The sequence below is a fragment of the Nicotiana tomentosiformis genome, chromosome 4, assembly GCF_000390325.3.
Source record: "Nicotiana tomentosiformis chromosome 4, ASM39032v3, whole genome shotgun sequence".
Classification (NCBI taxonomy): domain Eukaryota; kingdom Viridiplantae; phylum Streptophyta; class Magnoliopsida; order Solanales; family Solanaceae; genus Nicotiana; species Nicotiana tomentosiformis.
Window position 1 is genome coordinate 7683898 of NC_090815.1, and position 72089 is coordinate 7755986.

General features: G+C 40.2%; 4 protein-coding genes across 12 annotated transcripts; 1 reads left to right on the forward strand and 3 right to left on the reverse strand.

Moving 5' to 3' along the window:
• Positions 1-3285: 3285 nt before the first annotated feature.
• On the reverse strand, positions 3286-3978 carry LOC138909216 (uncharacterized). Its single transcript, XM_070200404.1, has one exon. The coding sequence runs from the start codon at positions 3976-3978 to the stop codon at positions 3286-3288; it is 693 nt and encodes a 230-aa protein (XP_070056505.1).
• Positions 3979-35594: 31616 nt separating this feature from the next.
• On the reverse strand, positions 35595-36522 carry LOC138909217 (F-box protein SKIP23-like). The gene is made up of 2 exons (XM_070200405.1): positions 36121-36522; positions 35595-35978 (listed from the first exon to the last, which is right to left on the reverse strand). The coding sequence occupies exons 1-2, from the start codon at positions 36520-36522 to the stop codon at positions 35595-35597; spliced, it is 786 nt and encodes a 261-aa protein (XP_070056506.1).
• Positions 36523-45325: 8803 nt separating this feature from the next.
• On the forward strand, positions 45326-50192 carry LOC104097216 (transmembrane 9 superfamily member 3). The gene is made up of 7 exons (XM_009603759.3): positions 45326-45637; positions 46728-46768; positions 46851-47436; positions 47546-47683; positions 47883-48039; positions 48955-49439; positions 49645-50192. Exons 1-7 carry the CDS (start codon positions 45480-45482, stop codon positions 49862-49864), a joined length of 1785 nt encoding a protein of 594 aa, XP_009602054.1. The 5' UTR covers positions 45326-45479; the 3' UTR covers positions 49865-50192.
• A 2172-nt stretch (positions 50193-52364) lies between these two features.
• On the reverse strand, positions 52365-59296 carry LOC104097217 (pre-mRNA splicing factor SR-like 1). 9 transcript variants are annotated; one of them, XR_011415250.1, is made up of 6 exons: positions 59168-59296; positions 56377-56769; positions 55250-55330; positions 54615-54667; positions 54291-54362; positions 53468-53547 (listed from the first exon to the last, which is right to left on the reverse strand). XR_011415250.1 is itself a non-coding variant. In XM_070199528.1 (5 exons), exons 2-5 carry the CDS (start codon positions 56665-56667, stop codon positions 52684-52686), a joined length of 1308 nt encoding a protein of 435 aa, XP_070055629.1. In that variant the 5' UTR covers positions 56668-56769; positions 59168-59296; the 3' UTR covers positions 52365-52683. The 9 variants fall into 9 exon arrangements, 6 of the variants coding, with proteins under 6 accessions (XP_070055629.1, XP_018626702.1, XP_018626701.1 ...); XR_011415249.1 differs by having other exon boundaries at positions 53468-53886; XR_011415251.1 differs by having other exon boundaries at positions 54286-54362.
• Between the last annotated feature and the right edge of the window lie 12793 nt (positions 59297-72089).

The following is a 72089-nucleotide window of genomic DNA, read 5'->3' on the forward strand; positions in this document are numbered from 1 at the left end:
CAATTAAATGATAAAAACAACCATGAATTCGGGTAATTTAACCAATATTGAGTTAAGAACACTTACCCGTTGTTTCCTCTGAAAATATCCCAAAAATCGCCTCAATCCGAGCTCCAAATCGTTAAAAATTCCCATTTTCTAAACTTAAACTTTCTGTCCAGACCTCTCTTCTTCGCGAACGCGACAGGTCCCTCGCGTTCGCGAAGCACAACTCGATTGCCCACAAATTTAACCCTTCGCGAATGCGACCGTGGCTTCGCGAATGCGACCACGGCTTCGCGAACATGACCATGGCTTCGCGAACGCGAAGCTTTACCAGCTCAGACCTTCGCGAACGCGACCACCACCTCGCAAACGCGTAGAACAAGGACCTGGGGTCCCCAATAGCCCCACTCCTCTTCGTGAACGCGACACCGTTCATACATTCGCGATGCACACACAAACCATACCTTCGCATGCTCCCCTTCACGAAAGCGAAGAACAAAACCTCACACTCAGAAAACACTCTTCGTGAATGCGAGGGCCCACTCGCGAACGCGAAAGAGAAAATCAGAAAAAATGCAGCAGCAGATATCAGCAATCTCACCAAGGCCAAAAATGATCTGTTAACCCCCCGGAACACACCCGAGCCCCCCGGGACCTCAACCAAACATACCATCAAGTCCTAAAATATCATACGAACTTAGTTGAACCCTCAAATCACCTTAAACAATGCTAAAACCACGAATCATACCCTAATTCAAGCTTAATGAACTTTGAAATTTTCAGTTTCTACAAATGACTCCGGAACCTATCAAATTACGTCCGATTGACCTCAAATTTTGCACACAAGTCATAAATGACATAACAGAGGTATTCAAATTTTTAGAATTGGATTCCGACCCCGATATCAAAAAGTCAACCCACGGTCAAACTTCCCAAAATTTCAACTTTAGGCATTCCAAGCCTAATTCCACCTCGGACCTCCAAATAATTTTCTGGACATGCTCCTAAGTACAAAATCACCAAACAGAGCTATTGAAATCATCAAAATTCAAATCCGAGGTAGTTTACACATAAGTCCACATCCGGTCACTTTTCTAACTTAAAATTTTCAATTATGAGACTAAGTGTCTCATTTCACTCCGAATTCCTTCTGGACCCGAACCAACTACCCCGACAAGTCATAAAACAACTGTAAAGAATAAATTGAGCAGTAAATGGGGGAACGGGGTTGTAATACTCAAAATGACTGGCCGGGTCATTACATTCTCCCCCACTTAAATATATGTTCGTCCTCGAACATGCCAGGAGTTGTTTCCAAGGCACCATATCACTATTCTATCTTACCACGCATGTACCCGAGGTTAATATCACGTCACCCTATTCTATATAGGCCTGACCACACAACCTAACTGAAAATCATTAATTTAACCCTAGCCCAAAAACCTTGGAGCCAAATTTCTAACATCCAGAATTCTTTTCAAGATTTAAATCTCACACATTGTAGAAGTCTGAACAATCTGTATCAAGCCATAGCCATAACCCTAGATATACTCACATTACATACTACACCAATACAACTTAATCCACAACTATGCAACCTTGTACCCAAAACTGAAGATGTCTCAAAGTAGAGAGTTGTATTGCAAGTTCAACAAGCACCACTACAACTGTAATGCTATAAACTCATTTTATATAGTAGAACCAAGACACACAAATTTAATAACAGTAACCAACTCTTCTAGAGCTCACATTAACATCACTTGCACGGATAACTCACATGCTATAGTATCAATATATGGACCCGCACGGACAACTCACGTGCCAATAACATAATCTGCATGACATGGTCACATGCCTTTAATTCAAGCATAGCATACAAGAGTAATCAAATAAGTACACATGAACCATCGTAACTGATCATAACTCCAGTACTCGCATGTCTATCACATTCTTCATGCACGATCATCCCACTAGGAATATTCCCTTAATTCCTCCGTGCCGCATATCAATAACTCGTATATCAGTAGTTTATTAACTAGGTGAGTATCGCAATACCGCTGGCATCCGAAAGTCAGAACACAATGCGCCCTTCGAAATGCGTACCCTTCTCAGGGATTACCGAGCAGTTATAACAGCCATCAAAATATCTGAAACTGACCATGCTGTCCCACATTCGTTACCTTCTCTTCAAGACCGAACTGTCACCTTGTACATGTAAATCCTAATCCCGCACAATACACCACACCTATTATGCCATCATGTGACAAGCACAAGAATCCCATTATCAACTCTGAGTCACCAGCAAATTACATACCTTATTTGAGTCTAAGGCCGTTTCATTCACCTTCCTGATACCGAAATAAAAATCCATACTGATATGCAAAATGCCACAAGTCTCGACACCATCCGACTTAAATCTCAGATTTTATCCATAAATAACTTCACCAAAAAAATAATTCTCAATTATTACATATTAATCTTGAATCTATTAGAACTTTCTCGAGAGTCACCCTCTTTGTTCAAATCCACATTACACCGCCCAAATGGGCCAAAAGACACGTGCCCCATTAGCACATCAACACTCAAAGAAATAACTCTACTTTAATACCACCTATCAAATTTATACTCCGTGTGACTACATCATTCATAATTAACAACTCACTCATCCCACAATTTCATATACTCATAAAGAGAAATCAAATCGTAGATAGCGGACTCCCCCACTTAGCCCAAGGCCATATAACAAAACATATGATATCTCACCATACCCAGATAATATCTAAATTGACCAAACTAAGCAATAAAAGACCAACTCTGGTCTCGTCCCCCAATAATTCCCACACACGACCGAAACACCTGGTACACAATTATAGTATCTCCCATCGGTGTAGATACATGAACAGGTGAAACTAAGGACTCACAGGGCATATCCAGATAATCAGCAAAATACGATGATACATATGAATAAGTGAAACTAGGGTCAAGTAATATAGAAGTTTCCCCGTGGCACACTAAAACAATACCTGTGATTACTGCATCTGAGGCAATAACATCTGACCTGTCAGGAAAAGCATAGAATCGGGCATGACCGCCACCGGATTGACCTCTCCCTCTTGGGCAACCCCTAGCTGACTGAGCTCCACCCTGAGCTGGCTAAGCGGGTGGTGGAGCAACTGGTGCAGAAATGGTAGCCTGACTCCTCTACTGAACTGTACCTCGCGTACAGAGGGGACCATATTTCCTCACATGGACCAGCTCTCCATACTCATAGCACTCCATCTCGAAGAATGGTGGCGAGTTCTAAGGCAGACCTCGGGAACTAGAATAACTACCAGAAGGACCTGGTACATATGATCCTAGAACTGGTGGTGCACAGAGCGTACTCGGGGTTGGAAGTGTACTGAGAGATGACTGACTCTGATGAGAACTGTATGAACCATGGCTAGATGATGCACCATAGTGAACTGGACGACCCTTGTTGTGGTAGAACTGCCCTCCAGAAGGTACCCCACCAACACTGCCCGAACCTCGGGGCCTCTTAGCCTCCCTGTCACTACGCTCATGGCTACGGACCACCTCTATCTGTCGAGCAATGTCAACTACCTCGTTAAAAGTGGCACCATATACCCTCTCCCTAGTCATAAGCAACCGCAACTGATATGTGAGGCCATCAATGAACCTCTTAATCCTCTCCCTATCAGTGGGAACCAACCAAATTGCATGATGAGCCAACTCAGAAAATATCAACTCGTACTGCGTTGTGGACATGCCATCCTGACGTAACTGCTGAAACTGTCTGCGCAGCTCCTCTCTGCGAGCCTGTGGCATAAACTTCTCAGAAAAGAGAACGGAGAACTCCTTCCATGTAAGTGGTACTGCACCAACCGGCCTGCGCCTCTCATAGGCTTCCCACCGTTTGAAGGCAGCCCCAAAAAATTGAAAAATAGTGAACGAGACTCCACTAGTCTCCAGAATACCCGTTGTCTGAAGCATCCGTTGACACCTCTCCAGAAAACCATGAGCATCCTCTGACTCAGTACCGCCAAATGGTGGAGGTCGAAGCCTCTCAAATCTCTCAAGTCTCCTTTTCTCATCATCTACTATGACAGGAGCTACCAGGGCTTGAGCAACTGCAACCGGCTGGGTTGGTAGTGCTCTGGTATATGAAGTCCTTGTACTACCTGGTCTGAAGTACGGACAACAGAGGAATGAGTACCTCCCCCAGCATGAGAAGTGGCAGGTGCGGCCTGAGCCGAAACCACCTAAGCAATACTAGTGCAAATTGTCAATAGGGCCAAAGTCTCCTGCAGGCATGGAATCTCAATAGGCACAGCTGGTGCTTGTGCTGGTTCTGTCGGCTCAGCTATATCTGGAATCTGCTCCTGAGCTGTAGCAACTGGTGGTATTACAGGTGCTGGTCCAACTGTGGTACGAGCTACACCTCGACCTCTACCTCAGCCCCGGCCTCTGCCACAATCTCTACCACGGCTCTGGCATCTCGTGGCCCTACCTGGTGGCACTGGTGGCTGACCGTCCGATCCGGTAGTACGTTTCCTTACCATCTGTGAGAGAATAGAATAACAGAATCTTAGTTTTTCGTAATCAACAAGTTCGCATGATAGGATACAAGAAAGTGAAATTTCTTCTAAGGGTCCGGCAGCCTCTCGAAGATAAGTATAGACGTCTCCATACCGATCCATAAGACTATACTAAACCTGCTCATGACTCATGAGACCTATGTAACCTGGCTCTGATACTAACTTGTCACGACCCAAAATATCACATGTCGTGATGGCGCCTATCTCAATACTAGCCAAGCCAAAAATCCCAATAAACCACCATTTCTTTTAAATTTGAAAACAAAATAATTAAATTCAGCGGAAGAAATATCACAATTTCAAATATAACACTCCTAAAATCCGGTGTCACTGAGTACATGAGCATCTAATGTGAATACGGTATTCGACTAATAAAAACCACTGCCTGAAAGTATAGAGCATTACAATAACTGAAGGAAAGAGAGACAAGGTCAGCGGACGCCAAGCAGCTACCTTGATAGTCTCCGACTAATAGTACTCTAAAATCTAACAATCTCCGTATCCGAAAGCACCTGGATCTACACACGAGGTGCAGAGTGTAGTATGAGTACAACTAACTCAATAAGTAACAAGACTAACCTCTAGGCTGAGAGAAATGATGAGCTCCGCAGGTACAGTCCAGTAAAAATAATGGTACAGAAATGTAGGCATGACAGTTAAACTCAGTACAAGTGAAATAGATCAATACTGCATATGAGGAATATGACATCTCAGTAGCAAGACCTCCTGTAGATACTGGTCATCAATTATTCAGTCACTCGGTACAGTTTATGGCTAGTCCAGCCCCGGGATGTTCCAACACGTATATATATACACATCGACTGACAATCAGTCATTCAGTACCGTATAAGGCCAATCCATCCCTGGGGTAATTTATCCCCAAATACAAATAATACGGACAAGATCCATGTCCAGGTAAATTCATTACAATATAAATAAGTAAGGCAAGTCCATGCCTTGGGAAATCCATCCCGAATATATATATAATCATCGTAAGTAAGGCAAGTCCAAGCCCTGGGAAGTCCATCCCGAATATATATAATCATCTACGCTCACTGGGGGTGTACAGACTCCGGAGGGGCTCCTTCAGCCCAAACGCTATTAGTCGACTACGCTCACTGGGGTTTGTGCAGACTCTCGGAGGGGCTCCTTCAGCCCAAGCGTGATATAAAGCCTTTATGGCCTACTACAGGCGGGCAATCCCGATCCGTATAATAATAAAGCCAATATGGATTGCTACAGGCGAGCAACCCCGATCCATTATATAATAAAGCCAATAAGGCATGCTGCAGGCGGGCAACCCCGATCCACAAAATAGTAAAGCCTATAAGGCATGCTGCAGGCAGGCAACCTCGATCCATATAATAATAATGTATAAAGCCATTATGGCCTATTGTGTCGCGCAGCTCAATCCCATAAATATCCTCACAATGGACAAATATTACAAAGTGTGAAATGTATATTTTTGAAAAATTAATTCAACAGCAACACGACCCCAGCGGTCCCATAATATTGGCACGTAGCCTTTACATGATCTTTAATAGGAGCCTCAACTCAATTTCTCTAACACGTGGAGAATATTCAGATAATAACATGATTCATTAATCTTACAACTGCACAGGATTTATTCAAGACGCAATTTATATGGTGCACGTCCACATGCTCGTCACCTATCATGAGTGTCACCTCCAAACAATTTTTATCATACCAAAATTCGGGGATTCATACCCTCAGAACCAAGTTTAGAAGTGTTACTTACCTCAAGCTATGTAATTCTTTATTCTGAAATGTCTTTTCCACGTGAATTGGCCTCCAAACGCCTCGAATCTAACCATAAATAATTTGATTCAGTCAATAAAATTTATTGGAATTAACTCCATAAGAAAATGCTAATTTTCCATAAAAATCTGAATTTTAGCTCAAAAATCGCTCGTGGGGCCCACGTCTCGGAACTCGACAAACAATACAAAATATGAACCCCCATTCCACCACAAGTCTAACCACACCAAAATTTCTAAATTCCGATAACAATTCGGCCCTCAAATCCTCAAATTTATCCAAGAGGGTTTTCAAACTTTTCCAAATTAATTCACCAATTAAATGATAAAAATAACCATGGATTCGGGTAATTTAACCAATATTGAGTTAAAAACACTTACCCCGTTATTTTCTCTGAAACGTTTCCAAATATCACCTCAATCCGTGCTCCAAATCGTTAAAATGGAAATTCGTCCCATTTTCTGAACTTAAACTTTCTGTACAGACCTCTCTTCTTCGCGAACGCGACAGGTCCCTCGCGTTCGCGAAGCACAACTCGATTGCCCACAGATTTAACCCTTCGCGAATGCGACCGTGGCTTCGTGAACGCGAAGCTTTACAAATCTTACCCTTTGTGAATGCGACCACTGCTTCGCGAACGCGAAGCTTTACCAGCTCAGACCTTCGCGAACGCGACCACCACCTCGCAAACGCGTAGAACAAGGACATGGGGTCCCCAATAGCCTCACTCCTCTTCGCGAACGCGACACCACTCACGCGTCCGCGATGCACACACAGACCATACCTTCGTGTTCGCGTCCTCCCTTTCACGAACACGAAGAACAAAACCTCACACTCAGAAAACACTCTTCGCGAACGCAAGGGCCCACTCGCGAACACGAAAGAGAAAATAAAAAAAATTGCAACAGTAGATATCAGCAATCTCACCAAGGCAAAAAATGATCCGTTAACCCCCCGGAACTCACCCGAGCTCCCCCGGGACCTCAACCAAACATACCATCAAGTCCTAAAATATTATACGAACTTAGTCGACCCCTCAAATCACCTCAAACAACGCGAAAGCCACGAATCATAACCCAATTCAAGCCTAATGAACTTTAAAATTTCCAGTTTCTACAAACGACTCAGGAACCTATCAAATCACATCCGATTGACCTCAAATTGTGCACAAAAATCATAAATGCCATAACTAAGGTATTCAAATTTTCAGAATCAGATTCCGACCCCGATATCAAAAATTCAACCCCCCGATCAAACTTCCTAAAATTTCAACTTTCGGCATTTCAAGCCTAATTCCACCACGGATCTCCAAATTAATTTTCCAAACATGCTCCTAAGTCCAAAATTACCATACAGAGCTATTGGAATTATCAAAATTCAAATTCGAGGTCGTTTACACATAAGTCCATATCCGTTCACTTTTCTAACGTAAAATTTTTAATTATGACACCAAGTGTCTTATTTCACTCTGAATTCCTTCCGGACCCGAACCCACTATCCCGGTAAGTCATTAAACAATTATAAAGCATAAATTGATCAATAAATAGGGGAACGTGGCTGTAATACTCAAAACGACCGGCCGGGTCATTACACTAAGTTAGGGCTTTTGCCTGACATAACATTACCTAAGGAAACTTATTATTTAAAATAATTGTGAAACTTAATGATTAAATTCTAAAATAATTCTCACTTATAAATATTATATTGTATAACAGAAATCACAATTCACAATTAATAAAATTCTATCTAACAAATTACCATGAATCAATATCAAACTTATAATTATTTAGAATCTAACACGTAATTATATAAACCAAAATTAATGACCCATACCTTAATGTCAATATATAAGCTAATTACAACTAATACACTTACTAATTACAAATAATACACTTCTACTTAGTGTATTTTCAATATATAGGCTAATCAATTGTTAACATCAGTTAAGCATACCACCACTACACTTCTATTTAATGTAATTAACAACTTATAAGATAAAAAATCACTAATATTTCTTGTCGATAGTATTAATACACTTATATTAGAGTGTAATTATTAATGAATAGGCTAATCTGTCACGCCCCAAAATCAAGGAGCGCGACCGACGCTCAACCGAGTGAACCCGACTGAGCAAGCTTGTCAGATATTCCTTCTACCCAAACTCATTCATGAAATAAGAGGAGATGTACTCCATTAATCAAACACTGAAAAATATTTCATTAACAACTTCCATTTTATTCCCATTAGCAGCTCCATTCATAATTTTCAAAATATTATAAATTTATATGTAACGACCCGGCAGGTCGTTTCAGGAGTTATAGGTCCGTTTTCCCCATTTCTATTTCCTATATTCTCTTAAGCTATATTATGATATACCGGGTTAGTTGGTTTGGGTACGAAGTGGTTTCAGAGTGGAATGAGACACTTAGTCTCTTATTTAGAACCTTAAGTTAGAAATGTCAATCAGATGTTGACCTATGTGTAAACAATCTTGGATTTGAATTCGGATGGTTCCATTAGCTCCGTTAGGTGATTTTGGACTTAGGAGTGCGTCCGAAATGTGATTTGGAGGTCCGTGGTAGAATTAGGCTTGAGTTGGCGAAATTGGAAATTTGGCGATTTCGTTGGTAGTGGAAAATTTGATATCGAGGTCGGAATAAAATTTTGGAAGTTGGAGTAGGTCCGTAGTGTCATTTGTGACGTGTGTGCAGAATTTGATGTCATTCGAACGTGGTTTGGTTGGTTTCAACATCGGTTGCCGAATTTGAAAATTTAGAAGTTCTTAGGCTTGAATCCGAGGATAATTTGGTGTTTGAATGTTGTTTTGAGTGATTCGAAGATTCGACTAAGTTTGTATGTTGATATATAACTTGTTGGTAATTTTGGTTGAGGTCCCGAGGGCCTCGGGGTGATTCCGGGTGGTTAACGGATTTGTCGAAGCTGGAAAATGCAGCTGAAGCTGCTGCTTCTGCTATTTCCGCACCTGTGGAAGGAAGAATAGTAGGTGCGGGGCCGCTGGTGCGCATGGGGATTCACCGGTGCGGGCAATTCTGGGCTAAGCAGGATGCACAGGTGCGAGACCTGGGGCGCAGATGCGGAAGGAAGGAAGAAGGTTGGTTTCACAGATGCGGCGCGCCACGCGCAGGTGCGACAGGTTGGCCGCAGATGCAGAACCTTTGCATTTAAGTGACTTGCGTAGGTGCGGTTGATGGGACTGCATGTACGGTCGCGCGGGTGCGAATAAAAGGCTGCATGTGCGAGAAGCCTGGGCAGAAGGTACATATTGCACACTTCGCGAATTTTGGCGCATTCTTCACCATTTCTATTCGGTTTTGGAGCTTTTTGGAGAGATTTGAAGAGAGAATCAAAGGGGTTTTCATTGAGGTAAGTTATTTGAGCCCTAATACTCGTATTTATGGTGATTTCCCATTGTTTAATCATGTAATTAGTGAAAATGAGGGGTTAGGGCTTGGGATTTGTGGAGAAGTAATTTAAGGATTTGAAGGACCAAACGATGTCGGATTTTGATGAATTTGGTATGCTTAGACTCGTGAGTGAATGGGATTTCTAGTTTTGTATATTTTGTCGGATTTTGAGATGTGGGTTCGGGGGGCGGGTTTGAGCTAATTTCGGGTTTTGCTCTAATTTGTAGTTTTTCTTGTGGAATTCATTCCATTGGCGCGTATTGATGGTATTGTACTGATACTGAATAGATTCAGAGCATTTGGAGGCCGAGTCCAGAGTCAAGAGCATTGCGGGGTAGAGATTTGACCGATTTGAGGTAAGTAACGATTGTAAATCTAGTTCTGAGGGTATGAAACCCCGAATTTTTGTATCATTCTAATATTTTGAGGTGACGCACATACTAGGTGACGGGCGTGTGGCATACACTATTGGGGATTGTGACTTGGTTCGTCCCGTAGCAACTGTAAAGTTGCATATTTTGTGGAAATTATATGATACTTATATGTTTTAGAAAGAGTTTTTGTAAATTGGGCTGGATGCCATGTTTGGGCCTTGTGCCACTGTTGTTTGGACCCTTAGGGGCCTTTTCTTATTATCCTCTCACTATTTTCGATTGAAAAATCTATACTCAGTCATGGTTATACTTGTTTACTGCATAACGCAATTTTATGACTCTATTTTGATGCATATAAATGTTGTTTTGGGCTGAATGCCTTATTTTTTATTTTTACTGAAATGCCCGAGTGGCTTGAGAGGTTTATGACTGAGTGAGGCCGAGGGCCTGATTTGTGAGGATATTTATGGGATCGGACTGTACGCCGCAGCATGTTTGATATAGGTCGAGGGCCTGAGTGATTTATGCCATGATTTGGCTTGATATAGCGCTTGGGCTAAAGGAGCCCCTCCGGAGTCTGTACACACCCCCAGTGAGCGCAGGTACCTACTGAGTGTAAATGCTGAGTGATGAGTGACTGTGAGGCAAGAGTGATTGTGAGGTATGCCCGAGTGGCACGAGTGACTATGAGGTTTGCCCGAGGGGCTGTTTATGATTTCATCATTTTTTGCTCACCTTTTGTTTGAAAAACTGTTGAAAAATATCTTTAAATGATTTTTACTGGAACTGGGTTTAAACGAGATGTTTTGATTCAAATCCTGATTTTAAAAGCATGTGGTATTTTATTGAGATTTCCTGATATGAACGTTATATAATTTATTGTTTGTCACTACTGCTCAGTCTTTATTTATTGTTGTTACTTACTGAGTTGGCGTACTCACGTTACTCCCTGCACCTTGTGTGCAGATCCAGGTGTAGCTAGACACGGTAGCAGTTGTTGATTATTTTGGTTGCAAATTTTCTCGGGGATAGCAAAGTAGTTGTCTGGCGATCGCAACCCTGCTCTTCTCCCTCTTATCTTCCTTTAGTTGTATTTAGCTACTTTCCAGGCTGAGTGAGCCTTGCTATTGTTAGACATATTGTAGCTGCTGTTTCATTCTCTCACAGATGGTGAGGACTCGTACTATCGGTCAGGATGGCCAGCCACCTGTACTACCAGGCAGGGCCGCGAGAGGCCGAGGCCGCGGTAGAGGCCGTAGTAGAGGTAGAGGTGCAGCCCGTACAACAGTCGGGGTAGTACCTGCAGATCCACCAGTTGTCCCAGGTCAGGACCAGGTTCCAGTTGTTGATGCACCAGCTCAGGCACAACCTATGCCTATTGTGATTCCAGGCCTTCAGGAGGCCCTAGATCAAATTCTGACAGCGTGTACTGGCCTTTCTCTGGCGGTCTCTATCTCGACCGCTATAGCCACTTATCAGGCTAGGGGAGGCACTCAGACTCCCGTCGCTCGCACACCCGAGCAGGTTGTTCAGGGACTTCAGACACCGGAGGCACCACCAACCCAGTCAGTTGCAGTTGCACAGGATTATGTGGTTCCTACTATGCTTGGGGATGATCAGCGTAGGTTGGAGAGGTTTGGGAGATTCTAGCCGCCACCTTTCAGTGGCAAAGAGAGAGAGGATGCTCAGGACATTTTTGAAATTTGTCAGAGGATACTCCGTATTGCTGGTATTCTGGTGACTTGCGGGGTCTCATTCACAAATTTTCAGTTTTCTAGTGCTGCACTCAGATGGTGGGAGGCCTACGAGAGGCGTAGGTTTGTTATCGCAGCACCCCTTACTTGGCAGTAGTTCTCCGTGGTCTTTTTGGAGAAGTTCGTGCCTAGATCCCGCAGAGAGGAGTTACGCAGACAGTTTGAGCAACTTCGATAGGGTGATATGTCTGTGACACAGTATGAGATGCGATTCTCGGAGTTAGCCCGTCATGCTATCTGGTTGGTTCCCACAGACAGGGATAGGATCATGAGGTTTATTGATGGTCTCAATTATTAGCTAGAGTTGCTCATGACCAGAGAGAGGGTTTTGGGTGCTACTTTTGATGAGGTTGTCGACATTGCTCGGAAGATTGAGATGGTTCTCAGTCAGGAGAGGGTTGAGAGGGAGGCCAAGAGGCCTCGTGGTCAGGGTGGATTCAGCGGTGCTCCTTTTGGGGGTCAGTTCCAGCACGGTAGAGGTCATCATTTCAGACAGACCCAGTCAGCTCGGCCATTTCACCGTGGTGCATCATCTGGCCATGGTTCTTACAGTTCTCATCAGGGCCACTCGTCACTTAGTTCCCTTCCAGCTCAGATTTTGTCCCGTGCTCCACCTGTTCAGGGCTCTTCCATGCCAGGTTCTTCTACCAGTTATCCCGGTGCTAGGTGTTCCCTTTAGTTCCCGCCACCAGCACCAGGGAGTTGTTTTGAGTGTGAGGGAGTTTGGGCATATGTGGAGGCATTATCCTCGTCGTCATGGAGGTCTATCTCAGCAGAGGAGTCAGCCTCCAACTTCACCACCAGTTATTTCTATTCCACCGTATCATATGGCACCGGCGTAGTTAAAGGAATTTGAGGATTGTATTACAGAGATTAAGGGAGGAGAAGCTTTATGTAAAGTTCTCCAAGTGTGAGTTTTGGCTTAGTTCAGTAGCATTCTTGGGACACGTGGTGTCCAGTGAGGGTATTCAGGTGGATCCGAAGAAGGTAGAGGCGGTGCAGAGTTATGGAGACATTTTCATCTATTGCATCGCCTTTGACCAAATTGACCCACAAGGGTGCTCCATTCAGGTGGTCGGATGAATGTGAGGAGAGCTTTCAGAAGCTCAAGACTGCTTTGACCACAACTCCAGTGTTTGTTCTACCATCAGCTTCAGGTTCGTACACCGTGTATTGTGATGTCTCGAAGATAGGCATTGGTTGTGTTTTGATGCAGGAGGGTAGGGTGATTGTCTACGCCTCGCACCAGTTGAAGACCCATGAGAAGAACTATCATGTCCATGACTTTGAGTTGGCAGCCATTGTTCATGCCTTAAATATTTGGAGTCATTATTTGTATGGGATTCATTGTGAGATCTATACTGATCACCGGAGTCTGCAACATCTGTTCAAGCAGAAGGATATTAATTTGCGTCAGCGGAGATGGTTGGAGATTCTTAAGGACTATGATATCACTATTTTGTACCACCCGGGGAAGGCCAATGTGGTGGCAGATGCTTTGAGTCGTCGGGCAGAGAGTTTGGGGAGCTTAGCATACCTTCCAGTAGCAGAGAGACCTTTGGCATTGGATGTTCAGGCCTTAGCGGGCCAGCTTATGAGAATGGATATTTCGGAGCCTAGTAGGGTATTGGCTTGTGTGGTCTTCAGGTCTTCTCTTTATGACCGTATCAGGGAGCATTAGTATGATGACCCCCACTTGATCGTTCTTCAGGACAGGGTTCAGAGAGGTGATGCTAGGGCTGTGACTATTGGTGATGACGACGTGTTGAGGATGCAGGGCCGGATATGTGTGCCTAATGTAGATGGGCTTCGAAAGTTGATTCTTGAGGAGGCCCATGCTCGTGGTATTCCATCCATCCGGGTGCCGCGAAGATGTACCAGGATTTGAGACAGCACTATTGGTGGAGGTAGATAAAGAAGGATAAAGTTGGGTTTGTAGCTCGGTGTCTCAACTGTCAGTAGGTTAAGTATGAATATCAGAGACCGGGTGGTTTGCTTCAGAGATTAGACATTCTGTAGTGGAAGTGGGAGCGGATCACCATGGACTTTGTAGTAGGCTCCCACGGACTTCAAGGAAGTACAAGCATGCTATTTAGGTTATTGTGGATTGACTGACCAAGTCTGCGCACTTCATTCCAGTTGGTACTACTTACTCTTTAGAGCGGTTGAATGAGATTTACATCTGAGAGATTGTTCGCCTGCATAGTGTCCCAGTTTCCATCATTTCGGCTAGGGGCACTCAGTTTACATCGCAGTTTTGGAGGGCAGTGCAACGAGAGTTGGGTACTCAGGTTGAGTTGAGCATAACTTTTCACCCTCAGACAGACAGGTAGTCTGAGCGCACTATTCAGATATTGGAAAAAATGTTGCGCACTAGTGTTATTGACTTTGGGGGTTCATGGGACCATTTTCTGCCACTCGCAGAGTTTTCATATAACAACAATTATCAGTCAAGTATTCAGATGGCTCCGTACGAGGCATTATATGGGAGGAGGTATAGATCTCTGGCTGGATGGTTTGAGCCGGGTGAGTCTAGGCTCTTGGGTACATACCTGGTCCAGGATGCATTAGATATGGTGAAATTGATTCAGGAGCGGCTTCACATGGCGCAGTATAGGCAGTAGAGCTATGCGGACAAGAAGGTTCGTGACGTATCTTTCATGGTTGGGGAGAAGGTTTTGCTGAAGGTATCACCCATGAAGGGTGTTATGAGGTTTGGGAAGAGGGGCAAGTTGAGCCCCCGGTTCATTAGGCCTTTTGAGGTGCTTCACAGGATTGGGGAGGTGGCTTATAAGCTTGTCTTGCCACCCAGCTTGTCGAGTGTGCACCCAGTGTTTCATGTTTCCATGCTTCAAAAGTATATTGGAGATTCGTCCCATGTTTTGGACTTCAGCTCGGTTCAATTGGAGGGTGATATGACTTACGATATGGAGCCAGTGGCTATTTTGGATCGACAGGTTCGAAGGTTGAGGTCAAAGGATATAGCTTCAGTGAAGGTGAAGTGGAGAGGTCAGCCTATAGAGGAAGCCACCTGGGAGACCGAGCGGTAGATGTGGAGCAGATATCCACGCCTATTAGAGACTACAGGTATGTTTCTAGACCCGTTCGAGGATGAACAGTTGTTTAAGAGGGGGAGAATGTAACGACCCGACCGGTCATTTCTGGAGTTATTACCCCGTTTTCCCCATTTTTATTTCTTTATGCTCTTAAGCTATATTATGATATACCGGGTTAGTTGGTTTGGGTCCGGAGTGGTTTCAGAGTGGAATGAGATACTTAGTCTCTTGTTTAGAACCTTAAGTTGGAAAAGTCAACCGGATATTGACCTATGTGTAAACGATCTCGGATTTGAATTCTGATGGTTCTGTTAGCTCCGTTAGGTGATTTTGGACTTAGGATTGCGTCCGGAATGTGATTTGGAGGTCCTTGGTAGAATTAGGCTTGAATTGGCGAAATTGAAAATTTGGCAATTTCGGTCGGCAGTGAAAAATTTGATATATGGGTCGGAATGGAATTTCGGAAGTTGGAGTAGGTTCGTAGTGTCATTTTTGAAGTGTGTGCAAATTTTGAGGTCATTCGGACGTGGTTTGGTTAGTTTTGGCATCAGTTGTCGAATTTGGAAATTTAGAAGTTCTTTGGCTTGAATCCGAGGGTAACTTGGTGTTTGGATGTTGTTTTGAGTGATTCAAAGGTTCGACTAAGTTTGTATGTTGATATATAACTTGGTATTTTTTGTTGAGGTCCCGAGGGCCTCGGAGTGATTCTGGATGATTAACGGATTTGTCGAAGTAGGAAGATGCAAGTGAAGCTGCTGCTTCTGTTATTTCCACACATGCGGAAGGAAGAATCGTAGGTGCGGGGCCGCTGGTGCGCATGGGGGTTCGCAGGTGCAGGAAATGCTGGGCTAGGCAAGATGCGCAGGTGCGAGAAGGCTATCGCATCTGCGAGCCCGCATGTGCGAGACCTGAGGCTCAGATGCGGAAGGAAGGAAAAAGGCTGGCTTCGCAGATGGGACGCGTCATGCGCAGGTGCGACAGGTTGGCCGCAGATGCGGAACCTGGACGTTTAAGTGACTTGTGCAGGTGTGGTTGATGGGACCGCAGGTACAGTCGCGCGGGTGCGAAAAGCCTAGGCAAAAGGTACATATTGCACACTTCACGAATTTTGGTGCACTCTTCACCATTTCTATTCAGTTTTGGAGCTTTTGGGAGAGATTTGAAGAGGGAATCAAGAGGGTTTTCATTGAGGTAAGTTACTTGAGCCCTAATACTCGTATATATGGTGATTTTCCGTTGTTTAATCATGTAATTATCGAAAATGAGGGGCTAGGGCTTGGGATTTTTGGAGAAGTAATTTAAGGATTTGAAGGACCAAACGATGTCGGATTTTGATGAATTTGGTATGGTTAAACTCGTGAGTGAATGAGCTTTCTAGTTTTGTAAATTTTGTTGAATTTTGCGACGTGGGATCGGGGGGCGGGTTTGAGCCAATTTCAGGTTTTGCTCTAATTTTGCAGCTTTTCTTGTGGAATTCAATCCATTAGCGCGTATGGATTGTATTGTACTGATTGTGAATAGATTCAGAGCATTTGGAGGCCGAGTCCAGAGGCAAGAGCATTGCGAGGTAGAGATTTGACCAGTTTGAGGTAAGTAACGATTGTAAATCTAGTCCTGAGTGAATGAAACTCTAAATTTTTGTATCATTCTACTATTTTGAGGTGACGCACATGATATGTGACAGGCGTGTGGGCGTGCACGATTGGGGATTGTGAGTTGGTCCGTACCGTTGAAATTGTAAAGTTGCATTTTTTGTGGAAATTATATGATACTTATATGTTTTAGAAAGAGTTTTTGTAAATTGGGTTGGATGCCATGTTTGGGCCTTATGCCAGTGTTGTTTGGACCCTTAGGGGCCTTTTCTTACTATCTTCTCATTGTTTTCGATTGAAAAATCTATACTCAGTCGTGGTTATACTTGTTTACTGCATAACTCAGTTTTATGACTCTATTTTGATACATATAAATGTTGTTTTGGGCTGAATGCCCTGTTTTATTTTTTACTGAAATGCCCGAGTGGCTTGAGAGGTTTATGATTGAGTGAGGCCGAGGGCCTGATTTATGAGGATATTTATGGGATCGGGCTGCACGCCGCAGCATCTTTGATATAGGCCGAGGGCCTGAGTGATTTATGCCATGATTTGGCTTGATATAGCGCTTGGGCTGAAAGAGCCCCTCCGGAGTCTGTACACACCCCCAGTGAGCGCAGGTACCTACTGAGTGCGAGTGTCGAGTGGTGAGTGACTATGGGGCATGAGTGGTTGTGAGGTATACCCGAGTGGCAAGAGTGATGGTGAGGTATGCCCGAGTGGCAATAGTGATTGTGAGGTATGCTCGAGTGGCATGAGTGACTGTGAGATTTTCCCGAGGGGCTATTTATGATTTCATCATTTTTGCTCACCTTTGCATTGAGCCTTTGTTTGAAAAATTATTGAAAAATATATTTAAATTATTTTTACTGGAACTGGGTTTAGACGAGATGTTTTGATTCAAATCCTGATTTTAAAAGCATGTGGTATTTTACTGAGATTTCCTGATATAAACGTTATATGATTTATTGCTCGTCACTACTACTCAGCCTTTATTTACTGTTGTTACTTACTGAGTTGGCGTACTCGCGCTACTCCCTGCACCTTGTGTGCAGATCCAGGTGTAGCTGGACACGGTAGTGGTTGTTGATTATTCTGGTTGCAGATTTTCCCTGGGATAGCAAGGTAGCTGGCTGGCGATCGCCGCCCTGCACTTCTCCCTCTTATCTTCCTTTAGTTGTATTTAGCTACTTTTCAGGCTGAGTTAGCCTTGATATTGTTAGACAGATTGTAGTAGATGATCATGACTAGTGACACCCTAATGCCGGGCTTTTCTTTTCCGCACTTTTGTTTTGATTTGAACTCCCGGTTTGTTTTGGAATGAGTCGGCTTGCCTAGTACCACGATAGGCGTCATCACGACAGGTTAGGTTTTTGGGTCGTGACATTATATATATAATGAAAAACATGTTTGCTAAATACCAACATTTCTAGTTCAATTACCCACATCAAATACCACCCACAACCTGTCTACGGAGCCTCTAAGTACAACAAAAGAGTAATATGGAGATGCCGGCAATAAGGCCCCGGCTATACCTCAAAACACAGTATATGAGAAACGAAAGATACATGACCCCGAAATGAAGTGGGGCCCACCAAGTCAACTGAAGAGAGTGTACTGTTATCACTGCTCAATGTCGCTTGCTGTAGAACTACTTGCATCCATTAAAGATGCAGCGCCTCCCACAAAAGGGATGTTAGTACCGTCGAATAGCACTAGTATGGATAGCTAAAAGTCCTCTTTCAAAATAGAATGCCCATATAAGAAAAGGTAACATATAGAAACAACAAGTCACAATCAACAATATCCAAATGTCCAGTTAAAACATAATAATTTTCAAAATACGAACTTCATATATAAAATTTGGTTGGGAGATCATTAGCACCGATATACCACCATCTTTGTTAGCACGGAGTCTGATCACGCCCGATCAGCTAGGCCATCTCCCCACGAACAATGTGGTTTGACATGTGATGCGCAAGAAAGTTGTTACCAAGAGTAGTAACACTATGTGCGCAACATGGCGTCCGATCTCCACCTCATCAGCTAGGCCGCGTTCCCACATATGCCGCGTGGGTTGACTTTTCCAATCCACAATTTTTACCAGTTTCATCCCAATTAAGGGGAATAATATCACAATTTCACATATATTTCAATTTCATCCCAAATAAGGGGAATAATCACAATCCACCCCTACACTGGCACGTGTAGTTTCAGGTGTGGGCTTTATGACCCACCCTTCCTCGTTTTTGCTAATGATGGCTCCCAAAAATATTTTTTTGAACAATAGCTGCTAACTCAAGGTCATGGAAAGGATAGTTCTTTACATGCACCTTCAACTGTCTGGACGCATAGGCAATCACCCTACCGTCCTGCACCAAGACCAATTCGCGATGCATCACAATATAGAGTATAAAACCCCAAACCTGTAGGCAATACCAATACTGGGGCTGTAGTCAAAGTTGTCTTGAGCTTCTGAAAGCTCTCCTCACACTCCTCTGTCCACCTGAACGGAGCACCCTTTTGGAGCCTGGTCATAAGTGTTGCAATAGACGAGAAACCCTCTACAAATCGACGGTAATACCCTGCCAAACCAAGAAAACTTTAGATCTCCATAGCTGAGGACGGTCTAGGCCAACTCTACACTGCTTCAACCTTCCTTTAGATCCACTTGGACCCCATCACTCGATATTACATGGCCTAAGAATTCCACCGAGTCTAGCCAAAACTCTCACTTTGAAAATTTTGCATATAACTTCTTTTCTCTTAGGGGCTGAAGCATAGTCATCAAGTGTTGCTCATGATCCTCCCGGGTCCGGGAGTACACCAGAATGTCGTCATTAAACACAACGAAGAATGAATCAAGATAGGGCCGGAACACACTGTGCATCAAGTGCATAAATGTTGTTGGGGCATTGGTCAGCTCAAATGACATCACAAGGAACTTGTAGTGACCATACCGAGTCCTGAAAGCAGTTTTTGAGATATCTGGCTCCCAAATCTTCAACTGATGATAGCTTGAACGTAAGTCAATCTTAGAAAATACTATGGCACCCTGTAACTGATCAAATAAGTCATCAATACGTGGAAATGGATACATGTTCTTCATTGTAACTTTGTTCAACTGGCGATAATGAATGCACATATGCATAGAACCATTCTTTTTCTTCACAAACAAAACAGGAGCACCCCAAGGTGACATACTGGGCCGAATGAAGCCCTTATCAAGCAACTCTTGTAACTTCTCCTTCAACTCTTTCAATTCAAGATGAGCCATATGATATGGAGAAATAGAGATGGGTTGAGTGCCCGACAATAAATGCCAAAATCAATATCTCTGTCAGGCGGCATGCCCGGAAGATCAGCTGGAAACACATCTGGAAAATCCCTCACTACTAGGACTGATTCAACTGTAGGGGTATCAATACTGACATCTCTCACATAATCTAGATACGCGTCACACCCCTTCTCAACCATTAGTTGAGCTTTAAGAAATGAAATAACTCTGCTGGAAGTATACTCTAAGGTACCTCGCCACTCTAATCGTGGTAATCCTGGCATAGCCAGCGTCACGGTCTTAGCGTGACAATCAAGAATAGTATAATGGGGCTACAACCAGTCTATGCCCAAGATAACATCAACCTCTATCATACTGAGCAATAATAAATCGGCTCTGTCTCAAAACCACTAAGAGCAATCAAACATGACTGGTACACGCGGTCCACAATAAGAGAATCTCCCACATAAGTAGACACATAAATAGGGAAACTCAAGGAATCCCGAGATACGCCCAAATACGGGGAAAAATAAGAGGACACATAGGAATAAGTGGAGCTTAGATCAAATAAAATCGACGCATCTCTATGACATACCAGAACAATACCTGTAATGATAGAGTCGGAAGCAACTGCCTCTCTACGAGCAGGAATGGCATAATATATGGCCTGGCCTACCCCTCTAGGGTGACCTCGACCCCTTCAACCTCCACCTCAAGCTGGTTGAGCAGGTGGACAGTAGCTGGTGCTGGAATCATAACCTGAGGACCCGCTGGAGCACGCGGTGATTGTGAAGTCTGTGGAGGTGGACCCCTCCTAAGTCTAGGTCAATCCCTCACCATATGGAGAGTGTCTCCACACTCAAAACAAGCTCTCGGAGAGCGTGGATGATATGCCTGGCTCGGGCCAGGTCTGCTGGACTGACCGCTAAAAGCACCTCGTGCAGGAGGTGCACTAGATACTAGTGGTGCATAATAAGGCTCCTCGGGTCAAGAAGGGACCGGAATACCACTGACAACTGGAAGAGCTGAATGAACGGGACGACTCCCATAGCCCCTACCATGAGGAACTGCAGCTGGGGAACGAGTACCACTATAAGTTCCAGACTCTCGAGACCTCTTGGCCTCCCTCTCCTCTCTCTCCCGAGCAAGCATACCCTCTAATCTCCTAGTAATACTCACAACCTACTGGTAATAATTATCCATCTCCAACTCCCGGGCCATGCTAAGCCTTATACTGGGGTGAAGTCCCTCAATAAACCGACGAACCCTCTCTCGAACTGTGGCAACCAAGGCTAGTGCAGGTCGGTCCAAATCACTGAAACGAACTGCATACTCTAGCACAGTCATAGCACCCTGGCACAACTGGACAAACTTCACGCGCCATGCGTCTCTGAGACTCTAGGGAACATACTCCCTTAAGAACATGTCCGAGAACTAAGTCCATGTAAGTGAAGTTGCCTCAGCTAGACTACTCAACTCATAAGCTCGCCACCACTGATAGGTTGCTCCTCTAAGCTGGAATGTAGTAAAAGAAACCCCAATCGACTCCGCTACACCCATAGTACGGAGAATGTAGTAACACTCCTCCAGAAAACTCTAGGCATCCTCTTACGCCAATTTGCTGAAGGTAGGAGGGTGGTACTTCTTATACCTCTCAAGTCTGAGCTGCTCTGCCGAAGAAACTGCTGCCCTAACCTCGGGCTGAACGGGAGCTACCGGCTGCACTGGTATGATCTCTGGATCCTGGTCTACCTGAACTCGCTGCTCTGGAGTACCGGCGGCGGGAGTCTGTGCTCCTCCCCCGTCCCGAGATATGACAGGAGCAAGTGGAATCAATCCAGCCTAAGCTAAGATGCAGGGGGCACGGGTGCCTGGTCATCAGATCCGCTTGTACGTGCCCTCACCATATGTGAGAATAAAATACATAAGTTTAGAATTCTGAAGTCAACAATTTCGCATAACAAAGGAATCAAAGAAGTGAAATTTTTCCTAACAGTTCCATAGCCTCTCGAAGATAAATACATACGTCTCTGTACCAATCCTCGAGACTCTACTAAACTTGCTTATGACTCACGGCACTTATGAACCTAGAGCTATGATACCAACTTGTCACAACCCGCTACTCCCTCCGTAAAACGTCGTGACCAACAAGTTCTAATCACATCATTCCGGAATTTGATACTTTTTATATGGTTGGACTCGTATCGGAATGAGTGTTCGAATTTCGTAAGTTTTTTCAAGATTCAAAACATGGGCCCCTCTATCGATTTTTTAGATGAATTTAGGATTTTAATCCGGAAAATTAGTAAAATCATATGGAATTAATTCCTACGATTTGTATTGAGTATATTGAATTATTTATGACTAGATTTGAGGATTTCGGACACAAATTCGCGATGCAAAGGTTTATTGGATTCTTTAACTAGGTTTCAAAGCGAGGTAAGTGCTGTGGTTAACCTTGACTTGAGGGAATAGAACCCTTGAATTATTTTCTATGTGAATTTCATGTGTAACAATATATAGGAAAGGTGATGAGTGCCTATACTTTGTCAAATTAATTGTTTGCTTAATTATTTAAACATCTTGAATTGTTTTAAGAAACAAATTAATTATTATAATAATTGTTTCTCTCCTATTCCTTGTCAAATATTAATTCTTGAATTCCTGCAATAATTGTCACATGCTTATTTGATTTATGTGTCTTAATTTCTACTTGACATTTAGTATATTAAATATTAGACTACCTATTTTCACCTTGATTTCCACAATTAATTGCTACTTGTCATTGTTTGTTTCATAAATAAATTATAATTAGTGTATGCCTTGATGCTTAATAGTTTCTCATTGAACGTGGTATTTATTGGAGTATTTTTATTACATTTAAGAGTTGTTAAAATATATGGGGGGATCAGGTTGCACGCCGCAACGGAATTAAAAATAAATATATTGGGGGATCGAGTTACACGCCGCAACAGATTTATTTAAAGTTTATATTGGAGGATTAGGTTGCACGCCGCAACAGAATTGATTGAAATGAATATATTGGAGGAGCAGGTTGCACGCCGCAACAGATTTATTTAAAGTTTATATTGTTGGAACGGGTTGCACGCCGTAATGGAAATAAGTTGAGGGATTGTGACTGCTGAATTGACTTCCATTATTGAGATTATTTACTGGTTTTACTATTATTCTTGTTATTATTATTATTATTATTATTATTGTGTACAGGTTAATGTAAGCGAACTGTCTTAGCCTCGTCACTACTTTGTCGAGGTTAGGTTTGGCACTTACCAGTACATGAGGTTTGTTGTACTGATACTACACTCTGCACTTCTTGTGCAGATTTCAGAGTTGGTCCCAGCGGCGTACTGTAGATTTTCCCGGATACAGCTACCAGTGGCGACTTGAGGTATAAATGCACAGCATTCGCAGTTCTGAAGTCCCCTTCTATCTTGTCTCAATTGTGTATTATATTTCAAAAGGATTGAGTTTTATTCAGACCTTTATTTGTATTATTCTAGAAGCTCGTGCACTTGTGACTCCAGTTCTGGGATGGTATTTAGATATCGCGATTATTATGGAATATTCACTTTATTTCATACTTTATTGCCGCATTTATTTTCTTGTTATTAATTAATTTAAAATTTTGTTTAAAATGGCTAATTATATTCTAATATTGGCTTGCCTAGTAAGTGAAATGTTAGGCGTCATCACAGTCCCGAAGGTTGGAATTTCGGGTCGTGACAGTTGGTATCAGAGCACTAGGTTACATAGGTCTCACGAGTCATGATCAAGCTTAGTAGAGTGTGAAGGATCGGTATGGAGACGTTTGTACTTATCTTCTAGAGGCTACAGAGTTAAGGAATAATTCCACTTCTTTCATTCCTTATCGTGCGACATTGATTTATCTTGAAACATATATCTCATATTCCTTTGTATCCATTCGTGTATGATATTGTGCACTCGATATCAGTTGTGCGTCGATGGTTCGTGATGCCGCAGATGGACTACGAGAGAGCCAGAGATGCTAAAACACAACCTCAACGTGTGGTTCCGACTGAAGATGTAGACGTATTGAGAGATCACCCCGTGAATCATGTGGGGGTGCAATGGACTTTGGCATCTGGTTGATTTATACGAGCTGTGAAGGTTAATATTGTGGATCATCAGACGTGGTGAACTATGACTTCGCACCGAGTGGGGGAGTCCACTAACAATGGATGGATTGCGGGGTCATGTGTTATATCAGTTTTGGCCTGAAATGTATATTTGTGGTACTAAAAGGTTCCTTAAAAATTTACACATGTTTAAGACCTGAGATTTTGTAGAGGATAGGGTTGGGACTTGCGGTATGTCCGCCTACTTAATAATCCTATACTTCGGTACCAAAGGAGTTAGAGAAACAACTTTAAATTTATAGAAGGTCTACTAAGTGTGGACGTCATGGTTGCGGATTTTGGGGTGCTTCGGAGGAAGTACAGTGGTTGACGAAATTCTGGACTATGTGGTTCGTTCCAAGATTTGTCTGTATAGAGATCTACTTTTGTGATCGTTGTGTATAAATAGGGGTAAGGGCTACCCCAAGGAAGAATCGAAGAGTATGTTAAGAAATGGGTTAGCTCAACAGTGTTGAATCAGCATAAAAAATAAGAAATTGGCCTTGGGAGAGATAATTCTCCACAGGTGTTTGTGACAAGCCTATGAAGAGGGCAGACCAGCCAATGCAACATCGCCCACTTGGCTCAGTTCTCAGAAACGCTTTTGAAAGAGTTTGTTTCCCGGACTCTCCATAATGCGTGGCGCATAGAGTTTGAACGGTTGCGTCAGGTCACTATGACAGTATCATAATATGCCATCAGGTTCAATAGGTTAGCCCATTATATTTCTACTTTGCTTCCTACAGACAGAGAGTGAGTCCACAGACTCTTTAAAGGACTCAATTATGATCGTAAAATTTTGTACGACTCGGGAACTACAGACTGATACTTCATTTCCGCTAGTGGTAGAAATTGCCAAGATATTAGAACATGTTCGGGGTGAGGAAAAAGGAAACTAAGGAGACCAAGACATCTCAAGGTTATGGGGGATTCAGTGGGTTCTACTCTGCGAGTATAAATCACTATGGCGGGGCTCGGGCAGTCGGGCAGCCTAGTTCGCACATCGGATTACTCAGGGTGCTCCAGTAAATCCTTTTAATGCACCACTGACATGAGTTTCCTACAATGGTTATTCCAGTTATCTGGCACAGACTCAGTATGAGCAGCCAAACCCTCAAACGGGTTGTTATGAATGTGGTGATACTAGGCACATCATGAGAAAATTGTCCCATACTTGGGAGAGACATATTTCATCAAAGCACTCAGGTTACATGCCCCATTGCAGTTACTACACCACTCACACGACCAGTTAGGGGTGGAGGACGGGCGGGTAGAAGGCGTCCTAGAGATGGAGGCCCAGCCGTTGATATATTTATTTTATGGTATGGCAGAGGTCGCTATATCAAATGGTGTCATTAAAGGTACGACCTCGATTTAATATAAAGGAATAATTTCCTTAACTTGATTCAGTTCTGAGTATCGAGACGAGTCCTCCTATTGTGCTCCACTTATGAGTGAATTTCGTAATTCTATAAGCTACTTATGTCTTTACTCTTGTTGGGAGATTCTATAGAGATAACTACGCTTATCATTCCATGTTGGTCACTAATAAGAGCTGCGAGGCTAAAGGTGGCTTTTTGTTACTCATTTCGGTACGTTTTGATGTAATTTACGGATAATTAATTACAAATTATGAATTATATGCCCTACCAGTGTGGGGTTCATTATGTGTTGTGATTTTGTTTAACCGAAATCATTTAAAAGGAGAAAATGGAAATTTTTGATTGGCACGATGTGCATATTACTTGTGATTCAGAACTAAGGACGAGATCCTCGCATTTTAATATAAATTGATATGTTTAAACCGGGCTACGAGCTGTAGTGGAAGTTATATAAGAACGAGATCCTTGTGAGAAAAAGTTTTGTATTTAAGTTCTCCCTTGTGAAATTAAATTTGTACTATAGCAATAATAAGGAGTCATGCCTGTTATGCTTATTTGAAAATTCTTATATGAAATTCTCTATGCATACTTGCCAAATTTGCATTGTAATTATTGAGTTTTAACCTACGAGGTAGGTGCCCGCCCACATGGCGTTAAATGTGACTCATTAATTTGGGTAAATAATTATGAGGTCTTCATGCCACGCATCTCGTTATCAGTATTGTGAAGGTTTGAAATGAGATTTTTGTTAACATGAAATTAATTGACGATTCTGTAATTGATTATAAACAACTATTAAAACCAGATTGATCCAGAAGGGTGCTCCATTCAGGAAGACCGAATAGTGTGAGGAGAGCTTTCAAAAGCTCAAGACAGCTTTGACTACAACCCTAGTATTGGTATTACTTAAAGGTTCGGGGTCTTACACGGTGTATTGTAATGCATCTCGAATTGGACTTAGAGAAGTATTAATACAAAATGGCAGAGTGATTGCTTATGCGTCACGGCAGTTGAAAGTCAATGAGAAGAATTATCATATTCATGACTTAGAATTGGCAGCCATTGTTCATGCGCTGAAGATTTGGAGACACTACCTCTACGGCGTATCATGTGAAGTATTCACAGATCATCGTAGTGTACGGTATCTATTCAGATAAAAATATCTTAATTTGAGGCAGAGAACATGGTTGGAGTTGTTGAAAGACTATGATATAACCATTTTGTATCACCCTGGAAAGGTCAATGTGGCGACCGATGCTTTTAGTAGAAAGGTTGTGAGTATGGGCAGCCTAGCTTATATTCCGATTGGTGAGAGACCATTAGATGCGGATGTCCAGACTTTGGATAATCAGTCTGTGAGGTTAGATATTTCAGAACCCAGTCGGGTTCTAACTTGCACAGTTGCTCGGTCTTCTTTATATGAGCGTATTCGAGAGCGACAGTATGATGATCCTCATTTACTTATCCTAAAGGACACGGTGCGGCACGGTGATGCCAAACAGGTTGTTGTAGGGGGAGATGGAGTTCTGCGAATACAGGGTCATATTTGTGTGCCTAATGTTGACGGGCTTCGTGAAGTAATTATTGAAGAGGCACACAGTTCCAGGTATTCTATTCATCCAGGTACCGCCAAAATATATCAAGATTTACGACAACATTATTGGTGGAGAAAAATGAAGAAGTATATAGTTGCACATGTAGCTCGGTGTCTAAATTGTCAACAAGTCAAGTACAAGCATCAGAGACCTGGTGGTTTGCTTCAGAAGTTAAAAATTCCTGAGTGGAAGTGGGAGCGTATCACTATGGATTTTGTTGTTCACTCCCACTGACTCAGAGGAAGTTTGACGTAGTATGGGTTATTGTGGACATGTTGACCAAGTCAATACATTTCATTCCAGTGGCAGTTATCTATTCTTCAAAGCGGTTAGCTGAAATTTACATTCGTGAGATTGCCCGCCTTCACGGTGTGCCCGTGTCTATTATTTCATATCGAGGTACGCAATTTACCTCGCACTTCTGGAGGGTTGTACAACATGAGTTAGGCATGCAGGTTGAGTTGAGTACAACATTTCATCCACAGAGAGATGGGCAGTCAGAGCGCACTATTCAAATATTGGAAGATATGCTTTGCGCTTGTGTTACAGACTTTGGAGGTTCTTGGGATCAGTTCTTGCCACTTACGGAGTTTGCTTATAATAATAGCTACCAGTCGAGCATTGAGATGGCTCCATATGAGGCATTATACGGAAGGCGATGTCGTTCGCCAGTTGGATGGTTTGAACCGGGAGAGGCTCGGTTGTTGGGTACCGATGTGGTACATGATACCTTGGATAAGGTCAGGTTATTCAGGATCCACTTTGCACAGCTCCGTCTAGGCAAACGAGTTATGTCGACCGTAAAGTTCGTGATACTATATTCATGGTTGGAGAAAGAGTATTGCTCCGGGTTTCACCTATGAAAGGTGTAATGAGGTTTGGAAAGAAGGGCAAGTTGAACCCTAGGTATGTAGGACCCTTCGAAATTCTTTAAAGAGTGGGCGAAGTAGCCTACATTCTTGTATTACCACCTAGTTTATCAACGGTTTATCTGGTGTTCCATGTGTCTATGCTCCGAAAATATCATGGTGATCCGTTACCATGTGTTAGATTTCAGCTCAGTCTAATTGGACAAATATTTGACTTCTGAAGAGGACCCGGTAGCTATTCTAGCTCGGCATATCCGAAAGTTAAGGTCTAAGAGTTATCCTTCAGTTCGGGTACAATTGAGGGGTCAACCGATAGAATTAGCTACCAGGGAGTCCGCGTCGGACATGTGGAATAAATATCCACACCTTTTACCAGCTCAGGTACTTTTCTAATTCCTTTCGAGGACGAATATTTGTTTTAGAGGTGGAGAATGTGATGACCCAAAATGTCATCTTTAAATTTAATAATAATTTTGTGTTCTAAGACCTTGAAAAGCACTATTTATCATTCCTCGACTTGCATGCGCAGCCCGTATAAATTTTGAGAATGTGATGACCCAAAAGGTCATCTTTAAATTTAATAATTAATTATGTATCTCGAAAAGTACTATTTATCATTCCTTGACTTGCGTGCGCAGTCCGTATAATTTTCCGGAAAATATTTATGTGAACAATTGATTAAAATGTGAAATATAGCCTTAAAACTCAATTAAGTTGACTTTGGTCAACATTTTTAGTAAACGGACCCGAATCAATGTTTTGACAATTCTGGTAGGTTCGTCTCGTTATTTGGGACTTGGGCGTATGCCCGAAATTTAATTTGGAGGTCCCTAGCTCAAGTTCTGGCAATTTAACGGAAACTAGAAATTTAAAGGCTAAAGATTTCCAAAGTATGACCACATATTTGACTTTTTGATAACGTGGCCAAAATCCGATTCTGGAAATTGGAATAGCTCTATTATGTCATTTATGACTTGTGTGCCAAATTTGAAGTTATTCCGGATTCATTTAACATGTTTCGGCACAAGATTTGTAAATTGAAAAGTTTGAAACTCAAAAGTTCGAATCGAGGTGTGAATTGTAATTTTAGCATTGTTTGATGTGATTTGATGTCTCGAATACGTTCGTGTCACGACCCAAACTAACCCCTGTCGCGATGGCGCCTATCGTAGAATTAAGAAAGCCGACTCATTTCCAAAACAAACCGATATTTTCATTTTAAAGATAATTCCAATGTTATTTAACATAAAAACCTTTGTAAAGGAGTTCCAATCAAAATAAAAGTGTGGAAGGAAAAGCCCGACATCGGGGTGTCACTAGTCATGAGCATCTACTACAATCCGTCTAACAATATCAAGGCTAACTCAGCCTGGAAAATAGCCAAATACAACTAGAGGAAGATAAGAGGGAGAAGAGCAGGGGTTGCGATCGCCAAACAGCTACCTTGTTATCTCCAAGAAAATCTGCAACCAGAACAATCAATAACCGCTACCGTGTCCAGCTACACCTGAATCTGCACACAAGGTGCATGGAGTAACGTGAGTACGCCAACTCAGTAAGTAACAATAATAAATAAAGACAGAGCAGTAGTGACGAGCAATAAAGCATATAACATTCATATCGGGAGATATCAGTAAAATACCACATGCTTTTAAAATCAGGGTTTGAATCAAAACATCTCGTCTAACCCAGTTCCAGTAAAAATCATTTAAAGATATTTTTCAACAGTTTTCAGACAGAAAAAATGTAAAGGTGAGCAAAAATGATAAAATCATAAATAGCCCCTCGGGCAAACCTCACAGTCACTCGTGCCACTCGGGCATACCTCACAATCACTCATGCCTCCCAATCACTCAGCCTCGGCACTCGCACTCAGTAGGTACCTGCGCTTACTGGGGGTGTGTACAGACTTTGGAGGGGCTCCTTCAGCCCAAGCGCTATAATCTGCACGAACAACTCACGTGCTATAATAATAAAGTATGCTACAGGCGGGCAGCCCCGATCCACACTCATCCTTACAATTAGGCCCTCGACCGATATCAACATGTTGCGGCGTGCAGCCCGATCCCATAAATATCCTCACAAATCAGGCCCTCGGTCTCACTCAGTCACAAACCTCTCAAGCCACTCGGGCATTTCAGTAAAACAGGGCATTCGGCCCAAAACATTTATATACATCAAAATAGAGTCATAAAACTGAGTTATGCGGTAAACAAGTATAAACATGACTGAGCATAGATTTTCAATCGAAAACAATGAGAGGATAGTAAGAAAAAGCCTATAAGGGTCCAAACAGCACTGGTGCAAGGCCCAAACATGGCATTCAGCCCAATTTACAGAAACTCTTTCTAAAACATATAAGTATTATATAGTTTCAACAAAGTATGCAACTTTACAGTTTCTACGGGACGTACCAAGTCACAATCCCCAACAGTTCACGCCCACACGCCCGTCACCTAGCATGTGCGTCACTTAAAATAGTAGGAATGATACAAAATTCGGGGTTTCGTACCCTCAGGACTAGATTTACAATCGTTACTTACCTCAAACAAGTCAAATCTCTACCCCGCAATGCTCTTGCCTCTCGACTCGGCCTCCAAATGCTCCGAATCTATTCACAATCAGTACAATACCATCAATACGCGCTAATGGAATGAATTCCACAAGAAAAACTACAAAATTAGACCAAAACCTAAAATTGGCTCAAACCCGGCCCCCGGGCCCACGTCTCGAAATCAGACAAAATTCACAAAAATATAAAGCTCATTCACTCACGAACCTAACCATACCAAATTCATCAAAATCCGATATCGTTTGGTCCTTCAAATTCTTAAATTACTATCCGAAAATTCCAAGCCCTAACCCCTCATTTTTACTAATTACAATGCTTAAACAACGGAAAATCACCATATATACAAGTATTAGGCTCAAGCAACTTACCTCACTGATATCCCTTGAATCACCCTTCAACAATCCCTCCAAAAGCTCCAAAACCCGACATGAAAATGGTGGAAATTAACCAAATTCGCGAAGGGTTCTATTTATGGTTTCTGCCTAAGTTTTTCGCACCTGCGGAAACTTTCACGCTTCTGCACCACCGCACCTGCGGAAAAATCCATCGCAGGTGCAGAACTCACTTAGGATCCCATCTTCCTCATCTGCGGCCCAAAACCCCGCGCCTACGAAGGCGCACCTGCGCATTTCCTCTGCTTTTGCGAAGCCTGCCCAGCATCCCCCTTTCCGCATCTGCGCCCAATGTTTCGCACATGCGGGCTCGCAGATGCGACCTCCAACTCGCACCTGCACAACCTGCCTAGCCCAGCATTGCCCGCACCTGTTCACTCCCCATGTGCACCAGCGGCCTTGCACCTGCGACTCTTTCTTCCGCAGATGCGAAAATAGCAGTAGCAGCAGCTTCAGCTGCATTTTCCAACTTCGACAAATCCGTTAACCACCCGGAATCACCCCGAGGCCCTCGGGACCTCAACCAAAATTACCAACAAATCATATATCAACATACCAACTTAGTCGAACCTTCGATTCACTCAAAACAACATCAAATCATCAAATTACCCTCGGATTCAAGCCTAAAAACTTCTAAATTTCCAAATTCGGCAACCGATGCCGATACCAACCAAACCACGTGAATGACCTCAAATTTTGCACACACATCACAAATGACACTACGAACCTACTCCAACTTCCGGAATTCCATTCCGACCCCGATATCAAATTTTTCACTGCCGACCGAAATCGCCAAATTTTCAATTTCGCCAATTCAAGCTTAATTCTACCACGGACCAACAAATCACATTCTGGATGCACTCCTAAGTCCAAAATCACCTAACAGAGCTAACAGAACCATCAGAATTCAAATCCGAGATCATTTACACATAGGTCAATGTCCGGTTGACTTTTCCAACTTAAGTTTCTACTTAAGAGACTAAGTGTCTCAATTCACTCTGAAACCACTTCGGTCCCGAACCAACTAACCTGATATAACATAATATAGCTGAATAACACACAAAAAAAAGTAGAAATGGGGAAAACGGGGCTATAACTCTCGAAATGACCGGTCGGGTCGTTATATCCTCCCCCTCTTAAACATATATTCGTCCTCGAACGGGTCTAGAAACATACCTGGAGTCTCGAATAGGCATGGATATCTGCTCTGCTCTCCTGCTCAGTCTCCCAAGTGGCCTCCTCCACAGGCTGACCTCTCTATTGCACCTTCACTGAAGCTATATCCTTTAACCTCAACCTTTGAACCTGCCGATCTAAAATAGTCACCGGCTCCACATCATAAGTCATATCACCCTCCACCTGAACCGTGCTGAAATCCAAAATATGGAACGGATCTCCAATATACTTCCGGAGCATGGAAACATGAAACACTGGATGCACACTCGACAAGGTGGGTGGCAAGGCAAACTTATAAGCCACCTCTCCTATCCTCTGAAGCACCTCAAAAGACCCAATAAACCGGGGGCTCAACTTGCCCCTCTTCCCAAACCTCATAACACCCTTCATGGGTGATACCCTCACCAAAACCTTCTCCCCAACCATAAAAGACACATCACGGACCTTCCTATCCGCGTAGCTCTTCTACCTAGATTGCGCCGTGCGAAGCCGCTCCTGAATCAATTTCACCTTATCTAATGCGTCCTGGACCAAGTCTGTACCTAAGATCCTAGCCTCACCCGGCTCAAACCATCAAACCGGAGATCTACACCTCCTCCCATATAAATCCTCGTACGGAGCCATCTGAATACTCGACTGATAACTGTTGTTATATGCAAACTCCGCGAGTGGCAGGAACTGGACCCATGAACCTCCAAAGTCAATGACACAAGCACGCAACATGTCCTCCACTATCTGAATAGTGCGATCGGACTGCCCTTCCGTTTGAGGGTGAAAAGTTGTGCTCAACTCAACCTGAGTGCCCAACTCTCGCTGCACGACCCTCCAAAACTGCGATGTGAACTGAGTACCCCTATCTGAAATTATGGAAACTGGGACACCATGCAGGCGAACGATCTCTCGGATGTAAATCTCAGCCAACCGCTCTGAGGAGTAAGTAGTACCAACTGGAATGAAGTGCGCGAACTTGGTCAGCCGATCCACAATAACCCAAATAGCTTCGAACTTCCTCGAAGTCTGTGGGAGCCCAACTACAAAGTCCATAGTGATCTGCTCCCACTTCCACTCTGGGATCTCTAATCTCTGAAGCAAGTCACTCGGTCTCTGATGCTCATACTTAACTTGCTGACAGTTGAGACACCGAGCCACAAACCCAACTATATCCTTCTTCATCTGCCTCCACCAATAGTGCTGTCTCAAATCGTGGTACATCTTCGCGATACCCGGATGGATGGAATATCGCGAGTTGTGGGCCTCCTCAAGAATCAACTCTCGAAGCCCATCTACATTAGGCACACATATCTGGCCCTGCATTCTCAGCACGCCGTCATCACCAATAGTCACATCCCTAGCATCACCTCTCCGAACCCTATCCTGAAGAATGGGCAAGTGGGGGTCATCATACTGATGCTCCCTGATACGGTCATAAAGAGAAGATCTGGAGACCACACAAGCCAATACCCGACTAGGCTCCGAAATATCAAATCTGACAAGCTGGCCCGCTAAGGCCTGAACATCTAATGCCAAAGGTCTCTCTGTTGCCCGAACCAACTAACACGATATAACATAATATAGCTGAATAACACAAAAAGAAGTAGAAATGGGGAAAACGGAGCTATAACTCTCGAAATGACCGATCGAGTCGTTACAGTTCGTATGATATTTTAGAACTTGTTGGTATATTTGGTTGAGGTCCTGGGGGTCTCGGGTGGATTCCGGATGGTTAACAGATCAAAATTTGGATTTAAGAAAAAATCTAAAATTTTGGCCTTCTAGGGTAATCGCACCTGTGGATTTTAGACCGCAGATGCGGTCAAGTTTCTGCAGAAGTGGAAATGCTGGACAGAACACATAAAAATCGGGAGTTAGCCATTTTTACTCATTTTTTAGTTTTGAGTCTCGGATTTAGGTGATTCCAAAGCGATTTTCAGGAGTTTAAATTGGGTAAGTATTCTATAATCAAAATTGATTATATTTCATAAATTCAGGTCTATATTCATCATTTATTTTGGATTTAGATGGATGAAATTGAAATTTTTGTAAATCTTTCCAAAAAAATGAAAATTTAAGATTTGAAGGTCCATTTGACATCGGAATTTGATAATTTTTGTATGGTTGGACTCGTATCGGAATGGGTGTACAGATTTCGTAAGTTTTTTCGAGATTCGAAACGTGGGCCCCACTATCAAATTTTGAGATGAAATTCGGATTTTAATCTGGAAAATTAGTAAATTCATATGGAATTAATTCCTACGATTTGTATTGAGTATATTGAATTATTTATGACTAGATTTGAGGATTTCGGACACGAATTCGCGAGGCAAAGGTTTATTGGATTCTTGAACTTGGTTGCAAAGCGAGGTAAGTGTCGTGGTTAATCTTGACTTGAGGGAATAGAACCCTTGAATTATTTGCTATCTGAATTTCATGTGTAACGATGTATAGGCAAGGTGACCAGTGCCTATACTTTGTCAAATTAATTGTTTGCTTAATTATTTAAACATCTTAAATTATTTTAAGACACGAATTAATTGTTATAATAATTGTTTCTCTCATATTCCTTGTCAAATATTAATTCTTGAATTCCTGCTATAATTGTCACATGCTTATTTGATTTATGTGTCTTAATTGCTACTTAATATTTAGCATATTAAATATTAGACTGCCTATTTTCTCCCTGATTTTCACAATTAATTGTTACTTGTCATTGTTTGTGTCATAAATAAATTATAATTATTGTATACCTTGATACTTAATAGTTTCTTATTGAACGTGGTATTTATTAGAGTATTTTTAATACATTTAAAAGCTGTTAAAATATATGGGGGGGATCGGGTTGCATGCCGCAACGGAATTGAAAATAAATATATTGGGGGATCGGGTTGCATACCGCAACAGATTTATTTAAAGTTTATATTGGGGGATCGGGTTGCACGCTGCAACAGAATTGATTGAAATGAATATATTGGAGGAGCGGGTTGCACGCCGCAACAGATTTATTTAAAGTTTATATTGTTGGAACGGGTTGCACGCCCCAATGGAAACAAGTTAAGGGATTGTGACTGCTGAATTGATTTCAATTATTGAGATTATTTACCGGCTTTACTACTATTCCCGTTATTATTATTATTATTGTGTATAGGTTAATGTAAACGAATTGCCTTAGCCTCGCCACTACTTCGTCGAGGTTAGGCTCGGCACTTACCAGTACATGGGGTCGGTTGTACTGATACTACACTCTGCACTTCTTGTGCAGATTTCGGAGTTGGTCCCAGCGGCATACTATAGATTTTCCCGGATACAACTACTAATGGAGACTTGAGGTATAATTGCACAGCGTTCGCAGTTCTGAAGTCCTCTTCTATCTTATCTCAGCTGTGTATTATATTTCAAACAGCTTGAATTTTATTCAGACCTTTATTTGTATTATTCTAGAAGCTCGTGCACTTGTGACTCTAGTTCTGGGATGGTATTTAGATATCGCGATTATTATGGAATATTCACTTTATTTCAGACTTTATTTTCGCATTTGTTTTCTTGTTATTAATTAATTTAAAATTTTGTTAAAAATGGCTAATTATATTCTAACGTTGGTTTGCCTAACAAGTGAAATGTTAGGCGTCATCATGGTCCCGAAGGTGGGAAACTGAGAAGCAATAGTCATAACTAATAAAGAAAATTCCATCACCCAACGAATGCACTGCAATCCACTTATGTAGTTCTTGATCCAGCTGGTATATTCTAAATTCAACATTCTCCGTCTTATTATAATCTAAAACCATATCAACCAAAAATAACTGCCCGTTTGATTCCACGGGCTGTATGCCTGTATCCCTGTCGTGTAATATGGGAGATACTATGGTCTCATTGAATGAGGAAGAATCAAACTCTCTAGTCTTGCCACATCGATCAACAGCAACAAAATTCCTCTTATACACAATGATATCGACTATTCTGAAACTTCCATCTTTTAATATAGTCCAATTCCCATCCCACGACTTCGAATAAAGTAACACAGTAGGATCATATTTAAAAGCTTCAACAAACGCCAGTAGAGAAATATTACTGGTCTAGTTTTTCGTGCTGCACACGATAAGATTTACAAACTTGAGAAACGCGCAAGTCTAGTAAATTCAATACCTTAGGCATATTATTATTATTATTATTATTATCTGGTGAAACGTTGAGTGGATTAAAAACCTGCAATTTTCCATCAGCAGTTTTTGTCACCTTGACCAACCAGCAGCCTCTACAATCAAGCGAAGTATCACGATCAGGAGGTAATTGGAAAAGATAAACGGTGTTTTCGATAAGATAAAATCCAGGGAACGTATTCGGGTGATAATCGAGTGGAAAGGGTAATTGAAGAGATAAATCAGGAGAGTTGCTTTTGAAAGGAGGAATTGAGGAACGCCATGTTTTGCAGACTGCACGAAAGTGAAGGACGTCGAAAGGGTTGTCGACGAGACATTTTCCGATCCTCTCCACAAGTTCTTCCGGTAGATCGGACCAAGAGATCACACTTCCTCTGCGCAATCCCATACTCTGTTGCTACACCCTCTGTTTCAATTTAAATGAATTTATTTCTTTTTTGGCACAACTTTTTAGTCTGTGCCAAAAAGAATTATCCCTTTCTTTATTTGAAAACAACTTATCTTTATTCAATGATTTATAGTCATACAAAATATATATACCTTATTTTACACCACAAGTTTAAAAGTCTTCTCTCTTTTCTTGAATTTCGTGTCCAGTCAAATGAGTTCACATAAATTGAAACGGATGGACTATAATTTTTCCGAAGAATGCGTTAGTAACGTTTAATATTACCTTTTTCCTTTTTTTTATTAAAAAGGAAATTTATATAGATTTAGTGTGGAGCATAAATTTATGTAAAAATATAATAAAATTATAATAAATAGTAGATATGAATCGTTAATTTTGAAAAATACAATGATTCAAATGTAAAAAAAATTAAAATTGAACATTAAGGTTTAAATCTTGAATTTTTCTGTGCGACATATTGTGCGGAAGACTCTCATTCGGGTCACTATACTTTAAACTTTAGCGGTAAGATCTTTGACATTATTTTGGTATGCAATTGCACACAATTGTTCACTATTGAACTTGATTTATTAGACTTCTCCTAAACATGGTGAATATAATTAATATTTCATTAGTCACTACACAGAAGAAAAAAGAAAAAAGAACAAAAGTACACAATATTGATCGAGTATGAGTGTCTCATGGCTCACTGTTGAATCTTTGGATAGCCCAGTGCATAAAGTATTTGTATTCGCGCAAAGTTCGAGGAAGGGACGTACTCCAAGCGATATGATAATATAGACAATCTAACCTAATGCAAGCATTAGTGATTGTTTCCACGACTCGAACCCATAACCTGTAGGTCATCATTGTTGAATCACCTAGCTTTAACAACTTAGATGTATTGATTCCAACATGGATTCTTTTATTAGTAATCCTTCTTCCTCCTTAATTTATTCTTGTCTTTAATTTACGCCAAGCGGACGAGATATAATTACTCAAAAAGGTTGTCCCATTTCAGAACTATCTATACTAACTCTAATTCATTGAAACTTACACTTTCATTTTTTAGTCAATCAAGAATGACATGATCATTGTTAGACCGATTTAACCCCCTTAATATATAAAGAGGTTCAATATACCAGTATTTCAACTTCTAATGATTATTTCAACTACTCAAATGGCTAAGAGGCTTGTTAATTCACGTAAAACCCATATTTGGGCCTTGCTCAATTTTCACTAAACCATCAGTAGGTTAGCTAGGACATTATGCATGTGCCACAAAAGTAACTTAGAAGTAATGTGGAACATCATATTCTTTGACTTATCTGGTTTATTTTGAAACAACTAATTAACTGTATCCATATGCCAACCAACACCCTGCCACTAATTAATTACTCCCTTTGTTTTAATTTTTTTCTTAGTTTGACTCAGCATGAAATTTAAAAAAAAAAATAAACTTTTACAATTGTAACTTTCAGCATGTTATAATGTTTGTATAGCTACACAAACATTAAAATATGCCGTACGTAATAAATAATGCAAAAACTATAGCTATAAAAGCTTCTCATTAAGAATAGAGAAAAGGATCAAATGTATCCCGCTACTTCAAATATTCCTTCAATTTAACCACTGTTAGACTTGTCATCTTAAACATATTATAACGTTTGTGTAGCTATAAAAACTTATTATTAAGGAAATATAAAAATGTATTAGTATTTCTTAGACGGATTAATTATGAGAAGTGTCAGACTAAGTAACATGGAAGAAGTACTATAAAGCTAGAAGCCTTTGGAATAATTGCTTGAAGCTAAATATATACTCCAATATGCAATTTCTTACCTTTTTATCCCTTTTACATTGATATAAAGGGAACTGTACCCTGTCTCACATAAGAAAAGAGATAGTAGTATGGCCGTATGGGATAAATTTCTTCCATTCTCTCCCCAAGTGAGGTGTCTTTTCAAATAAAAACACTCATCTTTATGTGAAGTTCGCCAGAGAAATCACCCCATGTGCTAGTAATTAAGATAATACTTTGACACCTTCGTTTGTGCATAGTATAAAAGGGAGTAGCTAGCATTTTATTGAATTAGTTAAATTTGTATATTTATAGTATATAGGAACCAATTTTGCACTTTATTGAATCACATATTCGTACGTGATGCAAAAGAATCCTTTCGTCTGTGCACAAGCAAACAACTCATTGTATTAAGCTCTCGATATATACGAAATTCAGAAAAAGGTCAATGTACATATGTATATTTTATGCCGTATTAATTATCTTACATTTCTACAAGTGCCTATTTTCTTTGTACAAGAATTTACCTAAAATTTGCTTTCTTACTTTGAGTTTCCATTTCAGATTATTTTTATTTTTTTGCTAGAACGACGAAATTTATATTAATAATTAAGTAGTAGCATTACATATAGGTGGTGCCTCAGTAGGGGCACCCAAAACACCTGAGCCAGGAGGCCTGCTAGTCATATTACAAAAACTATTAATGTTCCCAAGCTCGGTTAGTTTATTTAGTACATTGGTAGATACTAGTCTAGTAGTAGTTGTACCAGCTTTGTCTTCCTGAAGCAATTTCCAACAAACATTTGGTGGGTGGAGCATTGTTAATAAGGGGGTATTGCTTGGTTGCTTGGACACCCTTCCTTTGCCAAAAAGTGCGCGAGTTTGTTCCCCTCACGAAAATTGTGTCGGATCATTTGATTCTTCAGCTCCTTCAGTAACAACCTGCACTCATTAACAAAGTTAGAGTATAGAGAACAGTTATTATAGAAAAGCAATTGGGGTATTTCAGTAGCATCAGTTTTGATTTCTAAGTTGTTGAAATTATGGTTTTTTGCTAGGAAAAGTCCATTTTTTAGCGCAAGGAGTTCCATGTATACGAGGGTGTAGCCATAAGCGGGCATTTTATAGCCCAGGATCCAATTTTCGGATTTATCCCGGAATATTTTACCAATCCCTCCTTTGTTATAGCTGCTTTTGAACGTCCCATCAATGTTGACTTTTAGGTTTGTTGACAGTGGGGGCTCCATTTTACAGTTGTTAGAGAGGTGTTGGTGTTATTGGTAGGAGAATAGTGGTGTATTTGTATTCCATACAACGCATAGACACAAAGTTTAGGGCAAGAAGCTTACAGATGTTGTTGAAATGGTTATTGTTTCTATTTAACCAAAGGTGCCAAATGGAAAACTGGAAGAATTCGTTCCAAGTGATGTTTAGGTGGTCCACATTAATGGTCCAATCTTTAAGCTTCATAAGCAGTGGTCAGAGTTGTAGTCCGGAATTTAATTTTGTGGGCTTACTTCCTCCCAAAAGGCCTTGTCTATTGAGCATTCGAAGAGAATGTGAGTTAATGACTCGTTAGATCCTTTACATATTGAGCAGATAGAGTCAATATTTAATTCTATATGATGTAGATATGCATTTGTGGGAAGTCGGTTATGAGAGTATTACCATAAGAAATTTTTTATTTTGTTAAGAGTATTTAACTTTCAGATCCAGTAGAATCTTTTTTATGGGTATTACCAAAAGTAACTTTAGCCCATTCGGAAGCTTGAAGCTGGAAGGTATTAGTAGCTTCCATTAAGGGTTTTCTATGCCAGCTATTTTTTATTAAATTTTCAAAGTTGTGGTGGTGGCACCATAAGGTTTCAAGCTTGAAGGGTTTGTTACCCGGTCGAGGGATCCTACAGGTAACATTTAGAAGTAAGGGTGTGTGTTTAGAATGAGTTTTAGGTAAGTGGGCTATAGAGGCGTCAAGATATTGTTCTACTCATTGGTCATTAGCTAAAAATTAGTCAAGTCTTTCTAGAATTAATCCATTAGTTCTAACCCTACAGTTCGTCTAAGTATACTTAGTCCCTTTATATCCAAGATCCATTAGTTGGCATTGGTTGACACAAGACCAAAAGTTAGAAATACGGTTAGTGATGATAGGTCTACCACCCCACTTATCATCCTGGGACAGGACCTCATTAAAGTCACCCCCAGTAGCCATGGTCCGGAATAGTTGAAAGCAATGGACCGGAGGTTATCCCAAAGGTTTTTACGAATATTAATAGTAATGCTAGCGTAAATAATACTAAGTAACCAAGGGGGTGATCAGGGTGTACCTGAAGCATGGCGTGGATTTCCTGGTGTGCTTTGCTAATAAGGTTAACAGTGACAAGGTTCCCGAACCAAAGAATGACGATGCCTCTAGCAAGTCCAATAGCAGGGACTTCAAACATGTCAGTGAAGTGAAAAGTATCTCTAATCTCTGCATGGTTAGTTATTTTTGTTTCCAGTAGGGCAACCATGCAAGTGTTGTGCGTGTGGAGGAGTTCTCAAAAATTTTACCTAAAATTATCGTTATTAGCCCCTACCAATCTAGCTTCCTAAAAGGAAGATGCACTAGTGACAATGTCATCATCATTCAGGAAATCATGAACCATTTCCAAAAACTGAAAGGACAATGGGGTAAACTTCTCTTAAAAATTAACCTCGAGAAAGCTTTTGATAGACTAAAATGGTCCTTTATCTATCGAGCCCTTCACTTTTTCAAGTTTTCACCGCGTATGACCAAGCTCATGATGAGTTGTGTCAGTACTTCCAAGATTGCAATCCTAGTAAATGGCTCTAGGACGGAGTTTTTTAACCCAACAAGAGGCATTAGACAAGAAGATCCAATGTCCCCTTACCTCTTCACACTATGTATGGAACTCCTCTTCAAACACATTTGCCACCAGGTCAACATTGGCCAATGGGACCCCATTCAACTTAGTCAATCAGGGCCACCCCTCTCTCATCTCTTTTACACAGATGACCTCACCCTAGCAGCAAATGCCAATGTTAAAAGTTAACAACTCAGACCATAAATCATTGCCAGTCATTCTTTAGCCAACTTTCGGGTCAAAAAATAAACTCTAGAAAATCCAAAATAATCTTCTCTAAAAACTGTGACTCTTATACTCGAAACCGTCTTGATAATATTCTCAATATCAATATTAGCTTCTGACCTCCGGTACATCATTGACAACATGAATTCCAGATTAGCCGGATGGAAAATAAACTTTCTATCCATTGCTGGTAGAACAACATTAGCCAAATACACTCTCAATTCCCTTCCAAACTACTCCCTGCAATATATCCTTCTCCCCTCCTCCATCCTAAAAAAAAATCGACAAGATCCAGCGTGACTTCACATGGGGCACTACAACTAGGAAGAAATTACACTATGTTAAATGGGATATTGTTACTCAGTCTAAGCGAGACGGGAGTCTAGGTATAAAAAAGCAAAAGACAAAAACCTAGCACTACTCTCCAGTATGTTTTGGCGCCTCTTCTCCAACCCGACCTCTATATGGGCCACCACTCTAATCAGTAAATATAGCCATAAAAGGGAACCTCGCATCACATTCCTTTATCTGGTCTAACATCCTAACGGGATGGAAGTACTGCTCGAAGAGCCTTTGGCTGCTCATATTAGTTGTTGGTCATCTGCATGGATTCCCAACCTCCCTCCGCTCAACTCCTTTATCCATGGACCCCTAATCCAACAAGACTCTACCCTTAAAACCAAAGATCTTTGGGATAATAATCAATGGGATTTGTCTAAACTGTTCTTTCATCTCCCTCTTCACGCCACTCAAAAAATCCACTCTATTAAGATATCAGAATTACATGATGCAAAAGATATTTTGGTTTGAGCCCTCACTTCCAATGGCTCCTTTACCACCATTGTTTTAGTTCTATGTTGAATTATCTTCGAAAGACTTGCCGATCTTAATGTTGAGATATCGAAACTTACAAGCATATCATCACTTTAAAAGAAAAGACAAATTCTAAAGTAAAAGGGAATTAATCTGATAGGTTTGGTGAGTAATTTTAAATGAAATTCTTAGAGAACTTGACAAATCACTTCACTAGCAAGGTCCGTACATTACTAGAAAAATGACAAAATCCGTCCACGCAATTCCGACTGACATCAGTCGGAAAAAAAAAATGACTGAAATCGGTCGAAAAATAAGTAAATTGATCGCAAAAGTCAAAGAAAATATTTCTGATAACGGAAACAGTGGTCCCACAACAAATATATACATATTCCGACCGATATCGGTCGAAAATTAGTCAATATCTGACCACGACCTGGTCATACTTCATATTATCTAATAAAATAATTTTAAATTAAAATTTTTCAAAGATATCGACCGAAATTGGTCGGTATATTTGAAATTATATTTCCCGCCCAAGAAAATTGATTTTTTAATATAACAAAAATTATATATAAATTTAATTTACCAACCAAAATAATTTTTAATTAAATGTTTTCGACCGAATTCGGTCGGTTTTAATTTTAAATATTTTAAAATATTAATTTAATGAATAAACTGACCGTGTTCTGTCAGTTTTAGTCAATTTATATAGCTTTTAAATAAATAATATTTAATACTTAGTTGATATATGTGTGTGCATGTGTTTTTTAAAATTACTTTTATATGAACACTATATCTTATCTGTGTATGTATATATACATAATATTTAATTGATTTAACATCCTAAACTATAATATATATATATATATATATATATATATATATATATATATATATATATATATATATATGCGCACACACACATAATCTTGAATGTTTTATTCTCGATCACCTTATTAGTACTTTTCTCAGATACTTCATCAGTGAATCAATTGGAAGTTCAATTATATTCAATTAAAACTTACTATAACACATTTAAAAATAAAGTGTATAGTTCTATAAGATGTAGTGCTATATTAATACATAAGTTTTAGCAACAACAACATATGAATATCATATTAATGCTATATTGTAGGGATTATATGAATATCATAAACAAAAATTGCTAAACGAATTAATATAGGGATTTTTTCATTTCTATATAATATTTGAAACTTATTTACCAAAATTATGCAATTTTGTATATTACCTGTCCTAAATAAGTTTTTTTTTTATAATTTGTATACAATCCATTATTAGTGCCTTAAATTAGGGAATTCTTTGCTTGGAAAAAAGCGTAACCAAAGGGAACGAAGTCCAAATTATCCTTTCATCTAAGTAAGGCTCCTTCCAGTTATTTGTTACCTATTTTAAGCCATATTTAGCGCAACTCTTCTCTCTCTTTGCCATAATTACCTATTTTAAGAAAAGAATAATATACGGTACAGTAGGATACAATTTAAAAATAAATTTCATACAAATTTAATACAACATACATACTAAAAATAAATTTTATAAAATTAATTGTACAGTATAGAACTTATTTACAACTTATCTGCAATTTCAATACATTATTCTTACCCAGTTAAATACAACTACAATATCATAGAACTTAAATACAATTTTCATACAAATTTTATACATGTCTTTTTCTATGTATTTTGTTTATGATTTGTATATATTTTGTATGTGGTGTGTTCTGCTTCTTCTTCTTCTTCTTCTTCGAAGAATTTCAATATGAAAATCTAGCCAAATCAAATCTAATCTTCACCAAGTACCCTCAAAATTTATCGATTAATACCCATATGTTGCTAGCCCGCCATCAGAATGCCAACAAGAAAAGGGGAAGCCTAGAAAAGATCGAAACCTCGGCCATGGAAAAATTGAGATCGATAAAAAATTAATCCCTTTCTTCGCCATTGTTAGAGAAAATTGTGAGCTTTAGAAGAAAAAATCTTGTAGAAAGAGGATTGATTTCAAAGAAAGAAAGATGGAAAAAGTACCGTTTGGGGGATTTACTAAATTAATGGGCTAGAATCAAGAGAGACTCATTTAAAACTATTTTGTATATAATTGATAAATTGTATATGACCATTTAATTAAGTTAAAATTTGATGAGGGAAAGTAAATAATTTTGTCCCATTAATATACAATTCTTTTTTATACATGTACATTTTCATCGATTAACAATAATTAATTAATATAGTGGAGCCTTACTTATTCAGAAGATCGAGAGAGTGAATCTCGAAAAATAATGTTAAAATTGAAAGGAAGTGTACGTCTGTCCTAATGAGAAAAATTTGGCTTAGTGAACTTGAAACCTCAATTAAGGTAAAATTTATTAAATTACTAACTTAATTAGATATCCACCAAGTTATAAGAATATAACCCAAGTTGAAATTGTTCATTAACAATTTAGAGTTAAAACTGTTCATTAACAATTAAGATTCAGAGTATGTTTCATACATTTGTGTATATTCATAGAATTTTGTTTGTTGAAAGTTTTTGGAAGAACTTTGAATACTTGTTTGATAAATTTTTTTTTAAGTTATGAAAATTAATTCCAGCAAAGTTTTTCTCTTAAAGATAACAAGTCCATTTTTTTTTCCAAATGTAAACTTTTCAACTTGGAAAATATAGAGAATTCCATCTTCATTTTTCTCACAAAAACTCAAATTTTCTACTGATAAAAAAAACAGAGGAGGATAATTTTTTTTTTATTTTAAACAATTAGCCCGAATAATTAGAATTTACACCGAATAAAGCTTAAATTTCTTCATTCTTAAATTCATTTCACCATAATAATTGGTAACGTAAAACTCAGATATTAACTCAAAAAGACACCGCAATGAAAAAATAAAATACGAATAATAATAAAATAAAATAGAAAACTAAAGTTGAGGAGTCACGTTCTCCTTCCAAACATCCGTTCACAAGTCGACGTTGTTTGTTTGCGCTTGCGCTTCACTCTCTATAGAAGCGCGTGAGGCGGAAAACTGTCCCCCCTAATACTACTACTAAATAGATCCCTCTCCATATCAACTTCCTCATTTCGTTTCTCTCAGGGAGATCGAGATCTATCCTCCCCCTCCCCCCCCCCCCCCCCACACACCCAACCCCCAACAAATTCTCCATCTAGCAAATTTTCACACACACACAAAGTTGTATTATATAATCACATTGTGATCTCCAGAAAGTTCGTTAGGGAAATGGAGAAGAAGAAAAGGACGATGGCGTGGTACGTCGTCGTTTTGCTGATTGTGAGCTGTGCATCGCCGGTGAGATCGGACGGTTCAGATCACAAGTACAAAGCCGGAGATCCGGTTCCTCTTTATGCTAACAAGGTCGGTCCTTTCCATAATCCCAGGTAATTAATTAATTAATTTAATCGCCGTTAGATCTCTATCTACCTTTTAAAGCTGAATGTACACTGTGTTTTATCGCGCGTGATCCAGCTAGTCGTTATGTGATTTCAAGTTGAATTTTGTGCTGTTGTTTTTGTTGTGCTCGGAAAATTGTCGGTGGATATAAAAATGAAAGATTTTTAATGGCAGATGTGTTTTTGAGTGTATTGATGTGCCGATTTTATGAATTTCTAGCTTGATAGAGATTTCTGTTGAGCTAGCTAATTTAAGTACAATGTAGAAAGAGCTAAGATTTGGTGATATTGGGATCTGGGATTCAGTATAAAATGATGACTGGGTTCACAGAGTCACAGTCAGATATTTATAAATATTTAGTAGGTTTCTTAATTTATGTTGCGCCGAATCTTCAAAATGTTGTCGTACCCGTTTCGGATCCTCCAAAAATGGAGGATCCGACGTGCACCCAGCCACATTTTAGGAGAGTCCGAGCAACATAGTTCTTAATACATATATACAGGATATGGGCAAAAGCTACTTAGTTTCCACGAACCCATAGGTTATACCGAAGGATCCGCGTCTTGCTGAGACTCCATTCTTGTGTCCGGGCTAAGAAGTAGTTGGTGTACATATACATAATAGTAAGTTTTTTCGGGAGTTCTTTTTTATTCTAATTAGAGATTTTATGTTCACAATGAATAAGGGTGAGACTTGGAGAGCCTTTACTTTGAGAACTGGTAATTTTCCTTGAAAGACAATTTATTTAGTATTGGAAAGGAATGGACCTGAATAGAGCGAACTGCATATAGAGGATCCATAGAGCCAACCATAGCTAATTTGAGATTGAGGTCTAGTTGGTTGATTTATTTAACTGAAACTTGGATTGCACCTGTGGAGGCCTGCTACCTCTGACAAGGTTGATTGCATTTTTGATATGCAAGGCGTAGGTAATTTTGATAATCTCCCTCTTATGCTTTTAAAAGTGTCATACTCATCTATGGGCACTGCACTTATGAACAAGTCTCTATTCTGTTTTCATTTTATGATTTTATCTGGTTAATAGCTGATGGCTTGTTCTGTTTTGGATTTCTCCAGTGAAACATACCGGTTCTTCGATCTTCCTTTCTGTGCTCCAGGTATGTAATCATTGTTATGTGGGTTCCCTTTCTTAAGTTACTCTGTACTCTAAGTTTCAACTTACTGAGGAATGTCTTGCAGCCCATGTGAAGGAGAAAAAGGAAGCACTTGGTGAGGTCTTGAATGGTGATCGATTGGTCAGTGCCCCTTACAAGCTTGACTTTATGTACGACAAGGACTCAGAAATAGTTTGCAAGAAGAAGTTGTCGAAGGAAGAAGTTGCTCAATTCCGCAGTGCTGTTGCTAAAGACTACTACTTCCAAATGTATTATGATGACTTGCCCATTTGGGGTTTCTTAGGGAAAGTTGACAAGGAAGGAAAATCTGACCCCAGCGAGTACAAATATTACCTGTTTAAACATCTTCATTTTGAGATCTTTTACAACAATGATCGTGTGATTGAGATCAATGCACGAACTGATCCTAATGCCCTGGTAGATATCACAGAGGATAAGGAGGTCGATGTTGACTTCATGTACTCTGTAAAATGGAAAGAGACAAAAACACCTTTTGATAAGAGGATGGAGAAGTACTCACAGTCTTCATCGTTGCCGCATCACCTGGAAATTCATTGGTTCTCAATTATCAATTCCTGTGTGACAGTTCTTCTCTTAACTGGTTTTCTTGCCACAATTCTTATGCGGGTCCTTAAGAATGACTTTGTCAAGTATGTAGTCATTTGGTTAATTTGTTTGGTTTATGTACTTTTGTTGGTCTTTCAAGATAAAGTTTGTCTTAGTCTTTGGCTCAAATACTATTCATCTTTACTTTTAAAGGTATGCACATGATGAGGAGGCAGCTGATGATCAAGAAGAAACTGGGTGGAAATACATCCATGGTGATGTGTTTAGGTACCCAAATTACAAATCCGTGTTGGCTGCAGCACTTGGTAGTGGTACCCAGCTATTCACATTGTAAGTATTTGCTCTGAAATCTAAATAGGATATTTAAAAGGTTCTTTGAATGTGTTTTTTCTCTGTATTTACATAAAAAAAATATTTTATGAATTGTTTTATTGGTCAACTAGCTCAATCTGGCAGCTTTCGACTAGGCATTTAGGTAATTTGTTGTCTCAAGCGGCCCTTTCTAACACTTTTCCCTTTCCATTCCTAGGACAATCTTTATTTTCCTTCTCTCCCTTGTTGGTGTTTTCTATCCATACAACCGCGGAGCTTTATTCACGGCATTGGTCGTCATATATGCTCTCACCTCTGGAATTGCAGGCTATACAGCTTCCTCTTTCTATTGCCAGCTAGAAGGGACAAACTGGGTTCGTTTTCATGTCTCTTTTATACTATTGCTTTTCCATCTGAATATAGTTTGAGAATTTTATCTGGTGCACTAACTTTAAGTCCCTAATTCCAACTATATGCTTATTTTCATCCCAAAACAACGGTAAAAGCTTTGAGTTTTTTTCGATCGTACTTTCATGCCATTGAATTATTTTATCAATCCTTTTCTTAGGAAAACCGAAAAATTGAAGATTTATATGTAGCAAGTCAAGTCATTTGTTTGCTGAAAGCACCTACCCTAATGCCATGACTTTGACCCTCTATATTAAGGGTTAGAGGATTCATCTGTTATCCCATTGCTCTTTTTCTAAGCAAAGGAAGTAACAGAACTTGGTTACTAAAGCATCTTGTTCAAGCAGGCAAAACAAGTTGAACATAGAGTTTTGTATCCTTGATTTAGGCGTGTGATGTTTTACTTATTCCTTCTGGACAGAACATTAAGGAAGCTGTGTTGTTATTTAGAGAAGCAGTGTATCTTCATTCTATCATGTAATTCACTTCATCTTGTATGGGTTACACTTGGTCACGGCTAAGGGATATTACATGTTATTAGAGAAGTATTCATATCAGAGCCAGTGGCTGGCAAGTTCCATTATTTTTTGGTTTGTGTATGCCATCAAATAACCATGTCTCGGTGTTTGTTTTTCACTTCATCTTTTACAAGGAGTTACACTTGGTCACGTCCGAGAGATATTACATGTTATTAGAGAAGTATTCATACCAGATCCTGTGGCTGGAAAGTTCCATATCATTCTTTTCTGGGTTTGTGTATGCCATGAAATAACCGTGGCTCTGTGTTTGTTTAGTTCTTTGTTGCCTATCCAATGAAACAAAGCTGAAAATGAAAGTGAGTACGGCAAACTTAATCATTAGATTTCTTTTCATCCCTGCAGGTCAGGAATTTGTTATTGACTGGAGGCTTGTTTTGTGGACCTCTGTTTCTTACATTCTGTTTCCTTAACAGCGTAGCAATTGCATACAGTGCCACTGCTGCACTGCCTTTTGGAACTATTGTGGTCATCTTTCTAATATGGGCTCTTGTAACGTCACCTTTGCTTGTACTGGGAGGGATAGCTGGAAAGAACAGCAAGGCTGAATTCCAAGCTCCTTGTCGAACCACGAAATACCCAAGAGAGATCCCACCATTACCTTGGTACCGCGGAACCCTACCTCAGATGGCAATGGCTGGATTTTTGCCTTTCAGCGCCATATATATCGAACTTTACTATATATTTGCAAGTGTTTGGGGTCACAGGATCTACACAATATACAGCATTTTATTTATAGTCTTCATTATTCTTATAATTGTCACTGCTTTCATAACTGTGGCGTTGACATACTTTCAACTCGCTGCTGAAGATCATGAATGGTGGTGGAGGTATGTTTGTTCATTTACTGGTATTGCTATTCAGTGATCTTTCTTTTGGAATAATTTATGCATCTACCAATTTGGTTCGTCGTCTTTGTAAGCAAAGAAATAGCATTGAGAATCTTTTTGCAATATGTTACTTTGATGTTCTTTAACAGCATGATACATTCAGATGAACATTTGAAGTACTAATTGTATATGTTGCTCTGAACAGGGCTTTCCTTTGTGGTGGATCAACTGGACTCTTCATCTACGGCTACTGCTTGTATTACTATTATGCCCGTTCTGATATGTCCGGCTTCATGCAAACCTCATTCTTCTTTGGATACATGGCTTGCATCTGCTATGGTTTCTTTCTCATGCTCGGGACTGTGGGTTTCCGCGCAGCCCTATTTTTTGTCCGTCACATATACCGGTCAATCAAGTGCGAGTAGGATGCTGGTGGGATGGTCTTCTGTTTTACAGAATCCTTTACAGATCTGGTATTCAAGAAGACCATGTAGGATGGTAGGATGTCTTGAGATGAAGCATGAATTATCTTACGCCGGAAATTTTAAGAACTTTTTGCCATTTTTCATTTACAGCTCAACAGTTTATATCGATTAGTAGATTTAGAGTTTCCTCATTCCATATTCTAATCCTTCCAACACATTATCCTAGTCTGTCTAGTATTCCTTTTACTGCATTGGGCAAACTTTGAGCTATAATTGTACTGGTCCCAAGCTTCAAAAGAATGTATGAAATGAGCCATTCACTCGTTGAGCAATGTCCAATTTGCTTGACTCTTGATTCCAACTTCAGTATTTAGCTAAAGAGTTAACAATATATGGGAAAAGAAAAGACTACTCAAATATGGTATCTTAAACTTTTGTTTTTTGCTTTTTCGGTTTTTGATACTTGAACATTTTCCCTTATTTTATTATATGTTGTTCTGAACTCATATCATTATAATAACTTACTTCTATAGTATGCTTATGATCCCTTCTATAGAAGCTTGCACTAAACTTCCCGCTATGCGAGGGGTCTGTGAAAAGGTCGGACCATTAAGGTTTATTCTATGCAGTCTTACCCTGCATTTTTGCAAGAGGTTGTTTTCACAGCTCAAACTCGTGACCGCCTGATTACATGGCAGCCAGTGGCGAAGCCAGGAAATTCAACAAGGATGTTCAAACCTTTGCCAGTGGGTTATGTAAGGGTGTTCAAAGCCTATTTTTAATCAATAACAAGTAATATTTTACCTTATACGGAATATAATTTTCCTGCGAAGGGTGGTCAGTTGACCACCCTTGGTTGCACGTAGCTTCGCCTCTGATGGCAGCAACTTTACTAGTTACACCAAGGTTCCCCTTTACTCCTATGGCGTATTATCTTATATATTATTCTTTTACTTCAATTTTTAGTTTTGTGTTCGCATTGTGAGTATGCATAGCGGTCTGTTACCATCGTTGCCAGTTAGGGTATGCAACCACACAGTGTGAATCACTAGTTCGATCACAATAGTCGAGCACCACCACTATCAACTCGAGTTCATATTAACAAGGGTGCGGTCGCAGCGGTCTGACACCACCCTTATCAGCTAGAGATTGCACCCAACTGAAGATCTGTGACTGACTGATATTGCCCATCACCAGTATCATAACGACGTTCTGACACCATACCTGTCAATTAAAGATCTCTGATAAGGCTGCACTATGCCAACTGCCAAGGAGCATATCTCAAAATTTGTTCAATCATCTCAACTTATATTCTTGCTTCTAAAAGCTATTCTTTTGTAACTTTATATACAAGATTCTTATAACTTAAGTAAGAACTCATTACGCATATCTCTCAAACATGGCTTTCTATATCTTTCAATTGGAATGACAGAAGCTTACATATAACATGTTCTTTCAAAGTTCAACACGGTAGTAAATTCATGATTTAACTTGGTAAACTTCTTAATGGAAATGATGTGATAAATCAATGTGCTGTAAGTAATTTTAACCCATTTAACAAGTACGGACTACAGAGGTCATATAATGGGAAAAACTTCATATCTCTCTGTGTTTTGAACCCATAATGAAACTTACAAAATATAATGATTCCATAATCTTCAAAATATATTGAAACTTAATTTAAGCTTGGACTAAAAGTTAGTTCTGTTCCTTTGGCTTAGTAGTGAGCTCTCTCCCTTTTCTTCCCCCAAACCGCCCCAATTTCAAAATACAAGCGTATGATGTTTCTTGGCTTGATCTTGCCTTCGCTCCTTAAAGGTCTCTTAACATATGTATTTAGTTTTGTATGTTAATCTGGTTTCTATGGTGTACCGAAAAAATGAAACAGTACGTAACAAGTAATACTATCCCATAACCAGAGGTCTCGGGTTCGAGCTTTGCAATTGAGAAATTCTGGTAAGAAACGTCTTCCCCTTGGTGGGCCTTACATGACGTGAATCCAGATTTGTCAATACAAGTATCGGAAACCGGGTAAGAAATGCCAAATTAAAAAAAATATCGCAATATTATCATTGTAATATAGTGGAGTATGAGCTTTCGCAAAAATTCTAAACTTTTAACACTTTTAAGAATATAGATTTCCACCCACCCAGCCATTGAGTTGATAAAGGGTACTGTTAAATAGAAAATGAGGTTACTCGAAAGGAGTTGGTTACATATTCTCCTCCTTTTCCTTGTCTGTGCGTGGGTTTAGAAGATGTTTTGGGAAGAGCGGCTAATGAATAGTGGAAACTCAGTAATCAATCCCAAATGGAAGTGAACTGTTCATATTTGCCAAAAAATGAAGAAAAATGAACCAGAACGAACAAAACTAAAAGAAATGAAGGAAAACCGAGACTATAATTGCACTCAACCCCATCAGCAACTTGTCTTCAATCTATTGCAAGTCAGAAAGTGGAATAAGCAAAGCATAGAACATAGCATATCCTGCGATCATCAGTCAGAATAAGTTTTCCGATCGTGTTAATTAGTTGAGTTAGCTCCATCTGTCTAACATAGTAATAATGTTTGAACGACAAAGGGACATTTGAAATCCATCCATTAATGTAACTTACGTTTAAATAGTAAAGGAAATCTAGCTTACACGCAGCTTTACTCAACTGCACAATCATGATACAACATGTCCTCGCTGTAGCTACTAGTTGCATATTCCCCTTTGACAAAAGTCTAGCCGACAACGTGCTCTTTTGTGCAGGTAATAGAGAGAGAGAGTACTCTCTTTTCACGATGGGAAAAAGAGTCTATGTAAATGCGACCAACTACCTCCATGAACCACCAAGTCTGATAACCTCCTCCGTACTTGTATCCCTATTTGGAGCTCTCTCGCCGCCTACGTTCTCCTTTTGATTGCCTAAGTCACCATATAGATCTTTAAGCTTGGCAAGATTGCTAGATGCAGCCTTCTTCTCCTTGCTTTCATCTCTAGGTGGAGTTCGCTGTTGATCAAGACTGGTCCCTTGATCATGCAAACTTCGGCTGTGGCTTCGACTCCTACTCCGGCTCCTGCTCCTCTCATAGTCTCTTCTGCTTCTCTCTCTTGAACTTCGATCATAATCATACCTCCTGTCTCTATCCCTTCCCCGATCTCTGTCATAATCATACCTCCTGTCTCTATCCCTTTCACGATCTCTCTCATAATCATACCTCTTATCTCTATCCCGATCCCTGCCCCTCTCCCTTTCTCTTTCCTGGTCCCGGTCCCTATATCGATCCCTATCCCTATCACGGTCTCTGTCCCAAGGCTTTTCCTTCTCCCTCTCTCTGTCTCGGCCCCTGTCCCTTTCGGAATTCTCTCGGTCAGATATATCACGACTTTGACTCCGGCGGATGCTGGGGGACCGTCTTGAATCATCTGCACCATCCTTATCATAGGGTGGTGGTGCGATTGTACGTCGGATGGGAGATGAATCTCTAGTTGATGCACGATGAGGTGCACGCTGACCAAAAGACACTGAGAGGGAAGCTTTGACAGAAGGTGGCCGACGGGAGGTTTCCTCAGATCCACGACTAGAGTCCCCGATCGAACCAGAGAGTTTGGTCGGCAGATTCATTTTTTCGAGATTGGCAACTGCTGTCCGCATAACAGGAACAGGAATCCGGGGTAATAGTGTGTCAAAATAATACTGCAATGAAAAAGAATGTGCAAGTGAATCATGGGAACAGGTTTGACATACACTAATAGCATTATCCAAGTGTCAGGTAATTGCACATGAATAGGAATTGAAAACCCTGATCCACCAAAGCATACTTCTTGCCTCCTCCCTCCCAGTTGAGGCTCACTTACTAGCAAGTCATGTCCTAATAAGTGATGGCATAAATGTGAAGCTCCAGAACTCATCTAAACATTAGTGAAGCGCCCATACATGCTGTGACAAATGAGAGATCTTCCGATGAAGGGTCAGTTCGAACATCTGAGTTACACCCCTCGAGATTCAATAAACATCAAAATTGGAAGATGTAGACTGCAGCAATCCAAGGCCAAAGAAACAATAACACGAAAGTACGACTCAGATGTTTTTTTAACAGAAATGTCTTTTTATCAAGTCTAAGCACATAATTGCAGCCATGGAAACAGTTAAGGGCAAAACTATCACAGAGTTGTCTTTTCATTCAGCTGTTAAAAGATCACATATTCCGGAGCAGAGTTCAAAGAATTATCCTGTGTCAAGATCCTTTATATCAACAGCTTCACTATTGACTAAGCAACGACCAGGATGTTCTACTTTGCAAACTTAGCAAACAAAATCAGAGCAAAATAGAAATGCAAGAGAAGAGCATCCATTAGAAACATCATGAGTATATATCTATTGCACCACTGTGCTAAAACATTCTCCACGAAAGGTCGGGTTTAGAGGTGGCACCTTACCTGTCCGAGAAATAAGTCACGCACATATACGCCCATTGTGGTCATTCGGCCACTGGATCCAGGAGAGAATTCCTGAAATAAATAGTTAATAATCAGAATGAGCCCTAAAAATCAACTCCCATCATGAAGATAAACATCATAGGTGAACAAACTAAAGACATAATGGTCCTGTTTTCTGAGATGCTGCTTAAACTACTGAAAAGAATCTCACTGCTTCAAAACCCCAGTTTGCAGAAGAAGAAAAAAAGGAACAGGAGATGGAATGTAAAAAAGTAGGTAAAATCTCAGAAGTGTACCACCATATAAATATTAAAATCAGTTCACCTGCAAAAAAAAATCATGTCCACGCACCTTCAAGCAAGAGTGGTCCTTGCATCCTAAGGCATAAGGAGTGAGAATCATAGCATAAAGTATGCACAGATCATGTAATACTTACGACACACAATCAAGATCAATATCTCAGAAGCAGAGCTGAGAACATGGTTTTAGGCATACTAAAAGAGAGAGAAAGATAGACAGTTCTACACTAAAACTATTGGAAAGTGAGCTCTTGTAATAGAAATAGTTAACTGGTGATTCGAAGGAGACCATTCAGATAAAAAAAAATGCTGATTGAAAACATATCGATCAGCTAGTTTAAAATGAATGAAAGCAGAGAGGAAAAGCATTATCGAGAGGAGGGGCAGGAAATTAACTATAGAGGCAATATTTTGAGCGGATTGACGAAACAAGAGAACAGTAACAAATGATTGCATTTCTCCTTCAAACACTATATTCCATGAAATTGATGAAAATAGTCAAAGTTGCAGACAGATCTATAACATGGAAATGATCAGGATTGATAGACTTCTTGTTTGTATGCAAAATGTCAGAATCTTAATAGAATGCTCAAATGCAGCATTTCAATCCAAAATAACACAATAGAATAATCTACTTCAGGTAGAGCACTTCATTTTTACCTCATCATCTTTGAGATAAGGCTCATACCAAGCCCATAATGTCTTAAAATCAGCAAGATATCTCAGATAAAGGAACCCAACCTGCCAAAAAAAATTACAAGCATTAAATCCATTGGCAAGAGGCTCAAGAATGTAAGTACAACAATGTCAGAAAACAAAAGCACATGAATTTGGAGAATCAGAGACAAGGTTTAATTGGGGATGCAACTGAATTCTCTATTCATACATGTGCTACTTTCAATAGGTAATGAAAGGAACTACTGTGGCATTAGATGGAATTCCGAAAGCCTCATTTTGATTCATTACTTGGTGAAGCAGTGAAGGTGATGGCAAGCAAGTGGAGGATTTGGTTCCAGTTTGCTTAAATTTTAAGCATCAGCAACTACAAAAAGTAATTTTGTTAGCTTTATGCAGGCAGCATTATGCAGAGAAAAATATAGAGAGGGAAAAGCACGACATAACCTGGCTGCTAAAGAAAAAAACTCGGTACGCCTCATTCGTCACTAAAGACTGCCTCTTCAGGGGTGAAGTGGATCAAGTCTGCCTAGAAACTTTCTTATAACACATAATCTAACTACTGATTGTCTATTAACAATTATTGGAAGAGTAGAAATAATGTTCCTTTTCCCTTCTGCTTTTGGAAACACATGAAACACTCCACGGATGACTTCCACTCCTTCACTTCCAAATAGAAACCTTTTAATAGAAAATACTATTAGAGGCAGTTAAAGCTGCGGATTAGGGTTCTCATCTTATCCAAATCCATTCATCATTTTTGACTCTACTATGGAACCTCCTTTTGACACAATAGCAGAGCGAATTAGACCGACTTCCAAGCCAACCGACAGCATCGAAAACTCTCAACTTCCTTTAATGGTTTTAAATTCTTTTCCAATCAAAACTTAAAAAGGAAAGAAGGTTTTTAAGGGAAAAAGGTACGCACACTACTAATCTACTAGTAGTAAACAAGCATGATCATCAGCTGAAAACAAAAGGAAACATCTCCTAGATATCTATACAAAAATCTTTAGGTAATCACAGACAGTACATTGTGAAAAAGAAACAATTCACAGCTAAGAAAGCAACAAATCTAATAGATAAAGTGTAAGATACAGAACACCACTTACAGCTCTAATGTAAGGAGAATCTGGATGCTTTAACAGGCCATGCATTTGCTTGACAGTAAGTTTCATCGTAAAGAACTTGTAGAGAAGGCAGAAGGCTGTTGAAGGACCACGACAGTTGCCAGTCATCCATGGTTCCACATGGTCAACTTGATTATAAATTTCATCAATCACTTCGTGATAAGTTTTCAGGCGCAATAGGTCTCTGAAATAATCAGAAGAAAGAATGTTCATGCACAGAACCTTCTCCAGCAATTGGTCGATCGGTCTCCCAGAAGTCTTAATCTCAGCCATGCCCTTAGTGATGTAGGCACCAAAGTGTTATCTTTTCCTCCCTTTGCTTGGCCAACAATAAAAAATGATATTGGAAAGATTAAGGTTCAGATACTAGGTTACCTGTCACAGAAAATAATGAATAAGTTACATAACATAGTGAACTAAAACTTGCAAAAATGTACACTAATATAATCACATTTCAGCTAATACAACCATCCCATGTTTGAAAAACTAAATGATCATTACTGCTTGGCACATTCACACAATCAATCAACTAAGTGTCGATCCAACTTAATTGTGACCATATGAATCCTCTTTATTCATTCAGCTCTATTGAGGTCCATTTCATCTCAATAGTAAATACTCTGGCAGCTTTTCCAAGAACATGAAAGGTGATAAATGGACCATATCTAAGACTACTGCAAATCTGCTTACTTGCTGGAGTTTCTCTGAAGAATTGAGTGGACAGAAAAAATGGTGGACGATTATCCCAGCTTGCATTTGGTGGACTACACGGAGGGAAAGAAACTTGAGGTGTTTTGAAGGAACAAGCAGCCTTATTCAGAAGATAAAGATGAGTTGTTTACTGCTGTTTCACTGTTGGTGTAAGGAAGAATTTTTAGATGATGCAGATTCTTTGATAGATATTATGGAGTCCTTGTAAGAAGAACAAGGATACAATTCTCTGTTGTTGTTTTTTTTTGAATTGTAAATACGGCTACTAGCACAGCCTTTGTGCTAAATATTTATAAGCTTGTTTCCTTTATAAGAAAAAATTCATCTATCAAGGCAAATTGTGAGTTCTCAAAGCTAAAAGGCCTCTAAAACAGACACTTGCAAATATACAACACACAAGTAAAAAAAAACACTCTTGACAAACATCAGACTTAATGCAAGTATACCAGTGCTTCTCACCACATCAATAAATTATTACTTTATTGCTGTTTGGGATCCACTACTTCTTCATCCCGAGGGAGACTAGCCTTATTTTTTTTTATAAGGTCCCAAGGGAAACTAGCCTTATAACTTCCCATTGGGTGAGATTTGCACCTAATCCACCCATCCACTCAAATACGACATTCAACTAACTCGCACTAGTAGACTCCTATTGTATTGGAATTAAGCACCCATCTTTTTACTGTTGTCAACAGTTTTCTTCCTAGTTCAATTTTTCTATATTAAAACATTTCTTTTCGTAAGCGTCAAAAAGACCGTTCTTCAAACCATCTCTGATGCCATTGAGGGGCATGAGAAGGCTACGAAAATCACAGACCAGATGATAACACATATTCCTCATTAAATCATTTCTCTGTCATTTCTTATGCAAAAACAGGAGGGGGGGGGAACAAGTGTCAAAAAGTAACCTATATTTACATCTAACTCCACTCTTATTCCTGATTCATCGGACCAAAATACACGCTCCATCTCATAGAAACTATATAAATGAAAACACCACCTAAAATACAACTAGCTCGAGAAAACCAAACAAAAAGTAAGCATCAAAACATTGAACTGAACCAAACAAATCCACCACCAAACTTTTCAGGTAGTTTTCCACATCAATAAGACTCAAATTAAGGATTCAAATCATATACTTGAATTCAAAGTAAAACAGGAAAACAGATTTCTTCTTTACTGCAAACTTCACAGATTTTTTTTTTTAAAAAAAACTAATCTTTCAAACTCCACTTCTTCCGCCTAATTCACAAGACCAAAATACACCCTCCAGCTCATAGAAACTATACAAAAGAAATTACCAACAAAAACACCACTAGGTCGAGGAAAACAAATAAAAAGGGGATTTCAGTTATATACACTAACAGTGCATAAAAAAAAAATTGCACCATCAGTCTAATTTAACATGTTATGACAAGTTACTTACCATTTTATGCTAGTTTATCAACCAATGCTTATTAATAGAATTACCTACAATTACCTTTTAACTGACATGATTGAAAAAATATTTTTTACTGTCAATGCAAAAAACTTAAACTCAAAAGGGGTTCAAGTTATACACTAACAGTGTAAAGAAACTTTTACACCATCAATATAAATTAACAAGTTATAACAAGCTACTTACCATTTATGCTTACTTTATCAATCAATACTTGTTAACAGAATTACCTGCAATTACCTTTTAACTAACCTGATTGGGTAAATATATTTTACACCGTGAGTGCAAAAAACTTAAACTCATAAATTCCTTTACTGAAGCTTAAAATACACGTTCAAAACATACTTAAATTCAAGAAATAAGTTTAAAAAGGGGGAAAATGATACCTTTTTGCAAATTAAACGAAAGGAACGAAAGTTCTCCCAAAATTGTACAATTACTACCGTCAAACAAAGCTTAAAATTTATAAGTTAGAGAACACTAGGAAGCAGCTAAATTATAGACCTAACTCTACAACAAATATTCAGAAACCCTAGATTGCGATTGAAAGTAAAATCGAGAAGATTTTAATGCTTTTAAGCTGAGACAATCAATTAACATACTGCTAAATTGAATAACTTTTACCTTTTTTTGCGTTGTTGAGCAGAGAAATCGATGCAGAGCAATAATGGAAAATTGACGAGGTATAGAGAAGAGGAGGAGAAAAGAAGCGGGGGGTCGAGGGGTATACGAACTATTGATAAAGTCAGTAATGGGCTTTTGAGAAGTCCAATTGACAGAGTTTTGGACTGAGTAGTTAATGGGCTTCCTACTCAGTATAGCCCAGTTCTCTTGGAAAGAATTTAGGGTATTATTACTTTTAGACGGCGCCAAAAACTATTTACTGATAGCCGAAAAAATATATAAAACTTGTATAATTTTTGTATATAACATAAAAATATATATATATATACAAAAAATATACAAATTTTATATATTTTTTCGGCTATTATTTTTACAGTGGCTATATAGTGTCATTTTTCCAAAGAATTTGGGCAAAATATAAAATTGACCGATCAGCCGAAACTAATTGCATTCGCTGGCCAAAAAATATATAACATATATGTATATAATACACATATATACAAAAATTATACGTTTCATCGGCTATTATTTTCGAAAACGACTGAAATATACATTTCCCAATGAATTTCTATCAGAACATTTTTCTTGTTGCTTTCATAGAAGAAACAAAAAGCATTTAGGAATTAAGAGATAGAACTCCTGATTACATTATGTGATATACTATGTTGAAATTAGGGGTGTACATGGACCGGGTTAGTTCGGTTTTTATCAAGATCAAACCAAACTAACTATATCGGTTTGGATTGATTCGATTTTGTTAGTTTTTCGGGTTTTTCGGAGTTTTTTTGTTACATGAATATTATTTCAATCTTACTTCGTTAAAGTTATAGATAAAGTTTTGATAAGTAAATATATGCTTAGTAAAAACTGAAAAAACTGACAAACATATGATCTATTAAAATATTCTTATGAGAGAATTTTTTTAGTAACACATGATAGTTATTTTCTTAGTCGTCTAACGATGATTTTTTGTTGATATACGCTTTCAAGGTTAACCAAATTTAATAATTAAATATAATATCAATATAAAACCTAAATAATGATATGTTCTATTTAATTTTAAAATTATCGAACTACCATTTCAAATTCAAAAAAAGGTATAAGAATTTAATAGTTCTTGACATATGAATATGAAATAACAAAGATATTGACGCATTTCAATAACACTTGATAAGAAAGTGATGATACAACCCATTATTTAACATAAATAAAAATTGATACACTTCATAGTTCTATTAAATATTGCATCACATGAGAGCATCCCAAATATTTCTGAACATTTTCTAAAGAAAATTCTATATAAAATCTTAAAAGTATATATACAACAACAACCCAGTAAAATCCCACTAATGGGGTCTGGGGAGGGTAGTGTGTACGCAGACCTTACCCCTACCCTGAAGGAGTAGAGAGGTTATTTTCGAAAGACCCTCAACTAAAAAAAATAAAAAGATAAAAGGACAAAAAGGAGACAATATTAGTATTACAACAACAATCATAGGAAAAATAGGAACACCATGAAATCCAGAAGAAATATGCAAAGTAAAGGGAGACAATATTAGTATCACCACAACAATCATAATAAAAATAGAAATACCATGAAATCTAGAAGAAAGATGCAAAGCAAAAGCGATAGCTAGTAAATAGGACCTGCACTGAAAAGCGAAATAGTAAGACACAACATTGCCACTAGCTATCTTAGACAAAAACCCTACATGGCTAGTCCCACAATGGTATGAAGTAAGGCACAACTCAACTACCTCCTAACCTACAATCCTAATACTCGACCTCCACATCTTCCTATCAAGTGTCATGTCCTTGGAAATCTGGAGCCTCGCCATATCCTGCCTGATCACCTCTCCCTAATAATTCTTAGGTCACCCTCTACCTCTTCTCGTGCCCTCCACAACCAACCATTCACACCTCCATACCAGAGCATCTGGGCTTCTCCTCTGAATATGTCCGAACCATCTAAGCCTCGTTTTCCGCATTTTGTCATCAACGGGAGCAACGTGCACCTTCTCCCGAATATCATAATTCCTAATCTTATCTATCCTAGTGTGCCCGCACATCCACCGCAACATCCTCATTTCTGCTACTTTAATCTCCTGGATATGTGAGTTTTTAACGGGCCAATACTCAGCCCCATACATCATGGCCGGTCTAACCACCGCTTTATAGAACTTACCTTTGAGTATCGGTGATACTCTCTTGTCACACAGGACTGCAGATGCTAACCTCCACTTCATCCATCATACCCCAATACGGTGTGTGACATCCTCGCCGATCTCCCATCCCCCCTGGATAACCAAACCAAGGTACTTGAAGCTGTCTTTACTCGGGATGACCTGCGAATCAAGCCTCACATTCACGCCCACTTCCCATGGCTCAGCGCTGAACTTACACTCTAGGTATTCCGTCTTCGTCCTGCTCAGCTTGAAACCCTTAGAATCAAGAGCCTGTCTCCACACCTCCAGCCTCTCGTTAACACCGGCTCATGACTCATCAATCAGAACTATGTCATCGGTGAATAGCATGCTCCATGGCACATCCCCTTGAATATGGTGTGTTAACGTGTCCATCACCAGGGCGAATAAGAACGGACTGAGCGCATAACCTTGGTGTAACCCCATTACAATAGGAAAATTCTCAGAGTCACCTCCTACTGTCCTAATCCGAGTCTTAGCCCCATCATACATGTCCTTAATCGCCATAATGTAGGGAACCGACACACCTTTTGCCTCCAGGCATCTCCAGAGAACTTCTCTAGGAACTTTGTCATACACTTTCTCTATGTCAATAAACACCATGTGCAGATCCTTCTTCCTCTCTCTGTACAGTTCCACCAACCTTCTAACAAGGTGTATAACTTCTGTAGTCGAACGACCCGGCATGAACCCGAACTGGTTGTCAGATACAGATACTGTCATCCTCACCCTCGCTTCCACCACCCTCTGCCACACTTTCATGGTATGACTCAGTAATTTAATACCCATATAATTGTTACAACTCTGGATATCACCTTTGTTCTTATACAATGGAACTACCGTACTCCACCTCCACTCATCCGACATCCTCTTCGCCTTAAAAATAACATTAAACAACCTAGTCAATCACTCTAAACTGGTTCTCCCCACACACTTTCAAAATTCCACCGGAATCTCGTCTGACCCGGTCGCTCTGCCCCTACTCATCTTACGCATAGCTCCCACGACCTCCTTAAAAGTATATATAAAAATTATATATTTATATATCGGTTTGGTTCGGATTTTTTCCTCAATACCAAACCTAATCGGGCTTTTTAATCGGTTTGGTTTGACTTTTCGGTTTGGTGCGGTTTAACAGAATACAGATGTTGCATTAATTATGCAGAGTTTTATATCTGAAATCGAACATTGAATATTTATGCAGAGATTACACTTGTAATATATATATATATATATATATATATATATATATATAGAGAGAGAGAGAGAGAGAGAGAGAGAGAGAGAGAGAAAATTTTATGCAACATTATTTTTACTTTTGAGGCCAACAATGAGTCTTTAAGCTCTTTAGAAACTTTTGAGTCGTCCAAAATAATACTCTCTCCTAAAATAATATCGCTATGCATCTCATTTTTTTGCGTAAATTCGGCCATCAATCTATTTTTTCGAAATTAGCACAAAGATACTATATAATTCACTCTTTTTATAGTTAAAACATTTTCAAAAAAAATAAAAGTTCTCCTTCTTGTACAAAGGATTGAAGTCAACAAAAAAATGGAACAATTGTGCACCTTGTCGTAGGTTTGGAGCTTCTAAACCAACCCCTTTTGTTGCTATATAACTAATTAACTGTCTTGTATTTGTTTAGGCGGAGATTTAGATTTTTTGCAGAAAAAACTGCATTACCAGTTAAAATGACAACATAAATGAATGTTAATGTCATTTTTTATGTAATAGAGATATAATTTTGTCGAGAAAGATCATGGGTGTCAGACCCCAATTTTCCTCCGTACGATGTCGTGATAGCACCTAATTTCTAAGACTAGGTAAGCCTAACAACATGCGAAATATAACTGAAATGACAAATAACTCTCAAATACTCAACAATTTAATATAAAGAAACTCTGCACTCGGTAAATACAATTTTTCAAAACCCAGCTAATACAAGTCACAATCTCTAAATAGTATTACTGAATAATTCTATACATCAATGTCTATAAAAGGATAAAGAAAATAGAATAGTCTAGGTAGAGGGGGACTCCGAGGCCTGCGGATGCCGGCATGTATACCGTGAAGTCTCCAAAGCTGAACTCTCGCTAGTACCTGGGCTGGTAGGAGATGCCTAGATCTCCTCAAAAAGATATCCAAATGCGTAACATGAGTACACCACAAAGGTATCAGTAAGTGCCAAGACTAACTTCGGTAAAGTAGTGACGAGTTCAGGTCAAGACCCTACTGGAATAAATAGGAAAAACTGTACAAGTGTATGGCAGTGTAGTAATGATAGCAATGAAATTGAAACAACAAATAACATATCAAGGTTAGCTACACGGAACTAAAGCAAATAATGCAATAGGGCGAAAACAAGGAATGATCTGCTGAGGAAACAAAACAACCAAAGACAAGTGCAGCAATAGAGAAATACCAACAAGAGTCACTACCGAGTTACCGCCTCGTAGTCTCAAATCACAAGAATAATTCACAATCTTTCCTTATATCACCGCGAGAGCCTTGCATTAGTTTTGAAAATCATTTTTCCGGAATAGCATCTCGCGTTTTAGCCCACATCATCACACTGTGTGGCTTTTAGTAGTTCCCTTACACGCCACGCGTATCAAGCCCACCTTATCTCACCGCATGCGTTTCAACCCTAAAACCTTATACCACCGCATGTGTATCAATATCACAACGTATCACAAATCGCTCCTCAAGTGCCCAATATCACAACTTGCCAAAACAATCAACAAGAACGGTGTTCTCACAATAAATAGTCCATAACTCAACCACAATGTACACAAGAGTCTCAACAATACCTGAAAGTGAATAACTCAACAAGAATAGTATTTCACAACTTAACACTTTGCCTCAATGTGAATCACGGCCTTTATACCTCAATACCAATTTTAACAACAAAATATTCCAAGAATAATAACTTCAAGTAAAGAATTCAACGATTACATAATGAATATGGAATAAAGGAAACAAGAACTTCAACTAAACATGTAGAGCAATTAACAAGTAAGAGATAAGACAAGTAGAGCATGCGAAAATAAATTAATGATGATGAATGCAACACGTTAAGATAACTCAATTAAGGCATGAAATAAATCTACCTAGCTAAACCCGGTAAATTTTCACATTTAGCCCTTGCACACACTCGTCACCTTGCGTACACGGCTTTCACATATCATAGTAATCACAAACAATACCAATACTAAGGGGTAATTCCTCTACACAAAGTTAGGCAAGACACTTACCTCGAAACACGCTAACTCAATCTACTAGTAGGTCTTTCCCTCGATTATCCAACTCCGAACGGCTCGAATCTAGCCAAAACAACTTCATATTATAAATATAAATTATAGGAAACTATTTCAAACAATAAAATTACGATCTGTGCAAAGACATAAAAAGTCAACCCGGGCCCGCGTCTCGAAATCCGATCAAATTATAAAATTCGAATACTCATTCGATAACGAGTCCAACCATATAAGAATTACTCAAATACGACCTTAAATTGCCTTTCAAATCCCCAAATTTTAGCCTAAGAAGTTTTTACATTTTTTTCTCAAATTTCCAATTCAAATCACTAGTTAAAATAATAAAATTAACAATATATTCGTGTAATTTTACCAAAACCGAGTTAGAATTTTTTACCCCAATGATTTTCTTGAAAAACTCTCGAAAAATCACCACAAACCGAGCTCTCTAGGTCCAGAAATGGATTATGAAACTCAAACCTTCGAAGACCCTTTTTCTGCTGAGGGATCCCGCATCTACGGCCTTTTAGTCGCACCTGCGATGTCGCACCTACGTAAAAACCATCGCATGTGGGGTTCCCACTTAAATTCTGAGGTTCCTCTTCTGCGGACAAAGGCGCGCACATGCGGGCCCGCTTCTACGGACAATGGCCTTTTTCCCAAATTCCGCTTATGCGGAGGCGCACCTGCGCCCAGGTGTCTGCACTTGCGCGCCCAACCCTGGGCTCTCCTTTTCTCTTCTGCGCTTCACCTTCCACACCCGCGAGTCCGTACCTGCGGTCAATCCCTCTGTAAGTGCGATGACACCAGCAGGCCTGGGACTTCAACAACATGATCAAGCAAAAAATTGTTCCGGATTCAATATGAATCACACCCGGAGCCCACGGGACCCCTTCTGAATGTACTAACAAGTTCCAAAACGCCTAACTGGCCTACTCGAGGCCAAAAATCACATCAAACAATATCGATTCTACGAATCGCAACCCAATTCAAGCCTATGAAACTATGAACTTTCTAATTCTAAAAACTAATGCCGATTCATAACAAATCGACTCCGATTGACTTCAATTTTTTTTGCACACAAGTCATAAATGAAATGACGGACCTATTCCAACTTTTGAAATAGTAATCCGATCCCAATATCAATAAAGTCAACTCCCGATCAAACTTTTCAACCTTCCAAACCTTCAACTTTCTAACTTTCGCCAATTCATGTCAAAACGACCTACGGACCTCCAAATCAACATCCGTACACGCTCCTAATTCTAAAATCACCATACGGAGCTATTGGAACCATTAAAACTCCATTCTAGAGTCATCTATACAAAAGTCAAACTACGGTCAACTCTTTCAACTTAAAGCTCCAACCTAGGGATTCTATGTCCCATTCCACTCCGAAACTCGCCCGAAATAAAAACTAAATACCCCCGACAAATCACATAACCATAATACAACATAAAGGAGGTAATAAATATGGGATTGAGGCTAAAATACTCAAAATAATCAGCCGGGTCATTACATCCTCCCCTCTTAAAATAAACATTCGTCCTCGAACGAGTATAGAGACATACATTAAGTGATGAAAAGATGAGGATAACGGCTATGCATATCATGCTCGGTCTCCCAAGTCCCCTCCTCGACTGGTTGACCCCTCCACTGAACCTTCACTGAAGCAATGTTCTTTGACCTCAACTTTCGAACTTGCCTGTCCAAAATGGCCACCGGCTCCTTAACATAAGACAAATCCTTGTCCAACTAGACTGAGTTGAAATCCAACTCATGAAACGGATCATCGTGATACTTCTGGAGCATAGAAACATGGAATATTGGATGAACTACAGCTATACTAGGTAGTAGTGTAAGCCTGTAGGCCACCTCTCCAATCTTCTCAAGAATCTCAAAAGGTTCGATATACCTAGGGCTCAACTTGCCCTTCTTTCCGAACCTCATAACACCCTTCATGGGCGAAAACCAGAGAAAAACCCACTCCCAACCATGAATGAAACGTCGCGAACCTTCCGATCCGCATAACTTTTCTGTCTATATTGGGTTGTGCGAAGCCGATCTTAAATCAATTTAACCTTTTCCAAAGCATCCTAAACCAAGTCTGTACCCAATAGCCTAGCCTCACCCGACTCAAACCAACCCACCAGAGACCTACAATGCCTCCCAAACAAAGCCTCATACGGATCCATCTGAATGCGTGACTGGTAGCTGTTGTTGTAGGCAAACTCCACAAGCGGCAAGAGTTGATCCCAAGAACCCCCAAACTCCATCACACATGCATGGAGCATATCCTCCAATATCTGAATAGTGCGCTCAGACTATTCGTCCGTCTGAGGGTGGAATGATGTACTCAACTCAACCTGTGTGCCTAAATCACGTTGTACGACCCTCTAAAACTGCGATGTAAACTGCGTACCCCTGTCAGAGATGATGGATACCGGAACGCCATGAAGTGTGACGATCTCGTGAATATAGACCTGAGCCAGCTGCTCTAAAGAATAAGTAGTCACTACTGGAATGAAATGAGCCGACTTGGTCAACCTATCCACAATCACCCATACTGCATCGAACTTCCTCTGAGTTCGTGGGAGCCTAACAACAAAATCCATAGTATCCCGCTCCCACTTCCACTTTGGAATCTCTATCCTTTGAAGCAATCCACTTGGTCGTTGATGCTCATACTTCACTTGCTGGCAATTTATGCACCGAGCTACATACTCCACTATGTCTTTCTTCATCCTCCTCCACCAATAGTGCTTCCTCAAGTCCTAATACATCTTAGCGGCACCTGGATGAATGGAGTACCGCGAACTATGGGCTTCATAAAGAATCAACTCATGCAAACTATCTACATTGGGCACACATAGCCTGTCTTGCATCCGTAACACACTGTCATCCCCAATAGTGACCTCCTTGGCATCGCCGTGCTGAACCGTGTCCTTGAGGATAAGCAAATGGGGGTCGTCATACTGACGCTCTCTGATACGATCATATAGAGAAGATCGTGAAACGACACATGCCAAACTTGACTCGGCTCCAAAATATCCAATCTAACAATCTGGTTAGCCAAGGCCTAAATATCCAAAATATCCAATCTGCCGGTAGATATGCTAAACTGCCCAAGCTCTCCGCCTTATGGCTCAAGACATCGGCCACCACATTGGCCTTCTAGGGATTATACAGAATGGTGATATCATAGCCCTTAAGCAACTTTAAGCATCTCCGCTGACGCAAGTTAAGATCCTTCTGTTTGAACAGATGCTGTAGACTTTAGTGGTCGGTATAGACCTCACAAGGTACACCGTACAAATAGTGTCACCAAATCTTCAAGGCATAGACAATACCTGCTAACTCAAGGTCGTGGACAGGATAGTTATTCTCATGTACCTTCAACTGTCTAGACACGTAAGCAATCACCCTACCGTCTTGCATCAACATCGTGCCAAGGCCAACACGCGACGCATTGCAATACACAGTGTAAGACCCCGATCCTGTAGGCAACACCAACACTGGGGCTGTAGTCAAAACAGTCTTGAGCTTTTGAAAGCTCTACTCATACTCCTCGGTCCACCTGAACGGAGCACCTTTCTAGGTCAATCTGGTCATAGGTGCAACAATAGATGAGAAGCCCTTTACGAATCGACGGTAATACCCTGCCAATCCAAGAAAACTCTGGATCTCAGTAGTTGAAGACTGTCTGGGCCAACTCTGCACTGCTTCAAACTTCTTCGGATCTACCTTGATCCTCTCACTCGACACTATATGACCCAAAATACCACCGAATCAAGCCAGAATTCACACTTTGAAAATTTTGCATACAACTTCTTTCCTCTCTAAGGTCTGGAGCATGGTCCTCAGGTGCTACTCATGATCCTCCCGGCTCCGGGAGTACACCAAGATGTCTTCAATAAACACAATGACAAATGAGTTAAGATAGGACTGTAATACACTGTTCATCAAGTGCATGAATGCTCCTGGGGGTTGGTCAGCCCAAATGACATCACAAGGAACTCGTAATGACCATACTGAGTCCTGAAGGCAGTCTTCGGAATATCCGGCTCCCGAATCTTCAACTGATGATAGATTGACCGCAAGTCAATCTTTGAGAACACTCTGGCACCATGTAACAGATCAAATAGGTCATCAATGTATGGAAATGGATATTTGTTCTTCATTGTAACCTTGTTCAACTATCTATAATCAATACACATGCGCATATAACCATCCTTCTTCTTTACAAACAAGACCGGAGCACCCCCGGGTGACACACTGGGCCGAATGAAGCCCTTATCAAGCAACTCTTGCAACTGCTCATTTAATTCCTTAAACTATGTTGGGGTCATACGATATGGTGGAATAGAAATGGGCTGAGTGCCCGGTAATAAGTTAATACCAAAATCAATATCCCTGTCGGGTGGCATGCTCGGAAAATCAGCTGAAAATATAACTGGATAATCCATCGCTACCGGAACTACCTCAACGGTAGGAGTATCAACACTGACATCTCTTATGAAGGCTAGATATGCCTCACACCCCATCCTAACCATCCGTTATGCCTTAAGGAAAGACACCACTCTGCTAGGAACATAATCCAAGGTACCCCACCACTCTAACCGCGGCAAACCTGGCATAGCCAATGTCACTGTCTTGGCGTGACAATTAAGAATAGCATGATAGGGCGACAACTAGTCCATACCCAAATAACATAAAAATCTACCATACTGAGCAACAATAGATCGACTCTGGTCTCAAACCACCAAGAATAACTAAACACGACCGATACACACTGTCAGTAACGATGGAATCTCCTACAGGCGTGGACACATAGACATGAGAACTCAAAGAAGCACGGGATATACCCAAATATGGAGCAAAGTAAGATGATACATAGGAATAAGTAGAGCTTGGATCAAATAAGACTGATACATCTCTATGACAAATCGAAACAATACTTATGATAACTAAGTCGGATGCAACCACCTCCATCCTAGTAGGAAGAGCATAACATCTGGCCTGGCCTCCCCCTCTAGGGTGACCTCTACTTGCTCTACCTCTAGATGGTTGTGCAGGTAGAGTGGCAACTGATGTGGTAACTACGACCTGAGAAGCCTGAGGGCCCTATGGAATACGTGGGGCCTGAGTAGTCTGTGGAGGTGTACCCCTCCTGAGTCTGGGGAAGTACCTCACCATATGACGAGTGTCACCACACTCAAAATAAGCTCTCGGAGGACGTGGCTGTTCGAACTGGCTCGGGCCCAGTAGGCTGGACTGACCGCTGAAAGCACTCGTGTAGGAGGTGCACTAGACAGTGGCAGTGCATAATGGGCAACCTGAGGCCTGGGAGTAGTCGGGATACCACTGGAAGTTGGAAGTGCTGAATGAACAAGATGACTCATATAGCCTCTACCATGACGTTCTACAACTGGGGCACGAGCACCACTATATGTGCCAAAATCGTGAGGCCTCCTGGCTACCCTCTCCTCTCTCTTCCGGGCCTACATACCTTCCAATCTCCTAGCGATTTCCATAACCTACTGGTATGGGGTGTCAATCTCTAACTCTTGAGTCATGCTGAATCTAATACTATAGTTGAGCCCCTCGATAAATCGACGGACTCGCTCTCTAACTGTGGAGACTAAAGCTGGTGCATGTCGGGACAACTCGCTGAACCTGACAACATACTCTGATACGGCCATATCACCGTGGTGCAACTGCTCAAACTCTGCACGCCATGCATTATGAAGGCTCTAGGGATCAAACTCCCTCATGAACATCTCTAAGAACTGAGCCCAGGTGAGTAAAGCTGCCTCGGCTGAGCTACCCAACTCATACGCTCGCCACCACTGATAAGTTGCTCCCTTAAGCTAGAATGTAGTGAAAAAAACCCCACTCGACTCCACAATACCCTTAGTACGGAGGATATGGTGGCACTCCTCAAGCTTGAGCTGCTTCCCCTCAGAAGTTGCTGCCCTAACCTCGGGCTGAACTGGGATGACCAGTTGCACTGGTACGACCTCTTGGACCTGGTCAACCTGGACCCGCTGCTCTGGGGTGCAGGCGACGGGATTATGTGCTCCTCCCCCAGCCTGAGATGTGGCAGGAGCAAGTGGAATCAACCATGCTTGATCTAGAGTGCCAAACATGCTCAAAAACTCAGCGAGGGTCTCTTGAAGTGCATGGGCAATAACATGCGCATCAGATGTCTACCCTCCAACTGGAGCTACTGGCGGCTCCTCTATTGCAGCTCAGGCCGGTTCTCTGGTTACACCACATGCCCGTCCTCTGATCATTCAATCCAACTATGTGTGTCCTCACCATCTGTGAGAGAATAGAAAGACAGAGATTTAGTATTTCGAAGTCAACAAATTCACACGATAAGGAATCAAAGAAGTGAAACTTTTCCTAACAGTTCCATAGCCTCCCGAAGATAAGTACATACGTTTTTGTACCGATCCGTGATACTCTACTAATCATGCTTGTGACTCATAATACCTATGAACCTAGAGCTCTGATACCAACTTGTCACGACCCCAATTTTCCTCCGTAGGATGTCGTGATGGAACCTAGTCTCTAAGACTAGGTAAGACTAACAAAACATGCGGAATATAACCGAAATGACAAATAATTCTCAAATACACAATAATTTAACATAAAGAAACTCTACAACTCAGTATATACAATTTTCCAAAACCCGACGAATACAAGTCAGAAGCTCTAAATAGTAGTACTGAATAATCTTATACATCAATGTCTATAAAAGGATAAGGAAAATATAATAGTCTAGGTAGAGGGGGACTCCGAGGCCTGCGGATGCCGGCAGGTATACCTTGAAGTCTTCGAACCTGAGCTCTCGCTAGTACCTGGGCTGGTAGGAGATACCTGGATCTGCACAAAAAGATGTCCAGAAGCATAACATGAGTACACCACAACGGTATCAGTAAGTGCCAAGACTAACCTCGGTAGAGTAGTGACGAGGTCAGGTCAAGGCACCACTGGAATAAATAAGAAAAATTGTACAAGTGTATGACAGTGTAGTAATGATACCAATGAAATTGAAACAACAAATAACACATCAAGGTTAGCTATATGGAACTATAGCAAATAATGCAATACAGAGAAAACAAGGAATGATATGCTAAGGAAACAAAACAACTAAAGACAAGTGCAACAATAGAGAAATACCAACAAGAGTCACTCCCGAGGTACTGCCTCGTAGTCTAAAATCACAAGAATAATTCACAATCTTTCCTTATATCACCGCGGGAGCCTTGCATTTAGTTTTGAAAATTATTTTTCTGGAATAGCATCCCGGGTTTTAGCCCACCTTATCACACAGTGTGGCTTCAAGTAGTTCCCCTACTAGCCATGTGTATCAAGCCCACCTTATCTCACCGCATGTGTTTTAACCTTAAAACCTTATACCACCACATGCATATCAATATCACAACATAT

Bases quoted from the DNA above. Each gene is read 5' to 3' on its own strand.
- LOC138909216 (XM_070200404.1), bottom strand. From the start codon at position 3,978: ATGCTTCAGACAACGGGTATTCTGGAGACTAGTGGAGTCTCGTTCACT.
- LOC138909217 (XM_070200405.1), bottom strand. From the start codon at position 36,522: ATGGGATTGCGCAGAGGAAGTGTGATCTCTTGGTCCGATCTACCGGAA. The intron at 35,979-36,120 runs GTATTGAATTTA...CTTTATTCGAAG, and splicing joins ATAATAATAATATGCCTAAG to TCGTGGGATGGGAATTGGAC.
- LOC104097216 (XM_009603759.3), top strand. From the start codon at position 45,480: ATGGAGAAGAAGAAAAGGACGATGGCGTGGTACGTCGTCGTTTTGCTG. The intron at 48,040-48,954 runs GTTCGTTTTCAT...TCATCCCTGCAG, and splicing joins AGCTAGAAGGGACAAACTGG to GTCAGGAATTTGTTATTGAC. The intron at 49,440-49,644 runs GTATGTTTGTTC...TGCTCTGAACAG, and splicing joins GATCATGAATGGTGGTGGAG to GGCTTTCCTTTGTGGTGGAT.
- LOC104097217 (XM_070199528.1), bottom strand. From the start codon at position 56,667: ATGGCTGAGATTAAGACTTCTGGGAGACCGATCGACCAATTGCTGGAG. The intron at 55,331-56,376 runs GTAAGTGGTGTT...TTTTTTTGGCAG, and splicing joins ATTCTCCTTACATTAGAGCT to GTTGGGTTCCTTTATCTGAG. The intron at 53,548-54,290 runs GTAAGGTGCCAC...TTTTCATTGCAG, and splicing joins GTGACTTATTTCTCGGACAG to TATTATTTTGACACACTATT.